Source organism: Phocoena phocoena, chromosome 6 (assembly GCF_963924675.1).
Source record: "Phocoena phocoena chromosome 6, mPhoPho1.1, whole genome shotgun sequence".
NCBI classification, from domain to species: domain Eukaryota; kingdom Metazoa; phylum Chordata; class Mammalia; order Artiodactyla; family Phocoenidae; genus Phocoena; species Phocoena phocoena.
In genome coordinates this window covers 19796462-19857409 of record NC_089224.1, presented here as the reverse complement: position 1 = coordinate 19857409, position 60948 = coordinate 19796462, and the positions used below count along the sequence as shown (strand labels likewise).

The 60948-nt window shown below is 38.4% G+C and overlaps 1 protein-coding gene across 1 annotated transcript; it reads left to right on the top strand.

The window, feature by feature from the left end:
* The first annotated feature begins 2821 nt into the window (after positions 1-2821).
* On the top strand, positions 2822-37760 carry LOC136125001 (serine/threonine-protein kinase MRCK alpha-like). Its single transcript, XM_065879859.1, is given in 12 exon segments — positions 2822-2848; positions 9279-9374; positions 10342-10351; positions 10948-11084; positions 11696-11832; positions 20895-20976; positions 22602-22818; positions 23945-24016; positions 26806-27402; positions 34450-34547; positions 35683-35767; positions 37630-37760. Coding segments are annotated over 12 exon segments (1689 nt in total).
* Positions 37761-60948: the final 23188 nt, after the last annotated feature.

The window sequence follows — 60948 nt, the reverse complement described above, 5'->3', positions numbered from 1 at the left end:
TATAAATAATATGGAAATTGACAGAACTACAAGAAGAAATACACAAACTGACAACTATAATGGAAGACCTGAACACACATTTCTCAGTAACTGACAGACAATATTTGAATAAAATGATTAACAAAAGTGGACAAATATGGACAAGTGGACAAATATAGAACACATAACACATGCTGAATGCATTTTCTGTTTAAAATCACAAAAACATTAACAAAAATAAGCAGATGGACCACAAACTAAGACTCAACAACAAATGCAAATGGATTGGACTCATGGAAAGTATGCTCTCTGACCATGAAAAAGCTAAGTTATAAATCAATCTTTTAAAATATATGTTAAATTCCAAATGTAAATCAAGAAATATCTTTTTAAGTAAACTATTAATCAAAGGAGAAATTCTAATGGATATTAGAAAATAGTTTGAAGTGAATAATAAAATACTACATATCAACACTTGTGGAATGCAGCTAAAGCAGTATTTAGAAAATATTTATAGCCTTGTATACATAAACTAGACAAGAAGAAATCCTGAAAAGTTAATGGGCTAAGCATCCATTTTAAGAAGTTACAAAAAGAAAAGCAATTTATACCCAAAGAAGGTGGAAGGCAAAAGTAAAAATAATAATGATGTAAAAAAGTAACATAAAATAGAATGGAACAGTAAAGCCAATAATTTCAACCTTGATAAAGCTAATAAAAGTGACAAAAGTGTGACATGGTTCATTAAGAAACAAACATAAAGGCACATAAAACCAATATGAAAAAACAGACATTATATCTGAGGCAGATAGTTAAAGATAATAAAGTATATAGTAACTTTAGACCATTTCAAAATATGCAAAAAATCATGTCAATATATGAAAAAAAGGACAAATTGTTAGAAAGTATCACTTATTGTAATCAACTCAAGAAAAAAAAAATGGAGAAAAGCTTATATTCCTATAATCATTAAATAAATTGAATCTGTTTTTAAATATCTCCCCACACATAAAACTCCAGATGAAAATAGCTCTATCAAACATTTAAGATGAAATAATTTTAATTTACACAAAATCTTCCAGAAAATAAGAAAAGAAGGAAATCCCTGTGATGGTTAATTTTATGTGTTAACTTGAGTAGGCCACAGGGTGTTCAGACATTTGGCCAAACATTATTCTGAGTGTGGTTGTGAGTGTATTTTAGATAAGATTAACATTTAAATTGAGAGACTAAGTAAAGAAGATTGCTCTCCCCAATGTGAGTGGGCCTTATCTAATCAGTTGAAGACATGAATAGATCACAAAGACTAACCCTCCAGAGAATAACAGAGCACTTCTTCTGATTGACTACTGAGCTGGGACATCAGTCTTTTCCTGCCTCTGGATTTGAACTGGAACTTTGGCTCTTCTTGGGTCTGAAAGCCTGCTGGCTTTTGAACTGGAACTTATACCATCAGCTCTCCTGGTTCCCAGTCCTTCAGATTTGACTGAAACTACATCATTGACTCTCTTGGGGTTCCAGCTTGTTGACTTCAGGTCTTGAGATTTCTAAGTCTGCATAATCATGTGAACTAATTCCTTACAATAAATAAATACGTAAAAAATATACATATAAATATATATTTATATAAGATAAGAACATATATATATATATATATATATACACATACATAAGGATACATAAAAAGATATAGATATTAAAAAGAATTGGCTCACATGATTATGAAACATAACCAATAGGAGATATAGATATATAGATACAGATATATATTCCTGGTGTTTCTGTTCCTCTCGAGAACACTAAGACAGATTTTGGTGCTTAGAAGTGCTGCTGTAACAAATACCTACAAATGTGGATGGCTTTGGAACTGGGTAAAGGAGAGAGGACGGGAGAGTTTTGAGGTGCATGTTAGGAAAAGCCCAGATTGCTATGAAGGGATTGTTGGTAGAAATATGGATATTAAAAGTGATTCTGCTGACAGCTCAAAAAGAAAAAAAGAGAGCTGGAGAGAAAGCCTCCATCTACTTAGATAAAAATATAAATATTCATGAACAGAATATTGGTGGAGTGTAGTTGTTAAGGGCCATTCAAATGGAAATGAGGAAGAGCGTATTGGAAATTGGAGGAAAGGCGATCCTTGTTTGAAAGTGGCAAATAACTTGGCTGAAGTGTGTTCTAGTGTTTTGTGGAAGGTAGAACTTGCAAGCAATGAGATTGGATATTTAGCAAATGAGATTTCTAAGCAAAGTATTGAAGGTGTGGCTTGGGTTCGCCTTACTACTTACAGTAAAATGCAAGAGCAGAGATATGAATTGAAGAAGGAATTATTAAGCAAAAAGGAACCAGAAATTAGAAATTTAGAAAACTCTCAACCTATTCATATTGCAAAAAAAGAGAGCTTGTTCTGAAGAGAACACTGAGGGTGTGGCTGAACAACCACTTGATAACAAGACCACGGGTGTGATGCATGGATTTAATGAGTCATCCCAGCTGAGGCCAGGAATAGAGATGGCATTAAACCAGCAGAGACACTGCCAGTTTGAAGTAAAGAGGACAGAGAAAGCCAGGGAGAATGAAGGAAAGCTGTCAGACTTCTTGCGTTCTACAGAAGAGGACCTAGAGCTATGTGGCTGTGAACTTGCACTATTCTTAAAGGAAAGGGAAGAATGATCTGAAAGGCAATTCAGAGATCATAAGGGCTGCCACTCGCATCATAGGCCCAGGGGACAAAACTATTTGCTCCTCTGTTTCAGAGGCAGAGCTTCTGTAGAAAACCATGTGGGCAGGTCCCATTTGGCTGAAGGGGCAGGGTCACCCCAAAGAGGAGGGGGGGGTGAGGGTGATGCTGCCACCTCGGTGGGCCAGGAAGGTAGGACATTGAGGCAAAGCGGATTACTCTGGAGGCTTAAGATCTAATGGAGTCTGCCTTGTTATGTTTTGTACTTGCTGGGGACCTGCCACCCCTTCCTTCTCTCCTATTTCTCCCTTATGGAATAGGAAAGTCTATCCTATGTCTGTCCCAACATTGTATTTTGGAAACACATAATATGTTTGGTTTCATAGATTCACAGCTTGGAGAGGAAGTTTGCCTCAGGATGAACTGTACCTCAAATCTCAAACATACTTGATTTAGATATTTAGATGAGACTTTGGACTTCAGACACTAGGGATGATGCTGAAATGAGTTAAGACTTCGGGACTGTTGTGCTGGAATGAATGTATTTTTCATATGAGAAGGACATGAATTTTGTGAGGCAGAAAACTATGAAATGAATTTTGTCCCCCACTAAATTCTCATATTGAAGCCCTGATCCCCAGTGTGACTGTATTTGGAGATAGTGTTTTTAGGAGGTAATTAAGGTTAAATGAGGTCATAAGGGTAAGACCCTAGTCTGATAGTATTGGTGGCCTCTTCCATGTGAGGGCATAGTGAGGAGCCAGCTGTCTACAAACTAGAAAGAAAATTCTCACCAGAAACCAGCCACAGTGGCACCCTGATCTGAAACTTCCAGCCTCTAGAACAAAGAGAAATAAATTCCTGTGTTTAGTCACCTAGTCCATGGTATTTTGTTTTGGCAGCTATATTTGACTAAGACACCCCCAAAATTATTTTATGTGGCTCCTGTAACCTGATACCAAAACCTGATGAGGACAATATTAGAAGGGAAGATTGTAGTCTAATCTTACTTGTGAACATATAGAATTCTTCTTCTGACATTAATGAGTATTTTGTTGGTTTTATACCTGTTGTGAAAATTAAAGGTTTTGTCTTAACTGAAAACAGAGCTTTAATTTTTAGCCACTGGTTTAAAAGATTATTGAAGGTAAGGCTAGGATAACAATGTTCATATGGCTGTTAAAGACAAAGGAACACAATCCAGGATTTTGGCTGAAAATACAGAAGCATTCTTTGAACTGTAGTTTGAATTTAACAAGAACATGTATGGCTTTATCTGTGCTGATAGCAATGGCATTCCTTGGAACACTTCAAAGATTATATACACTGTTTTCAGTATATTTCATCATTATTGCTCAATGGTAGAACATCTTCATAAAACACATACCAAATTTGATCTTTTGTACACTCTTAGCTCTACAGTGGGAATTCCCATGAAATGCTGAACATAATGAATTCTTTAAAAAACATTGCTAAACGGAATCCAGTTATATATAAAAAGAATAACACAGCATGACTAATTTGGTATTATCCCTGATACACAAAGTTTGACTTTAGAAAATGAATGAGGATAACATAGTAACAGGTTAAAAATAAAAATCATATATCAATAAAAGCATAGGAACATCTGATAAAATTCAACATTCTTTTATGATACAAAAACAAAAGCAAAACCTCTCTTCCCAACTAGAAATAGAAAAGAACTTCCTTAATCTGATGGAAGGTATCAGTACCAGCAACAGAATTCATAGCAAACAGTGTAATTAATGGTGAAATACTGAAACTTTTCCAGTTTTATATTTAGGGACATGACAAATATGCCTGTTATGATTATTTCTATTCATTATGAAATGGAGGGTCTTTCAATAAAGTTTTAGAATTAATAAAAGAGTTTAGCAAGGTGGTTAACTACCATGTCAATGTACAAAAATCAATATACAGAGTATATTGTATGTACAGAATATATTGACTACAATGTCAGTATACTCAAATGTCTTTCTATAGATGAAGAATAAATATTAAATAATAACCTTTTTAAACACACACCATTTACAATAGCATAAGAAATCAAGTATTTAGAAACAAATCTAAAAATAGCTAAAAGGCCTCTAGGAAGAAATATTATAAAATTTAAAGAGGGACACTTGAAAAGGCCTAAGTTAAATAGAGAGTTATACTATAATCCTAGATCGAAAGACTCAATATTATAAAGATATGAATTCTCCCTTAACTGATAATATATCAGTTCAATCAAGATTCAATCAAGATTAAAGATTCAGTATAATATATCAAGATCAATATAATCTTGATAAAAATCCTGTTTTTTTTTATGGAATTTGCAATTTATATGGAAACACAAAAAGCCAAGAAAGTAAAAATGCTTTTGAAGAACAAATAGGCACTAAAAAATATCAAGACATTATAAAACTACAGTAATTAAAACCGTATGGTATTTGTAAAATCATAGACACGTAGACAAGTGGAACACAACAGTTCCCAGAAAAAAATGTACTGGGAATACTTGATTTATTATAATGCTAGTAGTGTAGAACAGTGGGAAAAAGACCATTAAAACACAAGGCTTAGAGTGGAGATAGATACTTGTAACACATACAACTAACAAAGGCACATATCCAGAATATGTGAGGGGCCTTATAAATCAATATGAAAAAGACAGTCAACCCAGTGGGAAAGTAGCAAGAAACTTAACAGGCTATTCATAAAAGAGGAAATCCAAATAGACAATAAACGTATTAAAAGTTCTAAACCTCATGAGATGCCACTAGTTAAAATAAAATGACTATAAAAGCAAATGTTGGTGAGTATTTGAAGAAATATGAACCTGCATATACTATAATTCCATTTCTAGAAATACATCCTACAGGAATGGTTGCACATTTTATGCAAGGAGATACATAGAAGAATGTTTATAACAGCTAAAACACAAGTGTTCATCAAAGTGTAGAATGAATAAAGAAATTATGTTATGTTAATATAATGGAATATACTATAGTAATAAAAATGAATAAATTATAGCTGCACACAACACCATGAATGAATCTCTCAGCATAATGTTGAATGAAAAAAACCAGACACAATAAAGAACACACTATGAGCAAAATTAAACAATGTTTTTTGTGTTAGTCTCAGCCTATTGGTAGTGATGCTCTTGGCTAGGAATGCCCGGGGCACTCACCTGGGCCATAGTACTTGTAGTGAGTCCCACAGACATTCCTTTCCACCACCACAGGGGCCATTGTTGTGACTGGACTGAGACTTGTGGTTCTTATTATGATAGCAGGATGTGTTTCAGTAAAAACTATCAGGGAACTTTGAGGAACAGGATTGATCACTCACAGGTCCTGGAGGGTACATGGCACAACCAGTGGCCACACAATGAGGTGGCAGGTAGAGAGAATGGGAGAGAAAGTGGACACAGAGCTCTGCTTTTCTTTCTTTTTTTTTTTAAACATCTTTATTGGAGTATAATTGCTTTACAAATGGTGTGTTAGTTTCTGCTTTATAACAAAGTGAATCAGTTATACATATACATATGTTCCCATATCTCTTCCCTCTTGCATCTCCCTCCCTCTCACCCTCCCTATCCCACCCCTCTAGGTGGTCACAAACCACCGAGCTGATCTCCCTGTGCTATAGTGGCTGCTTCCCACTAGCCAGCTATCTATTTTATGTTTGGTAGTGTATATATGTCCATGCCACTCTCTCACTTTGTCACAGCTTACCTTTCCCCCTCCCCATATCCTCAAGTCCATTCTCTAGTAGGTCTGTGCCTTTATTCCTGCCTTACCCCTAGGTTTTCATGACCTTTTTAAAATTTTTTTCTTAGAACAAAAAAATTCACAATTTATATGGAAACATGAAAGACTTCGAATAGCCAAAGCAATCTTGAGAAAGGAAAACGGAGCTGGAGGAATCAGGCTCCTTGACTTCAGACTATACTACAAAGCTACAGTAATCAAGACAGTATGGTACTGCCTATTATTTCTTATTCTGCCTGAATAGGAAAAGTGGTAGTGGACATCTTTGTCTTGTTTCCATTCTCAGGGGAAAGCATTTGGTTTTTCATCATTAGTGGTAGTGTTTGCCTTAATTTCTTGTAAATGTCCTTCATCAGGATAAGGAAGTCTCTTCTATTCCTAGTGTGTTGAGAGTTATCATGAATGGATGTTGAATTTTGTCAAATACTTTTTTTGCATCAATTGATATGATAATTTTCCCCCCCTTCAGACTGAAGATAGTCTCTTTTTAAATAAAATAAAATTAAATTGGAGCTAAGGCATCAATAAATTGTCTCCTAGGAGGGATTCTTTATTATATTCATTCTATGAATCCATATGAAAAAGTCTATTTATTGGGATGCATAGTAAAGAGACATTTTTTTCTTCATAACTTTGAAAATTTGGCAAATGTTCTGAATCTCCTGCATTTACTACCAATTTCTTGTATTTTTTCTCCATGGTATTTGTCATTATTCAAGTCTATATACTTATATGCTCTGCTCAGCTGTGCAGCATCTTCACTTACAATCAAACTTTATTCCCCAGTAACATCTGTAAGCATCCAATTCTTTCCATTTCAAAACGTATTTTCTACTATTTCCTTGGAAAGAAAAATTTTATATCATATAGACAGCCAAATTTCATATGCTTTTGAAGTCTAATTTAAGAAATGTAATCTAAATTACCTGTACCCATTTTTAGATTATTAGTATTCACAAAATCTTGCTGAACCCTCTATAATTGATTTTAATGTATTTCTACATATTTACTGCCATAAATCCCTTCTACATTTATAAGACAAGTAGTTCAATGAGTCTTTTGAAGATTCTGATCATATATCTACTTAATGAAAGTATCTTTTAAATACGTTTATGATTAATATTCTCCTTTTAATGTAGTCTACATGCACACACTATGACACACATTTAAAAGTAGCCAAATTGTTATAAAGTATATGAAGTATACATGTATTTTGTTTGTAGAAATAGAAAGCATAGATTTAAATTACTTAAAATATATTTTCAGCTTTGTGAGAATTTTAGTTTTACTGTGTTTTTGTCTAACAAATATTATTCTTTTGTCTTACTTGAGAAATAATTTAATTCTTATAATTTTAGTGACATAGGTGACTTGCCTATATTTATTTTTATCTCTTTGATTCAGATCACAGATTCTGCTCACCTTCCAGTCCACACACCAACGATAAAGAGAAAGGAATATCATAACAGAATCCTCCTTCCAACTAAGATACTTGATTTAGTTATAAACTTAACAGGTCCTTGAAAAATGAGAATAAGTTAGTTTTGGTCTCTAACCCCTCCCTTCCTCCCTCTCTCCTTCCCTTTCTCCCTTTCTCCTTTCCTCCCTTCTTTCTTTTCTTCCTTTTTTCTTGGAGACTTCTGGTTAAATATAGCAGATTCAAAAATGCCTACACTTTTGCTTCTAATGAAACTTGTTAAACAGACTAAAGAGAGAGAGTAGACAAATAAGTCAACATAATTTTGAAAGATGGAAGAACCTGAGTGAGGGGTTAGGAGAGCTGAGAAATATGAATGTCAGGTGCTTAGAAATGACTTGCCAAAAAGTCACAAGATAATTAATACTTTGGAAACCTAGGAGGATTCAGGGATTAGGGACACCAAGTCCTTTAGGAGGCAGGGGTGACATGTGGTGCTGAAAAGAGGGGAATAAATTGAAGATCTGAGAAAAAGCAGGGAGCCCCTGTACACAGTCAGGGCCCATGGCAGGGACTGCAAACTGTCCACATCACAAATCAGGAAGCAGAGACAATGAAGGTGAGAAAATTTCCCAACTAGTATTTGGAGAAACCGGATTTTGTTGTAATTTAGATATTGCTAATTTATGATAACAATGATTTCAGGTCAAAGAGGAATGATACAGAAATGGACAATCCATAGTGGATTTTCAAATTGTTGATAATTTTGTGAAGACCTCTGGAGTTTTACTTGTTGGGGTTTCAGCTAGAAATTTCAGTGTGTCTTCCACCTAGAAAGTGTAATATGGCTTGCTTATTCAGAGTGTTCCAATTCCTGGAGCACATTATTTTTTCTATTGATAATAGAAAATGAAACACATAATTTTCTATAGAGATAAAATTTAAAATTATTCTTTTTTTCCAAAGAAGGTATAAAAACCATATTATTTTTTGTTACCCCTCCCCAGTAAAAATATGTATACATAGGCAATTCTGACTCCATTAATAGTTAAGGAATCGTTTGAAGAATTTATCAATCTAGAATTTTTAAATGTTCAGGATCTATCAGCTCAAATAAAGGCCAGGCTTTATTAATTTGGCTCCAAATAGTAGTAATGAACATTTGATCACCACTTAAATAATTCTCCTTCTTCTTCTCCTCCTCCTCCTCCCTTCTCTTCTTGGTAATTTTTGGATCCTTTAATCAGTATTTTCCAACTATGAAGTAATTAGGGGCAAGAATCTTAAATGCTGGTAAGAAAAGGGGGAGCTGCTTATCTTGGCATATAAAATGATATTTTGGGCAGGGTAGGTTGAAGGAATCACCAGAATCACCTTTTCATAGTTATTTAACCATCGATGTGTGTTTGTTCTCTTCATTTTGTAGCATAAAACCCACAGGTTTTACCTCACGTCCTTTACCGCTCCCACCAAGTGTCACCAGTGTACATCTCTGATGGTGGGCTTGATAAGACAAGGCTGCGTCCGAGGAAGGGACACATGGAGTCAGAGCCATAATACTTGTACCTAAGTTTTTTAGTCAACTCGGTGGTTTAGTCAGCTGCCATAACAAAGCACAGAGACTAGGTGGCTTCTAAACACAGTCATATATTCCTCACTGGATGGAAGTCTGAGATCAGGGCACCAGTATGGTCCAGTTCTGGTGAGGACCCTCTTCCAGGTTGCAGACTGCTGACTTCTTGCTGTGTCCTCATGTGGTGGGAGGGGCCAGGGAACTCTGTGAGGGTCTCTTTTTTTAAGGGCATTAATCCCATTCATGAGGGCTCCACCCCCATGACCTCCCAAAGTCTCCACCTCCGAATACCCTCACATGGGGATTAGGATTTCAACATGTCAATTTTGAAGGAACACAAACATTCAGTCCACTGCATTTAGCTGGTAAGAAGAAATTTCGTTCTCTTTGAATTGTAGAAGCATGATGGTGAACTGATTACTTTACTAAAAACTCCTCTGAATCTGTTTCATATGAACGGGTGGTCATTGGGAGTATTTGGGGGGGACCTCTGCATTGTGCAGCTCCAAAGAGCCTCATGCCCTCATACCTGTGTGAACAGCACCCCAGGGAGGCATGCTGTGTAGCCTGCAGGCAGGGCCACACTTATTAGGAAAATGTGTTTAATGAAATTTTGTTCTCTGTAGCACTAGTAGAGTATGAGGACGACATTCACCAGCTTATGTGACAGGAAAATGGAACACTATCCTTGAGTTGTAATCCTTTTATTTTACTCAATGAATTTATTACAGTAGATATCATTGAAAGAAAGAAATATATGTTTGGAAATATCAAACAGTGGATCACAGTGCTACACAGGCACCTCATACGTCATCCTAGGGAACAGACTCTGCACTCATTGGTTTCCCCAGCCAGTCCTGTCGAGTGTCCACTCAGGGACTCACAGCGCTGAGCAGGACAACTTTCCTGCCCTCAGAATTGTGACAGTCACAGATGCCTTAACCATAAATGTGTCCTAGCGTATTAAAGAAAATAGGATTTTAAATGGGGAATTATGTGCCCATACAATTCTCCTAGGGCAGCAGAGGCAGGCTCTGAGCTGAGCACCCAGGAGCATCTCCTGCTGCCAGCATTACTCAGTCTTGCTGAGCCTGGGACAGCTCCACCATTGTCCCAAGAAGACGGTGAATCTGGAAGCTGCCAGCACTGCTGCAGCCCTCAGAACCTGCAACTTCTGCCAGAGTCAGGAAAGACCCTGTTGCTGCAGAGTTAAGAGAGCTTCCATCAAATTCAGAAACCATCACTGCAGCTGTGACCTCACACTCCCTCTGTCAAGATCCAAGCCAGTAAAATGGATGTGCTACATCAGGCATCTCTCCCAGCTTGACTCAACTCAAAGTCTCATAGAGAGCTATCTTATTAGTGGAGCTTACATCAGGTCCAAAACTTAGTTCCAAGGGAGTCTGGGAAATGTAGTTTTTAGCATTTCACCTTTACAGTAGTAGACAGAATTGCAATGGGGGTTGAGGGAGTCAAACCATCATATCCCCTACAATCATATCTCTTTATTTCCCTCAAAAAGCATGTGGGTTCTCATGTCACACAACCTGTGTAGAAAAAGCTCCAAAAACGTGTCCCATGCCTTTTCATCAGAAGAAAGGTGTCTTCTGTCTAGACCCACAGAAAGGCATGGAAACAGCCTATGAAGGCCATGTCTGGGTAAGTGTCAATATTTTTGTTTCAGATGAAGTCTTAAAGAGTTTATTAATCACTTTTCACAATGTGTGCACAATATTTTTCAGAAATATTTATGATATGTTATACAAAATTAATTATATGCAACTGAAAATCATCTGAAGAATATGATTTCAGAATAAAGTTTAGGTGTCCCTGATAGGATATTTTCAAATTTCCCAAAGTTTTCTGTTGAGATCTTACTTTGCCATGAACAAATGCTAAAATCCCTTCTAATGATGTAACTTTGACTTCCGGTCAGTAATAATAAATTATGAAACTAAAAGTGAAAGAATCTTCTTCAGAAATATTTAAAATCTGAGTTGAACTTGAGGCTACCAAAATTGAATTTAATCTTATGTAGAGGCAACGCTGTGACTAGTGTTAATGGAAATTGTATTGATCGTATTTTCACAACCCAAGAATTGTTTAGTCCTCAAAGGAATTATGTTATGTAGTTCTGTTCCAATCTTTAACAAGTGGTAGATTTGTAACACATTTTTTTTTCATTTTTATTATTTTAATTTTATATGTAATAATTGGGTAGTATTTGATGTTTCAGCTTGGATTGTTTTTTTGAAAAATAAAAACTAAAGATTCCAAAGAAAGCAGGGATGAAAAAAGGATGGCAGAGGGCATTGGCTCTAGTGTGTGACTTCAAACTCTTCCTGTATGATATGGATGAAGAAGACTCAAAACCCAATGTTGTAGTTAGTCAAGTGATTGACATGAGGTAAGCTTCGAAAGGGAGATTATTTTTTATCAAAAAATCTGGGAATAAAAGTGGTTTCTGAAATTTTTAAAAATAGTGTTGTCATTTAACTTATGTTAAGTTTCTAATTTTCTCCATTGCCATGTGAACTTTAAAATAGAAGATTTCTGCCTAAATTTTGCATCATTACCTCTTAGTTATGGATTATAATTGTGTAATATTTGTAAGAATTTATTTATTTATTTATTTTAGTCAGAAGTTTATATTCTTATTGTGTGTGTGTGTATGTGTGTGTGTAGCAGAAAAGGAAATACAACCTTAAAACCAGATGCTCTTTATACTGAGATATAATTCATATATTATAAAATTCACCATTTAAAAATGGGCAACCCAGTGGTTTTTAGTGTATTCACAAGGTTGTAAAACCATCAGCACAATCTAATTTTAGAACATTTTCATCACACAAAAAGGAAACCTTTATTAATTAGCAGTCGCTCTGCATTTACCCCTGCCCCCAGCCCCAGCAACCATTAATCTGTTTCTGTCTCTATGGATTTGCCTATTCTGAATTTTTATATAAATGGAATCATACAACATGTGGAGTTTTGTAACTGACTTCTTTCACTAAGCATAATGTTTCAAGACTCACCCATGTAGCATGTATCAATACTTCATTATTTTTCATGGCTGATGCCCTTTATCAGGTTGAGAAAACAGCCTTTTCTTCCTGGTTTTTTGAGTGTTTTTATCTGTAAGGGGTGTTGGATTTCGACAAATGTTTTTGTGTGTCTATTGAGAAGATCACATGATTGTTTTCCCCTTAATTCTCATGATGTATTACATTAATTGATACTTGTATATAGAACCAATTATACATTCCTGGGATAAATCCCACTTGGTCATGGTATCTAATCTTTTTTATAATATGTTGGATTGGGTTCAATAGAATTTTTGAAGATATTTGCATCTATATTAACACAGGATATTGGTCTATAGTTTTGTTGCCTTGTGATATTTTTGCCTGGTTTTGGTATTAGGATAATACTGACCTCAGATTAAGTTGGAAAGTACTCTCTTCTCTTTTATTTTTGAAAGAGTTTGTGAAGGATTGGTATTAAATATGTTCGGTAGAATTCACTAGTGAAGTCATCTGGTCCTGAGGTTTTCTTTATGGGATATGTTTTGATTGCTAGTTCAATCTCTTTACTTGTTATAAGTCTATTGAGATTTTCTACATCTTCTTGAGTCAGCTTTAGTACCTTGTGTTTTTCTAGGAATGTTTCCATTTTCTTTAGATTATCTAATTTTGGGGGCATACACTTGTTGATAGTATTCCCTTATACTTCTTTTATTTTCTGAAAGGTCAGAGGTAATGTTCCCACTTTACTTCTGACTTTAGTAATTTGAGGTTTCTTTCATTTTTTTCTTCGTCAGTTTAGCTAAAAGTTTTCAATTTTAGGTGATCTTTTCAAAAAACCAACTTTTGGTTTTCTTGATTTTCTCTTGTTTTATTAATTCCACTCTAAACTTTATTATTTCCTTCCTTCTGCTTGTTCTGAGTTTAGTTTGCTCTTCTTTTCCTGGTTTCTCAAGATGGAAAGTTAGTTTATATATTGATTTGAGATTTTCATTCAATTATCCTTTCTGACCCCTTTTCTCTCTCCTCTCCTTCTGGGACTCCCGTTATATATATTTTAGTATTCTTCATGGTGTCCCAAGGGACTCTGAGGTTCTACTAATTTTTCTTCATTCTTTTTCTTTCTTTTCTTCAGATTGGATAATGTTAATTGACCTATCTTCAAGTTCAGTGATTCTGCTTTCTGCCTGCTCAGTTCTGTTGTTGACCCCTCCTGGTGAATTCTTCATTTCAGTTATTGTACTCATCAACCTCTGAATTTCTGTTTGGTTCTTTTTTGTATTTTCCATTTCCTTATTTATATTTCCTACTTGGTGAGACATCATTCTCATAGCTTCATTTAGTTCTTTAGGCATGATTTCCTTAAGGTCTTCAAACATATTTAAAATAGCTGATTTAAATCTTTGTCTGGTAAATCCAACATCTGGGTTTCCTCAGAGATAGTTTCTATTGATTGCTTTTTTCCTGTGTATTGGTCATACTTTTATGCTTCCTTGCAAGTCATACAGTATCACTTTTTTTTTAAACTGGACATTTCAAATAATACTATTGTCAGCTCTAGTTATCAAATTCTACTTCTTCTCCAGGATTTGTTATTGTTGTTTGTTGTGGTTGTTTTTTTGTTCCGTGAATTTTTCAAACTAATCCATAAGGTCTTTATTCTTAGTCATGTGTAGTTATTTGATGTCTCTACTTTATTAGCTTAGTAGCTAGCTAATGATTTTGCAGAGATTTCTTTAAACATCTGGAACCAGTGAATCTCCCACACTTTGCTGAAGAGCTCTGTGCAAGTAGGGTCACTTCTTCAACACTCAGCCAGGCAGTTGACAACACATTATACTTGTGCAAAGCCTCAAGAATATTGGAAGAAATAATGTCAGGAAACCTCCCAAATTTGATGAAAAACATTTATCTATGCATCCAATGTCAGCCAGAGGTGAGAACTTATGTCCTTCTCTGGTCTTTCCTGAGCATATGCATAGCCCTAAGCATGTTCACAGTTCTATGCATGTGCATGATGCTCTAGATTCTTAGCAATATGTCAGACCTTTTCAAAACCCCTATGGATATCTCATTTTCTAACTTCTCCTTTTAAGAGTTTTGGTTAGTCTATTATTTTGTCCAGCTGTTAAGCACTGCATAGGCAGCTATGCAGTTAAAATGCTTGCATGAAATAGTTTTTTATAAGTTCCCCTTGGGGAATAGACTTTTCCCTGGGAGACCTCTGAATCAAGCCTAATACTCCAGCTCCTTTCTCCTTCTTCCTTCTACTCTCCAGCTCCCTCAGGTGTCGAGTGGCTTCTAGGATGCACTGTGAATGCAGGCTGTCATTTTTCAAGGCTACTGAGGAGATGGAAATGGAGCATGGGCCTAGGGCAAGTTAAACTACCACAAAGCTCATACTCCTTACCAAGATTCGGCTTTTTTTAAATTATTATTTTAAATAAATCCTCCTCAGATTGCCACAAACCTTGGTTAATTTATAGAGTTCTAAAAAAGTTGTTTCTGATGAATTTTGCTAGTTTTCTCATTTCTTTTATGAAGGAGAGAACATTCAGAGATCCTTACTCTGCCATCGTTGCAAATGTCACTCCAGACACTCTTTAAGTGTTTAATAAAATTGAATCGATGAACTTATAGGAAGTGTATCCTTCGGGGAAATGCAATATGTTCTCTGCTCCCCCTGATTCTTCTGCACCTTTTTGGCTCCTCTACACTTTTCTCTTAGTGTCTCTGAGCATCTGTCCTTGGCCTTCTTTTCTTCCTTGGGTGGTCCCTTCACTTCCTGTGGCTCCAGGTAGTGAGACATTTATTCATAGTATTCCCTTATACTTCTTTTCCAGGTGTAACCTGCACTGTGATGGCTGTGTGCTTGCTCAGCCTGAACTTTCTCCTTATCACAGATTCTGTGGGTCTCTACATTCATCCTATCTTATGCTGATTCCTAACTCACAAACTTTGTTTTATATTCTTCACCTCAGCTAATGTCATCTTTGTCAGAAATTTGGTATTACCTTGGAAAACTGATACAGGAAACTAGATAATCTTGAAGGTGACTTTAGAAAGTTACTGGGTTTTTTTTTTTTTTTTGCGGTACGCGGGCCTCTCACTGTTGTGGCCTCTCCCGTTGTGGAGCATAGGCTCCGGACACGCAGGCTCAGTGGCCATGGCTCACGGGCCCAACCACTCTGCGGCATGTGGGATCTTCCCGGACCGGGGAACGAACCCGTGTCCCCTGCATCGGCAGGCGGACTCTCAATCACTGTACTACCAGGGAAGCCCAGAAAGTTATTCTTGATGTAGATTTTCAATAAGTTGGTTTGGGAGTATGTGTGTGTGTGTGTGTGTGTGTGTGTGTGTGTGTGTGTGTGTGTGTGTGTTTCATTTTGGGGACAGGGAAAATTAAAGTGGTGCTGGAGCCAAGAAGTCCAGCTTACAATTGTCCATCCTGCAGATCAAATGAGTGTCTGCATTAAAGTGGTGGCTGCAGGAATTACAGAAGAAGAGACAGGTGCAGGAAATATTACTACAGTTACCTCATGGGACATGGTGAGTGGCAGAAAAAGGAAGATGAAGAAAAGAGTAGCAATACCAGATGGTACTGAGGTTTTAAGTCATCAGGACTGAAAAACTGAGGGTCACATTGACAGCTGTAGGGGTATAGTGGAGAATGATAGCATTGGGGGAAAGAAATGAGTTTGTTCTAAGTGTTGGAGAAGCCAAAAATTATCAAGTGAGCTGAATCAAACAGACTTCTACTTTCAACCAAGATGAAGTAACAGGGGTCATATTTATATTTAACCTTCCCCGTGAAATAACAAAAGAACTGATTTAAGGTTCTGGATATCAGATAATGAAGGGAAATAAATGAGGTCAGCTCTATACTTGCCCCAGGTTACTGCCTTGTGAGAGTTTCCAGTATATAACACAGAAAGTGGAATCCTAGGCGGACCCAGATGAACTCCCTGAACTGAAGAGATAAAGCTGAGAGTCCAGAGAGACCCAGTAGCCAGAGTACACAGGACAAAGTACAGAGCTAGAGAGGAGAGAGTGAGGGAGAGAGAGAGAGAGAGAGAGAGAGAGAGAGGGAGGGAGGGAGGGAGGGAGAGATTGAGAGCATGCACTAGCTCTGCATGGATCTACAGAGGATCTATCTTGAGGATTCAGCAGATTACTGATCAGCACATGCATGTGAGGAAAACTACAAAATGTTAGCAAATCGAATCCAATATTATGTAAAAATTATATTGCATCTTGAGCAAGTGTAGTGTATCTCAGGAAAGTTGGTTTATATTGAAAAATCAATGTATTTTACCGTATGAACAAATGGAAAAGATCATGTCAGTAGATACAGTAAACACATTTGACAAAATCATATATTCTTGATGAACACTTAGAAGGGAGCTTCTTCATCCTGATAAAGGGCATCTATGAAAATCCCACAGCTGACATCATAATTAGCGGCAAAAGACTCAATGCTTTCTCCCTAAGATCAGGAACAAGACAAAGATGTTCGGTCTCAACACACTTATTTAACACTGTATTGGAAATCCAGGCCAGGGAAGAAAAAGAAATAAAATACATCCGTGTTGGAAAGAAGGAAGCAAAATTATTCATAGACAAAATGAATATCTATGGAGAAAATTCAATGTAATCTACAGAGAAGCTATTAGAACTAATAAATGAATTTAGCAAGTTTGCAGGACGCTTGATCAATATATAAAATAAATGGCATTTCTTTATACTAGCAACAAATAATCAGAAATCAAAATTAAATAAGTAATGCCATTTGCTATAGCATCAAAACATAGGGACTTCCCTGGTGGTCCAGTGGTAAAAGAATCCGCCTTCCAGTGCAGGGGACACGGGTTCGATCTCTGGTCAGGGAACTAAGATCCCACATGCCCTGGGACAACTAAGCCTGCGAGCCCCAACTACTGAGCTTGTGCACCTCAATGAGAGAGGCTGCGTGCTGCAAACTACAGAGCCCATGTGCTCTGGAGCCCTTGCGCCACAACATGAGAGAAGCCCGCACACCGCAACTAGACAAGTCCAAGCATCACAACAAAGACACCGTGTGCTGTAACAAAAAGATCCCACATGCCTCAAGGACAATCCCATGTGCTGCAACTAAGACCTTACACAGCCAAAAATAATTTAAAAATAAATAAGGAAAATAAATAAATATTTAAAAATACTTAGAAATAAATCTGACAAAAGATGTGCAAGACCTGTACACTGAAAAATATGAAATATTGATGAAAGAATTAACAAAGATCTAAATAAATAGAGAGAGAGACTGTGGTCATTCATTGCAGAACTCAGTATTTAAAAAATGTGATTGTTCTCAAAATTGATCGATAGTTTTAACATAGTCTTAATCAAAATCCCAGTAGGCTTCTTAATTCTTTTTGTAGAAATTGACAAGCCTATTCTAAAAGTCATAGGAAAATGCAAAAGAGTTAGAAGAGCCAAAACAACTTTGAAAAAAAAACAAACCTAGAAATATATATAACATTTCTAATATACATATAAAATATATTTACATATATATTTTTAACATGCACATAAAATATACTTTCATGTATAAAACATTTGTAACTATATTTCTGAATTTTCTGTTACTTTAATATATACAATATTTTCAACAAGTTGCAAAAGCTAGCAACAAATGAAATTGGAATTTTAGATATCTATGTGTAAAAAAGTCAACTTTGATTTATACTTTATACTATATACAAAATTTAACCCCAAATAGACCATAGAACTAAATGTAAAACCTAAAACTATAAAGCACCTAGAAGTAAACATGGGAGAAAAATTGCTGATCTTGGATAAGGCAAATAGTTCTTATATACAACACAAAGCACAACAGGTAAAATTTAAAAATTGATAAATTGGACTTCATCAAAATTTAAAACTTCTGTTCCTTGAAATACATTGTCAAGAGAAGTAATAAAAGCTACAGACTGGGGGCAAACCAAATATCTGACAAAGGACTTATATCTAGAATATATAAAAATTCTTAAAACAGTATTGGGTTGGCCAAAAGTTTCATTTGTTTTTTTCTCTAAGATGGCTCTAGTAGCACTAAGATGTCTTTGACTTCATTTGAAACAATTTTGTTAGATTGTATGTGACAGCTGTCATATCGGCGTGCATTAAAAAAAAAATACTTATCAAAATTGGTGAATTTTTGTGTAGCCATTTTAATATTGAAGATGGAAGGAAAAAAGCAACATTTTCGGCCTGTTATGCTTTATTATTTCAAGAAAGGTAAAAACACAACTGAAATGCAAAAAAAGATTTGTGCAGTGTATGGAGATGGTTCTGAGACTAATCAAACACGTCAAAAGTGGTTTGCGAAGTTTCGTGCTGGAGATTTCTTGCTGGATGATGCTCCACAGTCCGGTAGACCAGTTGAAGTTGATAGCAATCAAATAGAGATATTAATTGAGAACAATCAACGTTATAATTATGTGGGAGATAGCCGACATACTCAAAATATCTAAATCAAGTGTTGAAAATCATTTGCACAAGCTTGTTTATGTTAATCGCTTTGATGTTTGGGTTCCACATAAGTTAAGTAAAAAAAACCTTCTTGACTATATTTCCGTGTGCAATTCTCTACTTAAACGTAATGAAAAAGTTCCATTTTTACAACAAATTGGGATGGGCAATGAAAAGTGGATACTGTAAAACAATGTGAATGGAAGAGATCGTGGGGCAAGCGAAATGAACCACCACCAAACCACACCAAAGGCCGGTCTTCATCCAAAGAAGATAATGTGTATATGGTGGGATTGGAAGGGAGTCCTCTATTATGAGCTCCTTCGGCAAACCAAACGATTAATTCCAAGTGCTGCTCCCAATTAGACCAACTGAAAGCAGCACTCAATGAAAAGCGTCCAGAATAAATCAACAGAAAACGCATAATCTTCTATCAGGATAACGCAAGATGGCATGTTTCTTTGATGAGCAGGCAAAAACTGTTACAGCTTGGCTGGGAAGTTCTGATTCATCCTCCGTATTCATTACACATTGCACCTTCGGGTTTCCATTTATTTCGATCTTTACAAAATTCTCTTAATGGAAAAAAATTCAATTCCCTGGAAGACTGTGAAAGGCACCTGGAACAGTTCTTTGCTCAAAAAGATAAAATGTTTGGGGAAGATGGAATTATGGAGTTGCCTGAAAACTGGCAGAAGGTAGTGGAAAGAAAGGGTGAATACATTGTACAATAAAGTTCTTGGTGAAAATGAAAAATGTGTCTTTTATTTTTATTTAAAAACCGAAGGCACTTTTTGGCCACCCCAATAATAAGAAAATAGCCCAATTAAAAAAAAATTTTTTTAATGGGCAAGGGATTTGAAAAGATACTTCAATAGAGAAGATACATATGTCAAATAAGCACATAACAGATACTTACATGCTCAACACCATTAATTATTAGGTAAATTCAAATAAAATAGCCATGAGGTACCACTTAATATCATAAGAAAGATTAAAATTAAAAAGATCATTTCAAGTATTGGGAGGATGTGGAGGACCTAGATCTCTCATATATTGCTTTGTAAATCATATAATAAAAAGCTAAACACACACCTAGTATATGATCTAGTCATTCTCCTCCTAGGTATTTCTACAAGAGAAAGCATAGCATGAACATTCATAGCAGCTTTATTTAAAACAGCCCCAAACTTGAAACAAACCGAATGCCCATTAATGGGTGAACAGATATGTTTTGGCATATCCATACAATGAAATATTACTCAACAATAAATAGAAATGAAGTATTCAGCCATATGGCAACATGAATGCATCACAAAATTGTTATGCTGAGAAAAAGCCAGACAAAAAGACCACATATTGTATATTTCATTTCTATAAAATGTTAGAAAATGTAAATTAATCTAGAGTGACAGGAAGCAGATCAGTGGGGGAGGAGGGAGGAGTGCTAAGGATGGGGGGTAGGGGTTGCAAGCTGTACAAAGAAATTTTTGGGGGTGATGGACATGTTCATTATCTACAGTGTGGTGATGGTTTCACAGGTGTATACATAAATCAAAACTTACCTAATTGTTCACTTTAAAAACGTGCAGTTCATTATATGTCAAGTCTATCTTGGTAACATTTAAAAAATATACAGATGAGCTGATCTGAGGGCACATGGCCCATATTCTAGGGACCATGGCTTTGGAGTCAGACAGGTGCTCCTTCCTAGTTCCCTGTGAACGGTGAATCAGGGACAGCCCAGAGTTAACTTGTGTTTTCTGATAATATGCGACAGGCAGGGTACTGTTGATACAATATTTTGACCACTGTCAGTTACTGAAAAGAAGAATGTTAAAAATCAGGGAAATTAAAATTGAGGATTATGCTTATTTATTGTTTTACTCACTTTCAGGTGATTCTACTCACTCCCAGTGTCTTGCTTTTCCTTCAGGGATGGAGCACTTTCTGTTAGTTCAGTCTGGCCCTCTGATTTTATTCCTGCAAGGAGAAAGGAAATGCCTCGTATGTTTAAGGTAAGTGTGCATACTGCCATTGGATCCCTTGTATGTTTTGTTTCATCCCTTTGTTGACTGTTCCTAGGGGTCAGGGCTCCTTGAGTTACTGAAGGTACCTGGAGGTTGAGATTTTAGAAGTGCTGTGAGATAGTTTCTCTCCCTCTCCCACTTGCCACAAGAAATCTAGCCCTTTATTCTTATTCAAAAATACTATAAATAGCTTTTTGCAGGTGTCACGTCTTTCATTCTACAGTTAAATCTGAGACTTAAAATAAAAATGTTCCTGAGGGTGTCCATTCATTCCACACTAAGATAACAGGACAGATATAATTCATAGCTGAAAACAGGGGAAGCTTACAAAGCAGAATGGTACTGGGGTGGGGGGTGTGAAAGAAGAAGGAAAAAACAGTAACAGAGGAAGAGAGACCATATACTTCCGGATCAGACGAGGAAGGTCATCGATTCATGGACCTGCAGTAGCATGAATACACAACTTCTAAAACTAAAGGTACTTTGTAAAGTAAGTCTTCTCTGAGGCAACATTTTGAAGTCATAATTCAGATTCAAACCAAGAGTACAAAATGGAAAAATTGGGGAAAGATGTTGTTTTGCAAACTCTAAAATATAGACACTCTGCTCTTTAAAATTCATGTAAAAAATAAAAGTGATTCTGGAATGGATTAAATAAAGTGACAGAGAAAGCAAAGGGCTGTTATCCCCTTGAGACCCATGTGGTTACAGTCAACCTAGGAATCTTGGTTTAACAAAGGCCAGACAGGAGTATTCTTAGTTCCTTAGTGCAAAGATAGACATCTATTTAGACTGTACCCAACCACCAAGAGACTACAAAGACCTGGCCATTTGGAACTGACTTACAGTGGGAATTTATAAAGTCATTGCTGCTAACTTCATGCTCACAAAAGAAAGTTTTATATATAAATTTAGAGTTCTGCTAGCTTAATCATATATCTTAAAATTTAAATCTGATTTGCCATTTACTAGTATAATGTAAGTTATAGGCATGTAGCAACCAGGAAAACAAGTGTTTTTGAATATTTCTAACTTAACAACAAAAAACTCCTTAACATTCTGTAATATCACAATTGATTATGATGATTGCCATTGCAGAACATATTGCCGTTTCAGAGATAATCTAAAGATGCAAAGCTGTGTGTTAGAATTAAAGAAATAGAAAGTCTCAGAGTGGAGGTCCTGGCATCAGACTGCCTGCATTCTACCCTGCTGTACTCCTGTCCTCTCACTGATAAAATGGAGAGAATAGCAGTAACTACCCACTGAGGTTTCTGTGAGGATTTAATCAATTAACACCTGTCAATTTCTTAGAGCAGTTTCTGGTACAGAGTCAGCATTCAATAAATGGTAGCTATTTTCATTTGATGAAGTACAAGATTTTAGGTAGTCAGAGAACACCAGTGGCTTTATGAGGATCAAAATAGACGTGATTCTGACACTTTGCTTTTGGCCTGCTTCTGATACTCACGTCATCTATTTTACTACTAGGAAGAGGGTAACTGTATTACAAGTGTCATTTAACAATGGTGAGTTTTATGAAAAATGCTAGACAGGCTGGCATAAAGAATGTTTGCTTTCTTATAACCTAGATATTCCTTAAATCATTCTAGGTCACAGCTTCCCAGCTCTCAGCATCTAGTAATAGATATTCAATCCCAATCTTAGCAAATAGCGAGAATGAGAAGAGTGAGTGGGTGGGTGTGCTGAGTGAATTGCACAAAATATTGAGAAAAAGTAATTCCAGAGACCGCTCAGTCTATGTTCTGAAAGAGGCTTATGACAGCAAGTTACCCCTGATCAAAACCACCCAGACAGCTGCAATCATAGGTATGGATTTACAACATTTATCTCGCTAGGTTCCTACACTTCACCACAGCCCCAATGTTGAAATCTGAAAACCTTAACTTTATCCACAATTCATTTGTCAGCAAAACCTGAGTGAATGAGGCTTACCTGGGGGTGGAGGGCTGTCTTTCCACTTCTATCCCACAGCTACTCATCAGATTCTCTGCAAAAATATATTTGATTATACGATGGCTCCCCAGGCCCTGCCTGAAAGGGTGTTTCTTTAATCTACCTTTCAAGTCTTTTCAATCTACCTTTTCAAGTCTGAAAAATTATGAGTTCCCAAACACATCTGGCCCCAAACACATAAGGGGTGTGACCCTGTGTGTAACTGTGAACTACCTACCTTAAGGACAGAGACTGTCTTTCAAATCCCAATGTCCAATACTCAATAAATAAGTGAAAATCAAGTGAATCAATGAATGAATTGCTAAGATCAATACTGAAAGTTTTATCAATAGACAAGAATACTTGCATTTCTTAAATAGCATTTCTTCTGCATTAGATGCTGGTGACAATAGAGCCACTTAGCTATTTCCTCCTGGGGGTCACGGAGCTAGCTACTAAACTTCATGTGTTAAATGCAGATAATTCCAGTTTTTCAGTTATGGAGAGGATTAAATGAGCTTATATATGTAAAATCTGTGCTTTGTATTCAAAGTCTTCACTTAATGTGCTATCTTTGCACTTTTTTAGTTCTCACTATGTTGTGACATACCTCCCCATGCTGTTTTAGCTCAGGCCAAGGTCACCAAATTATTTTATAAAATTTTTTCGTTCATTAAACATCACTTATAGAAAATTTGACAGTTTATCATTACTTGAATATTATACTTTCTCCAAGTATTCATAAAGATTACTTTGCAAAATGATCTTTCTATTGAGAAAAGTAATGTTTTATTATGCTTATTTCTGTAATGTGAAAGAAAAATCATAGTGCCAATTATTTATTCTTATGTTTCTTTTCACTGTAGTATTGCTAAATATATATTTAATTTGACTTTGAAACTTTTTCAACATTGATAAACTTGTCCAGTTTATTTTATTAGCTTCACTTAATGTTTGCCCCCCAAAATACTTGATATTTTAATTTATGTGTCAAATATAGATCACAAAAGAATCGCTCTGGGAAGTGAAGAAGGGTTATTTGTTGTCCACGTTACCTTAGATGATAAGGAGAGTGTTTACTGTTCTGGAATAACTTTAAACTCTAATAATAATAATATCAGGTTGTTCTCTTCTTTTCTGTAAAAGAAAATTTCCACATCTGGTTCGATGTGCTTTCAAGTCAAATGATGACTTTTCTACTTTCAGAGATCCATAATCTTCCAGAGCCCAAATATCTTTTAAAAAAAAATTTATTGGAGTATAGTTGATTTACAATGTTGTGTTAGTTTCAGGTGTACAGCAAAGTGATTCAGTTATACATACACATGTACTCATTCTTTTTCAGATTCTTTACCCACATAGGTTATTACAGAAGATTGAGTAGAGCTCTCAGTAGATCCTTCTTGGTTATCTATTTTATATATAGTAGTGTGTCCAAATATCTTCACAAGTGATTTTATCTAATAAGTGCGTTGTAAGAACTTAGTTTACCATCTTCAAGTTGGTTCATGAAAGGAAACACTTCTGCTTGAATCCCCCTCCCCCACTAGTACATTGACACCTCAAAGAGTAACAACATAAAGTGAATACTTCCCAGATAAGACCGCAGAGTTCTGTGTTTCTGTTTTTGTTTTGTTTGTTTTTGTTTGCATCTAATGGTTGTTTGAGGGAGAAATGGGGGAGTAGATGAAATGAAGAGGAGTCATTGTAATATAGATGTTCTCTTGAATGTCTTGCACTCTAATGATAAGTTAGTTAAAGGAGAACCTGCATTTGAAGGGCATTAGCTATTCTCCATTGAAGGCTTCCCATGCTGTCTGGGTGACTCAGTCCTGGTGAGGAGACCCATGAAAGGTCCACCAGGTGCCAGCATAAGAGCAGGGACTTGTCTCTTTTTGTTCAGCTCTGTATCTTATGCACTTAAACAGTGCCTGGCACATAGTAGTCAATCAACAAATACTTGTGTAATAAAAGAATCACTTTAGTGCCGGAAAAAAAAAAGACAGTTTTTTTCCCTAAAGAAGCAGTATATTGGGAATTCCCTGGTGGTCCAGTGGTTAGGACTCGGCACTTTCATTGCCGGGGCTCTGGGTTTGATCCCTGGTAGGATCTAGATCCTGCAAGCTGCTCGGCAAGGCCAAAAAAAGAAAAAAGAAAAAGAAAAAAAAAAGCAGTATATTTCCACTTGTCAGACATTGAGGGTGTTCGCCTTGCTGTCTGGAATCTCAGGACTGAGTTTAGTGCTTTATTATGCTAATTTTATGTTTAAGGTAATTATGTTATCTATGGAATAATTATTATTATTTTTTTAACCTATATAATTTTTGATCTCTTATGCTCTTCCTATCCCTTTTTGGTCCTTCTCAAACCTACCCTTTGAGTTTATGTCTGTGATTTTATTAGAACCTGATTTAAATCCATTGGAGTAAAAATTGGAAAGAATTTTAAAATAGGAAAACATTCTTCTGCACAGCAAAGAAAACCATCAACAAAAGGAAAAGGCAACCTACCGAATGGGAAAAAATATTTGCAAATCATAGCTGATAAGGGGTTAATATCCAAAATATATAAAAACTCATAAAACTCAATAGCACAAAAACTAAGCAATCTGATTAAAAGATAGACAGAGGATCTGAATAGATATTTTCCCAAAGAAGACATACAGACGGCCAACAGATACATGAAAGTGCTCAAAATCACTAGGGGAATGCAAATCAAAGCCACAATAAGATATCACCTCATACCTGTTAGAATAGCTATTATTAAAAAGCCAAGAAATAATAAGTGTTGTTGAGGATGTGGAGAAAAGAGAACCGTTGTTTACTGTTGATGAGAATGTATATTGTTGCAGCCATATGGAAAACAGTATTGAAATTCCTCAAAAATTAAAAATAGAGCTACCATATGATCCAGCAATTCCACTTCTGGATAGTTATTCAAATCAAACAAAAATACTAACTTGAAAAGATATCGCACCTCCATGTTCCTTGCAGCGTTATTTGTAATAGTCAAGATATGGAAACAACCTAAATGTCTACAAATGGATGAATGGATAAATGTGAGATATATATACATACATACATTATATATGTATATATATATATATATATATATATATATATATATATATATATATCTCATGGCTGAATATCATATTCAGCCATAAAAAAGAAAGAAATCTTCCCATTTACGACAACATGAATGGACCTCGAGGTTGTTACTCTAAGTTAAGGAAGTCAGAGAAAGACAAATACCATATGACCTCACTTGTATGTGGAATCTAAACAAACACGTTCATAGATGCAGAAAACAATCTGTGGTTGCCAGAGGTGGGGGTAATGGGCAAAATGGGTGAAGGGGTTTTAAAGGTATAAACTTCCAATCATAAAATAAATAAGTCCTTGGTATGTCATGTACAGCAACATGATCATAGTTAATAATACTGTATTGTGTATTTGAAAGTTGCTAAGAGAGTAGATCTTAAAAATTTTTATTACAAGAAAAAATTGTAATTATCTACAATGTTGGATGTTAACTAGATTTATTGTGGTTACCATTTCTCAATACACACAAATATTGAGTCATTATGTTGTACACCTGAAACTAATATAATGTTATATGTCAAATATACCTCAATAAAGAAAATTAAAAAGTAAGAAAACATTGCTATTTGAAGGTGACTTGCTGTTTTATTTGTAGAGAAATTACTCAAGTTAATGACACTAAGAAGATTTATCAGATCATTTTTATTGGGAAAAATGTCTTAATTGCTTATGAGTAAAATTTGGAGAACAGTTGAAATAAGTAAACAGAAGTTATTTAGAATTTTAAAATGACTTACAAATATGCTTACTTGTGTAGAAATTATTTGCATTGGCTACATGAAGAAGATTCACCAGATTGAGCTTATCCCCCATGGCCAGATGGTTGCAGTGATCTCAAGACGAAGTCACCATGTGCAGCTGTTGCCCATGTCAGCTTTGGATGGACGAAAGACTGATATTCACAAGCTGGCAGAAACCAAAGGGTGTGAGACCATGATTTCTGGAACAGTGTGCCAAGGGGCCCATACATGCCTCTGTGTGGCTAGGAAAAGCCAAATCTTCTGTTATGAGCTGTTTCAGAGCAAGAAAATTTCTCACAGAAAATTTAAAGAGCTCCAAATCCCAACCAATGTCCAGTGGATGAGCATCTTCAGCAAATAGCTCTGTGTAGGATTCCAATCAGGATTCCTGAGATACCCCTTGAGGAGAGAAGGAATTCCATACAGGATGCTGCACTCCCATGACCCTACACTGTCATTTATTGCACATCAACCAGTGGACGCTCTCTGTGCAACTGAGATCTCTAGTACTGCGTATCTGTTATGTTTTAAGAGCGTTGGCGTTTACACTGACAACGGGGGCCTCAGATCTAGGCCAGTTGAACTGATGTGGCCAGCAAATCCAAGTTATTGCCGTAAGGCTATCTTACAATTTATTTCCTTGTCTCTCTGTACCTTTCCAACCTTGTTATTACAATTCTATATCATATGACTAAATATTGTTAATGACGGTTTTATTTTTGAAAACTACATCACTGAAGAATTTTCCTAAGTTGTCTATGTCTTTTTAAGTAGAATAGCTCTAAAGAAGTTATATCTAAGTCATACATGTGAAATAACTTAGCCTTTAATTTATACTATATTCATTGGATAATTTACCTTGAATATATTCTTAATCCAGGTTGTTGCTTTTTGTAAGGTCCTAAGTAGATATCTTCATGGTCACTGAAAATCACATAAGCATTAATTAACCATAAGAAATATTTACTAAGTAGATTACATTTTGCCTTTTAGATTTAGCTTATGTAAAGTCTACATAGAATGTTCCTAAATAATTTTAGCCTATTTGATATTTCATTGATGCAGGCCATCATTTTATAAATTTAATACAGCATTTTTTATTCACTTAGAGAATAGTAATTGAGCACTTAATATGAACTTACTATGCTAAAAGTTAAGGGCACAATATTAAACATGGTGAAATAGTCTGTATCTTTATTGAGATTATAATCATGATATGAGATCAATAATTAAATTAAGCAAGTGCTGTGATAGGGGAATACAGTATTCTACAGGAGCATGTAGGAGGGACACAATCCAAACTGGTGAGTCTGGAAAGGCCAGCTAAAAAAACGAGAAGCGTTTTTTTCTTTCAGCACTTAAAAAATGTCATTCTATTTTCTTCTGGTATCCATTTTTCCAGTGAGAAATCAACCATTTTTATTGTTGTTCCCTCTGTCTTTTCTATTTGGCAAACTTTAAGATTTTCTCATTATCTTTGGTTTTCAGCGATTTGACTGCGATGTGTTTACATGTGAGTTTCTTTGTATATATTCTGCTGAGGATTTTCAGGACTTTTTGGATCTGAAGATTGATATCTTTCATTAATTTTGGAAAATGTTTAGGCATTATATTTTCTAAAATTTTTTTTAACCTATTTTCTCTTTTCTGGAGATCCAATTACATGTATATTACACCTCTTGACTTTGTTCTACAAGTTGTTGAGGCTCTGCTTTTTAAAAATCTTTTTTTCCTTCTCTACTTCAGTTTAGATAATTTATACTGATTATATCTTCAGTTTCACTGATCTTTTACGCCTGGTTTGTCCAGGGATTTTTAAGCATTTCAGGTATTATATTCCTCTGTTCTATAATTTCAAGTATTTTTTTTGAAATTTCCATTTCTTTGCTAGATTTCTCCTCTCTGCCAATTTGTTTATATTTTTTCACAAAGTCTTAAACTATTTATACAATTATTTATAATCATTCCAACATATGGCCTCTATGGGTCTGCTTCTACTGATTCTTTTTTTGATTAAAGCTGTTATTTTCCTGCTTTTTTACAGGTCTTATTATTTTTTTAAATCTTTGCTGAACATTATGAATGCTATGATACAGGGACTCTGGGTTATATTATGTATATCTCTAGAGGGTGTTGTGTGTTTTGTTCTGACAAACAATTAACCTACTGATGAATTACTTTAGTTTTGCTGAGGCTTGGAATTAGACTTTGTTAGGGTGGGCCTATTTTGTCTTTTCTTCTAGTCCTCATGCCCAAAGAATGGCCTTTCTGGGTCTCAACTGAATGCCTAGGGTTTTCACCAATGTCTCTCTACTCTGGTTCAGAAATCTAATGTCTTTCCAGCACTGTACTACCTATGAAATTTCTGTTCACTCTCAATGCTCTGTGTGAGTCTTGTGGAATCTTGCTCTGCCTGTGTGCAGTTTTGGATTTGGCCAGGAAGTTCAAGGGAACAGCTGTGCAGATTTCTGGGACACCTTTCTTTGTGGCTCTTTCCTCTGAGTACTCTGTCTTGCAAATTCCAGACACATTAGAATCTGTTTCCTCTGTCTGGCAAAACGTCAACTCTCTGCTTGGGTTCCATTTTCCTGCATAGCAGTTTTGGAAATTTCCCTTAGGCAAAGAAACAGGGGAATGTGGGACCCACCTTATATATTTATCTTCTTTTATGAATGGCAGTCCTGTGCTTCCTACTAACTAATGCCTAAAAACAGTTATTTCATATGACTTGTCCATTTTTATAAGTATTGATGGTGGGAGGGTAATTCCAATGGCAGATGACTCTGTCATAACTGGAAAAGGCCATTGATATCGCATTTTGTGAGGAACTATAATAAGTTCACTGTTTCAGGCATGGAGTTCAAGATAAGAGTTCAAGAGATGGGACTGGAGAAGTTCTCATGAACCAGATCACAGACGCACTGACATGGTTAGAGTTGCACTTCAGAAACATCCCTAGGTTCTAGTGGTGAGGTAAACGATAAATGAGAGGTGAGACTGGAGCCCAAGAGACCAACTAGGAGGTCACTGTAGAAATTGTGGATTAAAATTATGTATGGTAGAGACAGTTGGGATGGAGAGGAGACAAGTTGAGAGATATTGAGGAGATATAATTGAAAAAACTTTGCTTTACAAAGCTTTGATTAGAAGTGGAAGCTCAGGGACCAGAGAATCAGGATTTCCTAGTTGAGAAAATGAGTGATGCCACTGATATTACTGAGATAATAAAACACAAGGTGGGACAGATTCGGATGGACAGAGGAGGAAGGGATATGATAGCTTAATATTTTTTCTTTTTTGTTGAGTTGTTGAAGTATTTGAAATAAAATCCCAAACATTATTTTCATTCCACTTCTACACACCTTAACATACATCTCTAAAAATATGGTCATTTTCTCATAAAACCACATTGCTATTATCACCTCTGAAGAAATTACCAATGATTCTTTTTTACCATCCAGTAGTCCATATTCAAATATTGCTGATTATCATAAAGACATCTCTTTTGACAGTGTATTTCTTGGAATCAGAATCCAAAAATGGTCCACACATGGCATGTTATGGTTATCTCTTAAATATCTTTTAATCCTGAGTTGTTTTCCACACCATTGATTTGCTCTACTGTAGGATGTTCTACAATCTGTATCTGTCTGTTTCCTCGTGGTGCTTTCTAACTTCTTCCTCTACATCCTGAATTTCCTACAACTGAAAATGAGCATTAATGGCTTCTAATAAGAGTAATTTCTTACTAGTTTTGTATGTCACGCTGAATGCATCAGAGCACACAATGTCTGGCCATCCCATTTGTTGTAAAGCTAAAATCAATGACTAGTTTCTGGCATTATCAGCCTGGTTCCTTGGACACACTGAGTTTGTACTTCCAGTGCAAGAATAAACAGAGTGAGAGAGAATAGGACATAGGCCAGAGGACCAAGAAACATAAATATTAGAGAGATGGTCAGAGAGCAAGAAGCCCACAAAGGAAACTGAGAGGGAGAATTGTAGGAGGCAAGTATTGCTGAGCTTTCAAGTAAGACAAAGACTGAAACGTGTCTGTTGGTTTTAGGAATAATGGACGGTTAATGGCTTGTAGTGAGAGCAGTTTTAATGGATGGGTTAAGACACAAGTCAGATTGCCATGGACTGGGTGTCAGTAGGGCTGGGAAGTGGAGGATGTGAAATGTAAATGACACTTTCAAGAGTTGACCACAGAAGAAAGGGAAGAGATGGCACAACATGAGTGTAGGAAGTGTTGTTAATTATATTGCTGTTGCTTTAATGGGGAGACATATTCATGTTGAGGTGAGTATTCAGGAGCCATAAGATGTTGTTATTAATAAAGTGGAAAGTTCCAAAAATGTTACTGGCTGGAAGTTCTTTCTGTTTTGCTCATCAATTTCACTCCCCAGATATACTTTTTTAATCTTACACTATATTCTTTTTGGGAGTTGACCTGGTTTAGGAACCATAGATTTTGAAATGTTATGAAATTTCTTAATAAAGCTGCTGTTAGATGTAGGTGTTAGAAAGATTGTTGTCAGACTTTACATATGTGTTGTACTATATAATTTGACCCATGCGCATCATTTATGTGCCATTTTAATTTATGTTAACCCTGTGTATCAAAAAAAAAGATTTTGAGGCAGCTATTATATGATAATTATAATATTATTATGGGATTCTCTTTGGATTCCACTCTGAAGGTATTTTTTATAATGTATTTGGGCTTAGCAGATATAATTAATCATGAATACCATATGATTCCGTTTATTTATTTAACATCTTTATTGGAGTAAAATTGCTTTACAATGATGTGTTAGTTTCTGCTTTATAACAAAGTGAATCAACTTTACATATACATATATCCCCATATCTCCTCTCTCTTGCGTCTCCCTTCCACCCTCCCTATCCCACCCCTTTAGGAGGTCACAAAGCACTGAGCTGATCTCCCTGTGCTATGTGGCTGCTTCCCACTAGCTATCTATTTTACATTTGGTAGTATATATATTTCCAGGCCACTCTCACTTCGTCCCAGCTTATCCTTCCCCCTCCCTGTGTCCTCAAGTCCAGTCTCTACCTCTGCGTCTTTATTCCTGTCCTGCCCCTAGGTTCTTCAGAACCATTTTTTTTTTACTTTTTTAGATTCCATATGACAGATCTAAGTCTATCCACCTCAATACAAATAACTCAATGTCGTTTCTTTTTATGGCTGAGTAATATTCCATTGTATATATGTGACACATCTTCTTTATCCATTCATCTGTCGATGGACACTTGGGTTGCTTCCATGTCCTGGCCATTGTAAATAGAGCTGCAATGAACATTGTGGTACATGACTTTTTGAATTATGGTTTTCTCGGGATATATGCCTAGTAGTGGGATTGCTGGGCCGTAAGGTAGTTCTAGCTTTAGTTTCTTAAGGAACCTCCATACTGTTCTCCATAGTGGCTGTATCAATTTACATTTCCATGAACAGTGCAACAGGGCTCCCTTTTCTCCACACCCTCTCTAGCATTTATTGTTTGTAGATTTATTGATGATGGCCATTCTGACTGGTGTGAGGTGGATACCTCACTGAGGTTTTGATTTGCATTTCTCTAATGATTAGTGATGTTGAGTATCCTTTCATGTGTTTGTTGGCAATTTGTATATATTCTTTGGAGAAATGCCTATTTCGGGCTTCTGCCCATTTTTGGATTGGGCTTTTTTTTTTTTTTTTTTGATATTGAGCTGCATGGACTGCTTATAAATTTTGGAGATTAATCTTTTGTAAGTTGTTTCATTTGTAAATATTTTCTCCCATTCTGAGTGTTGTCTTTTAGTCTTGTTTATGTTTTCCTTTGCTGTGCAAAAGCTTTTAAGTTTCATTAGGTCCCATTTGTTTATTTTTGTCTTTATTTCCATGTCTCTAGTAGGTGGGTAAAAAAGGATCTTGCTGTGATTTATGTCATAGAGTGTTCTGCCTATGTTTTCCTCTAAGAGTTTTATAGTGTCTGGCCTTACATTTAGGTCCTTTAATCCATTTTGAGTTTATTTTTGTGTATGATGTTAGGGAGTGTTCTAATTTCATTCTTTCACATGTAGCTGTCCAGTTTTCCCATCACCACTTATTGAAGAGGCCATCTTTTCTCCATTGTATATTCTTGCCTCCTTTATCAAAAATAAGGTGACCAGAGCTTCCCTGGTGGCACAGTCATTGTGGGTCCGCCTGCCAATGCAGGGGACATGAGTTCCTGCCCCAGTCCGGGAGGATCCCACATGCTGCAGAGTGGCTGGCCCGTGCACCATGGCTGCTGAGCCTGCGTGTCCAGAGCCTGTGCTCTGCAACGGGAGAGGCCACAGCAGTGAGAGGCCCGCGTAACCCCCACCCCCACAAAAAAAATAAGGTGCCCATATGTGCGTGGGTTTATCTCTGGGCTTTCTATCCTGTTCCATTGATCTATCTTTCTGATTTTGTGCCGGTACCATACTGTCCTGATTACTGTAGCCTTGTAGTATTGTCTGAAGTCAGGGAGCCTGATTCCTCCAGCTCTGTTTTTCTTTCTCAAGATTGCTTTGGCTATTCGGGGTCTTTTGTGTTTCCATACAAAGTGTGAAATTTTTCTAGTTCTGTGAAAAATGCCATTGGTAGTTTGGTAGGGATTGCATTGAATCTGTAGATTGCTTTGGATAGTATTGTTATTTTCACAATGTTGATTCTTCCAATCCAAGAACATGGTAATTCTCTCCATCTGTTTGTATCATCTTTAATTTCTTTCATCAGTGTCTTATAGTTTTCTGCATACAGGTCTTTTATCTCCTTTGGTAGGTTTATTCCTAGGTATTTTGTTCTTTTTGTTACAATGGTAAATGGGAGTGTTTCATTAATTTCTTTTTCAGATTTTTCATCATTAGTGTATAGGAATGCAAGAGATTTCTGTGCATTAATTTTGTATCCTGCTACTTTACCAAATTCATTGATTAGCTCTAGTAGTTTTCTGGTAGCATCTTTAAGATTCTCTATGTATAGTATCATGACATCTGCAAACAGGGACAGCTTTACTTCTTCTTTTCTGATTTGGATTCCTTTTATTTCTTTTTCTTCTCTGATTGCTGTGGCTAAAACTTCCAAAACTATGTTGAACAATAGTGGTGAGAGTGGATAACCTTGTTTTATTCCTGATCTTAGAGGAAATTGATTCCTTTCAGGTAACATTTTTGAAATGACAAAATTTTTGAAATGGAGTACAGAATATACTGATTCCCAGGGATTAAGGAAGGAGGGGAGGATGGAATGAAGGTGAGTGAGATTATAAAAAGGCACAATGAGGGATCCTTGGAGTTATTCTGTATCTTGACTTTGGCTGTAGACACCTGAACCTACACAGATGATATAATTGTATATACCTTCACGCACACAAACAGACACAGACAGACATCCACACACATGAGTGCTAGTAAAACTGGGGAAATCTGCTTGAGATGGATAGGTCATCTCTATCAATGTCAGTATGCTAGATTTGCAAAATGTTACATTGGGGAAAACTGAGCAGAGCATGCAAGAGATCTTTCTGTGTTATTCTTACAACTGCATGTGAATCTATAATTATCCTAATAAAAATTCCAAGTAAAAAGTGAATCATGAAGTCCATGCTTGCTGTCACCTGCTCCACTTTTCCCAGGTTACAATGCCCCATATCTCTCAGTGTACAGTGAAAATGCAGTGGATATCATTGATGTGAACTCCATGGAATGGATCCAAACCATCCCCCTCAAGAAGGTGATTTGACATTGAGATCATGTGACTGATGAATTACTGACTGAAAATGGAAACTCAGTTGTGCCTTTGCTGTACTTACTAATGTGCACTTGGTGATTTGAAGGCTTAGCTAAGAGTGAAAATAACCACCAAAACCCAAATTGGTTAATTTTTTTACTAGTACAAGAGCTATTTTGTGATATTTAGTTGCACTATATAAGGTAGGATTGTCATGAAATAAATAAATGTACTATTTATTTATATATATAATATAATATGAATATTTATAGCATACATTATAGATGTTACTTCCCACATTCAGTTTAGTTACTTGTGTTTATTACTAATTCTCACTTAGTATAATTTTGCACACTGTGAAGGAAAATTTTACTGGCAAAAAAAAAAAAAAAAGGAAAAGTATATAGCCAAAACTGTGTTTTAGGATTCTCAATTAGATTCTCACAGATTCATAATAAAATAAAAATTTTGTATCTTTTCTACAAATAATCTAAAATTTACATAAAATTTATAAGTAAAAACCTCTATTTTGTTAAAAGACCACGGAAGATTTAAGAATGATTAAATTCTGGCATATGTGGTGTATACATAGCAGGAGCCATCAAAAAGGAGTTTATACAGGAAAGGATGAAGGAAGTATTTACAATTATATGTGAGATTTTGCCTCACTTTAAACAATATAAGCAATGGGAAAAGCTTTTTTAAGAATGGTCCCACTACATAAAATATTAAAATACACTTTTCCAGCGTTCTAAACGTGAACAAGTCACATTTACTGTTTGATAAAATGAATTCACAAGGCAGATGAATCTTCTCAGGATAATTTTTTAGTTACTAATAACGTTTTAAAAGTTAATATAAAAATGAAATATATTGCTATTTAAGTTAGTGTTCAGATTTCTTTAATCTATGATATTCATGTTTCTGAAATTTTATCAATATGAGTTTGTAACACCATTTATTTTCTTTAATTTATGTTTTTGGGGTCTTTTTTTGAGACTACATTATTCTGAGGGGGGGGAGTTTAAGTAGAATATATTTATTCTTAATTCTTTATATGTAAGAAAATAGTCTTATAACTTAATTTTAAAAAAGTATTCACTGAAATGGTAATCTTGTTTTTTTTTTATTATTTTAGAGTCAACGCTTGAATAGTGAAGGATTCCTAAATATTTTGCTTTTGGAGACAATCAAATTAATATATTTCAGAAATAAGAAGACAAGTAAGAAATGACTTCTTCTTAGTAGAAGTACTTCTAAGAGATCATGTCTCTAACTGACTGTCCAAGGTCACAGAGCTAGTGAGGGTCTGACATGGACACCTGTGCCCTTTACACACAGTTCTGGGATGCTCTCCTGGCAAAGTGGTTCTCCTTCATCCTTGCATAGCAGTAGAGATAAAAGCATTTACTTGTGGCACACTCCAGCTATTTTTAAGCAGGACTGATGGTTGGACATAAGCACCTGGAAACACTAATCTACCATTTGAATGCTCACTGTGAAAATTCATTCACTTCCCATCAGGCTGTGCATCCAGATGTGCTCCAAGCTGCAGTGCACACAGGGGAAGCAGATGCGGCCCACCCCACCATGCTGCTCCAACTTCTCCCGCTTACATTTTAGACTCTAGCAGATTTGGAATGTGAGAAAAGCCACAGGGATTCATTTATCTTTCTTTCTTATTTTATTCATAGCATGGAATACTTAATGTAGCAGAGAATTAGTTTGCTAGGGCTGCTAAAAAGTGCCACAGGGCTGGACAGCTTAAACCACAGAAATGTATTGTCTCACAGTCCTAGAGGCCAGAAGTCCGAGATCAGGATGTCAGCAGGGTTGGTTCCTTTTGAGGGCTGTGAGAGAAATCCTTTTCCCGGACTCTCTCCTAACTTCTGGTGACTTGCTGGCAATCTGTGTGTTCCTTGGCTTTTACATATATCACCCCTGATGTCGGCTTTCATCTTCATGTGGCATATTCACTGTGCATGTCTGTGTATGAATTTCCTCTTTTTATAAGGACACAATCAGATTAGCCCCCCACCCCAATGATTTCATCTTAACTTGATCATCTGCGAAGATCTTAATTCCAAATAAGTTCACATTCACATGCTCTGGGGGGGTTAGTATGACATATTTTGGGGGGACACAATTTAACCTATAAGAAGCTCTCTTATTTTCTTTTTGTAGTCTAATACAGTTTTGAGTGTTTCTGGGTGACATTTTGTTGACTTCTAGATTTTAATAACTTAAACAGAGTAAGTCTTGAGTCTAAAGAAGGTGCATCTTTCCCCAAGATCAGAGGAGGCAGCAAGTAGAGAATGACTCTTACCTCCAGGAGAGAAGAATAAGATAATGACTCTTACCTCAGCACCTCTTCCTCCAGCAGTGGACCTCAGAAATGCTTTGCTCAGTTACAATTATTGTAATTGTTTTCATTTACAGAATGACTGGCCTTTTATGCTTGCCCCTGAAGCATAACAGACAGTTTTGATACCCTTTAGCCACAAAAATCTGATAGGAGAAAAACATAGCATAGAAATGTGAGGGCAAATCAAACTGGAAAGACACCAACATGATTGCCCTCTCCTTCCAGTGAAATGATGTCATTTTATAGATAAGAGTCGCAATAAATTCATTTTTAAGTGTTGCTTACATTGAACATTAAATTCTGTTCATTAATACTGTTTTAATTCTTGAGAAATTTGCCATATTCATCCATTTTTAACTTTAAAAAATCAGAGCAGGGGGCTTCCCTGGTGGCGCAGTGGTTGAGAGTCTGCCTGCCAATGCAGGGGACACGGGTTCGTGCCCCGGTCCGGGAGGATCCCATATGCAGTGGAGCGGCTGGGCCCATGAGCCATGGCTGCTGAGCCTGCGCATCCGGAGCCTATGCTCCACAACGGGAGAGGCCACAACAGTGAGAGGACTGCATACCGCAAAAAAAAAAAAAAAAAAAAAAAAAATCAGAGCAGTATGATATTTGTGCAGTTAATTAACAGTTGTGAAATTAACATGAGAAACTGGATGTGAGGCTTTTTAACAGTTTAAAGAATGACATTGGTTTTTTTTTGTTTTAAAATACATATAGGTGGAGATGAGCTGGTATTTCCCAAAACATCAGATAATCAACAGAAGAAAATGGTCCGACACCACAGCAGCAAGCATCATTATTCCTTCCGGGTTCCCAGAGGGAAAGGGATGCTACTGAAGGGGCTATGATGACCACCCTCTCACGTGTGGTCCAGAGGGACCACTTGAGGACCATGTGATATTTGATGTAATTTGGAAGAAAAAGAAATAAATCTGTGAAACTCAGGTGGAGACATCTGTTTGCAGCAGTGTTATGTTTATTTTTCTGTGCAACTTTAAAGAAAACATTTATGTAGTGAGTATGAATGGAAGTGTAATACGTGGATATATTTCTCTGTGAATGTGGAATAATTGAAATTCAGTACTTAAGCCTCCACATAATGCAAATATAGAACACGTGTATACACACCATAATGTATGTCACTGAAGCATTTTGCAAAGGAATAAATAGTACTGAGCTGCATGTGGATTGATTACTCTCTGACTCTGGAGATGACTTCCTTTGACTTTATAAAAGAACTTTCATTCTCTTATTGCCTATTACTTGGTGGTAATTTCTATAACTAAGTGGAAAAATAAGCTGATATTCTTTGGATTACAAATAAAAACTTCTCTAGAGCAGTGCTGTTTCTTTTAAAGGAGCCGTAATTATATGAAAAATATATAATAGGGCAGAGCCTCTTTGATGTCTGTGGCTGTTAAATGCCATGTGATTTGTACCAAAAACTTTAAGATAATTAAATTTTTAAAAGTATCTGGGAAGCACAGAATAACTGAATATTCTCTCCATTCACCAAATTTGTAATTGGATATACCTATCAGTTGCCCTTGAAAAAGTCACCAGTACAATTTTGTCTTTGTCTCTTAAAGTTGATTGCAGTAGCATCTCTGTTGATTAATACCTAAAGTAATAATTTTTAATAAAGTAGTACTTTTGAAAATGAGGCTGAAGATCTTCTGATTTCAAACATGAGAATTCATGAGGCATTCATCTAAATTGACTGTTTCCTTTTTAAAATTTTTGTTTTTTCATCTTTATTGGAGTTTAATTGCTTTACAATGGTGTGTTAGTTTCTGCTGCACAACAAAGTGAATCAGCTATATGTACACATTTATCCCCATATCCCCTCCCTCTTGCATCTCCTTCCCACCCTCCCTATCCCACCCCTCTAGGTCACCACAAAGCATCGAGCAGATCTCCCTGTGCTATGCAACAGCTTCCCACTAGCCATCCATTTTATATTTGGTACTGTATATATGTCAATGCTGCTCTCTCACTTCGCCCCAGCTTCCCCTTCCCCCACTGTGTCCTCGAGTCTGTTCTCTAAATCTATGTCTTTATTCCTGTCCTTCCCCTAGGTTCTTCAGAAATGTTTTTTTAGATTCCATATATGTGTGTTAGCATACAGTATTTATTTTCCTCTTTCTGACTTACTTCACTCTGTATGACAGATCTAAAGTCTGTCCACCTCATTACAAATAACTCAATTTCGTTCCTTTTTATGGCTGAGTAATATTGCATTGTAAATATGTGCCACATCTTCTTTATACATTCATCTGTTGTTGGACACTTAGGTTGCTTCCATGTCCTGGCTATTATAAAGAGTGCTGCAATGAACACTGTGGTACATGACTCTTTTTGAATTATGGTTTTCTTAGGGTATATGGCCAGTAGTGGGATTGCTGGGTCATATGGTAGTTCTATTTTTAGTTTTATAAGGAACCTCCATCCTGTTCTCCATAGGGGCTGTATTAATTTACATTCCCACCAACAGTGCAGGAGGCTTCCCTTTTCTCCACACCCTCTCCAGTACTTACTGTTTGTAGATTTTTTGATGGTCATTCTGACTGGTGTGAAGTGATACCTCATTGTGGTCTTGATTTGCATTTCTCTGATGATTAGTGATGCTGAGCATCTTTTCATGTGTTTGTTTGCAATCTGTATGTTTTTTTTAGAAAGAAAGACAGAGCTGGAGGAATCAGGCTCCCTGAATTCAGACTATACTACAAAGCTACAGTAATCAAGACAGTATGGTACTGACACAAAAACAGAAATATAGATCAATGGAACAGGATGAAAAGACCAGAGATAAACTCACATACATATAGTCACCTTATCTTTGACAAAGGAGGCAAGAATATACAATGGAGAAAAGGCAGCCTCTTCAATAAGTGGTGCTGGGAAAACTGGACAGCTATATGTAAAAGAATGAAATTAGAACACTCACTAACACCATACACAAAAATAAACTCAAAATGGATTAAAGACCTAAATGAAAGGCTAGACATTATAAAACTCTTAGAGGAAAACTTAGGCAGAACACTCTATGACATAAATCACAGCAAGATCCTTTTTGACCCACCTCCTAGAGTAATGGAAATAAAAACAAACAAACGGGACCTAATGAAACTTAAAAGCTTTTGCACAACAAAGGAAGCCATAAACAAGACAAAAAGACAATGCTCAGAATAGGAGAAAATATTTGCAAACAAAGCAACTGACAAAGGATTAATCTCCAAAATTATATAAGCAGCTCATGAAGCTCAATAACGAACAAAACCAATCCAAAAATGGGTGGAAGCCCTAAATAGACATTTCTCCAATGACTGTCTTATGTTCGTTCCCTTTTTCACCATTAGAGAAGTGGTGCTGGAGACAGCCCCACCTGAGACTGGCCTGTTCTCATGCCTGAGGACTGAAAAATGCACTAGTTTCCAGACATGTATTTTATGGCGAGGTATTTTTATGTATGCAATAACTAGTCTGGTTGCTTCTGATTTTTTTTCTATGAAAAATTCCTGGTTTCATCTTTACTAAAAATATTAACATTAATAATTCAAATCTGTTTTATGTCTTATCTGTTGAAAAGTATTTTATTTTGAGAGATTTTTGTGACAGGAACAGCCAATTGGGGTTTTAGTTTAATAGTAAATTCATAATCATGAATGAATAATAATAAATGAAATAATAATAAAATTCCTTATATTTGAATCTCATTCCTTTGAGGCAAGGAAATTAAGAAGTATTTACATGATATCCTCCACCAGTTTAAGCGGTTTTTCTTTTTTCTTTTTTTCTCATTATCTGTATACTCTTGAGACTTCCTATGTGCATTTGATAATGCTGGTGTTAGGATTTTCTGACTGCTCTGCAATGCCTATATTTCTGGGTTGGAGGATTTTCAGAGGTTTCTCTGGACAGGCAAGGAAGGGGAGAAGCTTCTTTGACTCTTCACATCAAAGAAGGAAGTGAGAAAGACAAATATCATATGATATAGCTTATATGTGCAATCTAAAAAAAAGGGTACAAGTGAACTTATTTGCAAAACAGGAGTCACAGATGTAGAAAACAAACTTATGGTTACCAGCGGTAAGGGGGGGAAGGGATAAATGGGGAGATTGGGATTGACACATACACTCTACTATATATAAAATAGATAACTAATAAGAACCTGTTGTAGAGCACAGGGAACTCTACTGAATACTCTGTAACGGCCTAAATGGGAAAAGAATCTAAAAAAAAAGAGTGGATATATGTATATTTATAACTGATTTACCTTGCTGTACACCTAAAACTAATACAACATTGTAAATCAACTATACTCCAATAAAAATTAAAATAAAAAAAGAAGGAAGTGAGATGGTGAGGGGTGTGATGAGAGAGGGAGGGCACTAGGAAATCCATCTTCTCTGAAGCTCTTGCTCTCCGAGTTCCCTGCATACTTCTCCCAGCTGGTTTTACTGCTCTCTCCTTGGTGAAGTAGGCCTTTAGCATGTGGTCTCAGCATCACCTGGGTAACAGTCTGTATCTAGGGCAGTGGTTCTCAAAGAATGGTCCTCTGACCAGTTGTGTCAGCCTCACCTGGGCACATGTTAGAAATACAATTAAGAAATGGGAGAGGGGCAGCAATCTGTTTTCTCACAAAAATAAATAACATATAAATCAAATCAGATTTCAGGAGGAAACAAGAGAGAAAGGAATAGTAAACAGGACAATCTTGGTATATATGCATAATTATGACTTAATAAATAAGAATATATGAGTAGTATTTTATATCACTCATGTTACAAATAGGAATTCTTGAAAGAAAAGTGATGTGGTATACAGCTAAGCTTAGTAACTGACCAAATAGGAAATAAAGACTCTGAAAGATCTTTGGAGATCTTTTTAGATAGAAGCCTTCTAATTGCCTCCTCCAGAAGATTATTTTCATTAACAGGAGCATGAATAAACAAGCCATGAAATATTCAAATAATAGGTACTACTAAGCAATCAAAGGAACTACTGATCCACAACGCTGTGGATGAATCTCAAAAACATTATGTTGAAACAGAGGAGCCAGAAACACAAAAACCAAACAAAATGAAAAACTATGAGACATGATTCCATTAATATGATGTCCAAAAGTAGGCACACCTAGTATATGGTGACAGAGGTCAGAGGAGTGCTTCCCACTGTGGAGGGGAGGGGTAGTTATTAATGGCAAAGGGGAATGAAAGAAATTCCTGGGGAAGGAAGAGTTCCACATTCCACTCTGGGTGGCAAATTACATAAGAGTGTAACGGAAAGTGGGGTCCAGCTTCTCGCTGCTCAAAAGCCAATAAACAGGCAAGGTTGGTGGAAAGGAAAGTTTGCTTTATTTTGGATGCCAGCAACCGGGGGTGGACACCTGTCCAAAGGCTGAATCCCTGTCACTGACAGTCAGTGGGAAACAGCTTTTATAGACAGAGGGACGGGGCTACATATAGAAACAGCACAGTCATCTCTGACAGTCATCTTGAAGTTGGTCATTGGTGGTCTGACCAGCATCATCTTGATTGTTTTAGGTACAGTTAATCTTCAGTTCCAGGGTTGATTTGTTTCCATTTCTTTGAGGCCAATTCTCAGAATTGTGGCAGCTTATGTCATGGCTACAGCCTGGTCATTATGTAGTTAACTTCTACCTGGTGGGGGTTTCAGTATCCATAAGACAGCTCACAGGACATGGCTCAGAATATTACCTGAGACCTTAAGGAGGAACTAAATGTCCTTCACTATGCTTCATGACTAAACTATTATTATTTTGTCTCCTTTGACAGTTTTCCTTTGTTTCTGCATTTTCCCACTTCTCTGATTAAACTTATTCCTTGGGTAAAGTTTTTTCACAGACAAAAGCAGGCTGAGGATATGGCGAGGTGGAGGAAGGACCATAGGGTCCTGCTCCGTTTCAGGAGTGTACGTATGGAAAAGTTCATCCAGCTGTATATTCAAATACATGCCCTTTAGTGCTATTTAAGCCATATCTCTATTAAAAGAAGTAAAAGGAAATGAAAAAATAGAGAGCAAAAATATGGGACAAATATGAAAAATGTTTATAATTGATTCATTTGAGAATATGGGCATATGCTTATTACATTATTGTTTGTAACTTTAAAAAATTTCTCAAAATTTTAAAAATTAATAAAAAAAATAATGAACTACCCATTCCTCCCAGATCCTCCTTCTTAAACTGAAAAAATCATGACCATAAGACAACAAGCACATATGGGAATGCTCTGAAAGGTGGGAAGAAGAAAGGGATCTTGGTCCTTGAGGAATGACATGGCAGTGCGTACCTTGGTTTCCTTGTTGTTTCCCAGTACCCAGTACCCCAGAGAGACTGCTACAGAAGCCTCTTACCCAGAACCACTAATAGGCATAGGAAAAATAAATTCCAAGAAAAGCCTGTTTCTCCTAGCCAAAGGACTAGGAAAATTGTGCCTACTAGAACAGAAAACCTTTTTGACAATACATGATCTATTCACTTTAAAAATCAACAGGAAAAACACCCTCTCCCACTGCCATGTGTCTTTGGTGGGGCTTGGCAATAAGCTGCCCTTTCAGTCTCCTTACTCCTGCTCTGCAGAAGCTGATGGCAGTGCTTAGATTCCCCCACCCATGGTGTCAGGGACCAAATAGGCATCTCATCTTCCATCTCCAGCTTGGCAGAAGCAGGAAGTGCTCTAATTCCCCAGCCTTCATAAAGCCAGAGAGCTGAGGGCTTCCACCCACCCTGAGAAACCAGAGGACTTCATGAAAGGTGTGAGTTGAGGCTGGTCAGAATTTCACCTTCCCCCACCCCCAATATGGACAAAGTGCAGGGGAGAACTGAAGCCCCAGACCCAATGGCTGCAATGAGATTGACCATCGCAGGGCTAGTCAGCACTCCACTGTCCTCCTTCCCCATCTGGTGTCAGTGGGGCTCAATGGGGAGCTGAGCATCTGCCCCCACCAGGCACCCACAAGTTGGGACATGTAGTGAAAAGAAGACTGGTCAACAGACTGCATAACCCACCTTGGTTTCAGTAGGACCTGGTATGGAGCTGAGCTTATACTCCAAATTGCAGGCAACAAGGTAGTGTGAGACAGTGCCCCTCCTTGACTGGGAAGTTTTCAGTAGAGCCAGAAGGGAGCTGGACTCTAGCCCACCCTTCAGCAACGAGACAATGGGAGTCAGCACACCAGTTTTGCAAGGGTGATGTCAGTAAGTCCTTGCAGGAAGCTGATCACACACTTGCCTGGCTCTCATGCTACACCTCAGTAAATGGTCTGCCTGCTAAAATAGGATATTAAATAGAATCCAGTGTCATAATATAATACCCAAAGTGTCCAAGATACAACTGAAAGTCACTAGTCACACTAAGAACCATGAAATTCACAACTTGAATGACAAAAGTCAATCAATATACATGCACATGGAGAGGGATCAGATGTTGGAATTATCTGAGAAAGATTTTAAAGCAGACATCACAAAAACACTTCAGTAAGCAATTATGGATTCTCTTGAAGCAAATTTATAAATATAAAATGTCCATAAAGAAACAGAAGCTGCAATAAAGAATCAAATGGAAATTACAGAACATAAAAATGCAATAAAAACAAAACAACAAGTCTTTGGGTGGTCTCAGTAGTACTGTGAAGGAGACAGAGGATAGAATCGGTGAATTTTAGGACAAAGCAACAGAATTTATCCAATCTGGACAACAAAGAGAAAATAGAGTGGGTTAAAAAATGAAGAGTCTCAGGGACCTCTGAGACTATAAAAAAACCTTAACATACGTATTACCAGAGTCTCAGAAGGGGAGGTGAGAGAATGAGTGAGACTGGAAGAATATTCAAAGAAACAATGGCCAAAAATGTCCCAAATTTTCCTAAAGACACAAACCTACAGTTTCAAAAAGCAGAACAAAATCCAAAGAGGTCGAGATTGATCAAGATAGCAGAGTACGAGGACATGGAACTCACCTCCCTCACATGAACACATTAAAACTATATCTACTTGTCGAATACTTCTCACTGAAAACTAACTGGAAACTTGCAGAAATATTCCTGTACAAACAAGGCTGTAAGAAAGATACGCATGTAGATCAGGTAGGAAGGGGAGAAAAGCAATCGAGGCAGGACCTGTGCCGCGGTGGAAGGTTACTGCTTCCCATCCCTCAGCCAGGATGTCCCCGGTAAAGCATGGGACCCAAGGGTCAACACAGTTTGCCAAACCTCAGGCGTCATCTTAGCTCTGGATGCCCTGGCCAACAACTGGTCCCATCTGCACATTTTTACAAACTCTTGGGACATCATGCAATACTGGTCCCTGTGGGGTAAAGAACTCAGGAATCTGTTGCCTCACAGATGCCCCAGATATAAATCAAGGTCACAGATGTCTCTACATGGACTAAGGCCACAGTTCATGGCCTCACCAGGACAGTTCTTATCCCCTTGGGAACTCTGATAGGACCAAGGTCCTCTTTTTGTTTCTCAAGATGCATCATTGCTGGCTCTTGACAAAGGTATTCTATGGAGCTTCCACTCCCGCTGAGGCCCCAGCAGCTGGTTTAACTGCGAGGCATAATGGCTCCTCAAAGACTCCTGTTTAAGTTATTATACAAGGTGGTGAATGGACTCCTAGGTGGGCGTCGCTGTTGCCTCAGGCATTAATTAGTCTACATTCACAACCCCTGGGCACACAGACGCTTAACACCAATGCCACATGTTTTCATAGGTCATTCAATTGCCTACAAAGGGGACCATCTCTAAAGTTCATGTTTTTGATGATCCTTTATCAAGGTTCAATATTAGATGCTGCCTTGGCATCTGGAATTGGGGTGGGGGACTCAAACAGCCTAACCATCACTTTCTCTCCCCATTGTGTTCCTACAGATGAGGTCCTGTAGTCAAACAACCATCTTCATCTCAGGGAACAGGCACGGTACCTGCTTATGCCCAAGAGGTGAGTTTCCGTTCCCTGCCTGCCAACAGCATTATTCCAACAAGCCCTTCCACCCTCCTGTGGGCACTTCTTTGTTACTAGAAAGTTCACCTCTCAGGGTCCCTGCTGGTCCCCTCTGGTCCCAACACATCGCCTGTGTGACCCTGTGGGTCCTCCTCTCCTGGGCTGTGAGTACATGTTGTTGTCAAATGCAAGTTCATGTGCCCGGTGCAAAGTAAGACCAAAAAAACGGAAACATTGGAGTTTGGAGAAGAGAAAGGTTTATTGCTGGGCCAAGCAAGGAGAACAGTCTGCTCATGTTCAAAAGACCCTAACTCCCTGATGGTTTTGGGGAAGAGTCTTTATAGGAAAAATTTGGGATGAGGGATGCAGGATGTGTGACTTTGGTTGGTGGTGAGGTAATAGGGTGATATTCCAAGAATTTTGTGCTCAGCCTGAAGTTACCATCCTCCACCTGGGTGGGAGTCTTAGTTCCTGCAGAAGAACTCAAAGATATATTGTTACCTATACCCCTTGAGGAAGAACCAGGACCCTGCTTTATCCTGCACTGTTGTTTCTCGACAGCTCCTCCTTTGTTTCTTCCCTCCCTCCCCTAATTAGTAACTGTTTGGATCTGCCCTTTGGAACTCAGAGAAGGTCTAGGAGGCTGAAGCCTTCTTCCTACAAAAAAGAAACTGGGACAGGGAAAGGCTTTTGTACCCGGGAGGGCCCTGATTAGTTTCAATGTGACTAATAACCTGTTGACCATCCCATCTGTCCAGTACTGGGTGTCACGCATCCAGGGCAGGAATCCCTCCCTTATCAATGGGGTGATCAGAAGGTGATTGCATCCTTTCTCACGGCAGCCACAGTGAGCCTGATAAACCAAGTCACAAGCTCTGCTGAGAGCCCTCCAGGGCCTCTACCCTCACTGGGGAACAGCCTGTGTCCTTGTAGGCATCTTCAAGGCGGAGCATGGCCTGGCCCCCTGGCCTCCCCAGCTCAGTGCCCTGCCTTTCGCCCTCGTCAGCTGTCAAAGCCTCAGGCTCCTTCCTGCTCCTGGGAGCCCTCCTGAGCATTTATCCCCTCTGAGACCTTCCAGGCACAGTCTGCAGGCCACCACTGCGCCCTTTCCTCACTTCCTTTGTGTTTTGGCTCAAATGTTAGTTTTCAGCCACTTTTGCCAAGCATTCTATTTTGACTCCAAATCCTCACTTCATATCCAGCCCTCCTTGCCTTGTTTTCTTCGTAGAACTTACCATCAACATCTATGTGCTGTACTTATTCATTTGCTTTTCTGTCTCCCCACTGGAAGGAATTTTGTGCTCAGCGAAGTGTTGTGTGGTCATTAGAGTGAGTGGTCACATTCTAACCTCCCTTTGCCACCTGGCCTGGGTGGCTCATTGCTCTCTTTCTAGCTCAGCTGTGTGTTTAAAAGGTGGTTATCTAGGTGCTATTCAGCATGGGAATGTGTTTGCATAGTCTGCCTGTGGCTGGACCCAGAAATCCCCAAACCTGGAAATCATTTCTCCTGCCAGTGTGAACTTGCTGGGGACCTCCCTGCATCATCTTCAAGAGCTGGTCTCCGCGAGATCTTAGGTTGCCTAGGCAATGGTTGTAAACATGGCTTTTGAAATCCTAAGCAGTGTAAAGAGTGTTGGCAACCTGTTTACCAAGGCACATGGGGCTATGACCTTTGTAGATCTCGTAACATCATCTTTGACATAAACAATATTTTAACTCTTAAGATCTACTATTAGATATTATTTTCTTGACTGCTACTCATTTGTTTTTATTTCCTGTGCTCATAGCAATAACACTGGTGGCAGCTCTAGCTCTCTTTTAATTTGGGGAAGACAATGACACCCCTTGAATTCGACACAGTAAAGCCTGAGTAGGCATGAATGGAATATTCATTGTGCAGTGTTTTTAGCAAAATTAAATTTGGAATGGGTAATAGTGTAGGTGTGCATAGTAATTCCTATGTTTCATGGCAATTAGACACTCAAATGGTAAGGTCACAAATCACTGAGTAACATTATTTTTACAGATAAATCAGTGTTTATATTTCTTTTTCTTTTTGCTTTGTCATATGTTAGTGTTCACTTTATCTCTGATGGCTTGTGGTTAATTATCATCGAACCACGTTAGTGATTACAACTCTAGGCCCCAAACCATCTTATGCATCTCTATCTTAGACACAGTTTGGTTGGAACTCAGCAAATATTTGTTGAATGAGTGAATGAATCCCATTTCAGCTTCTTGCCAGCTAGTGGTCTGTGCCTTTTCTCTCCGAGGACTGTGTAGACCCAGGTGTCTGAGTTTGGGGCCAATGGCTAAATTTGGATCAGCCTCTCCGCTGTGCTATGGAAGTCACCCTCACTCCTCATTTATTAGGAGCCCAGTCCAGGCTCAGGTGCAGGAGGTAAGAAACAGGGTAGTGTGGAGGCTGTGGTGGGCCCAAGTCAGGGGAGCATGTCCAGTCCCCTCTGCCCAGCTGGGGCCTGAGACCCACACATGCAGGAGGAAAGCCAGTGTCCAGGGCATCCTGAAATCATCCCTTCCCACCGTCGCCAATACAGGAAATGCTCCCAATGGATTTGGAACCAGAGGAATAAAATTCTGTAATTTCTTTCTTTTTTTTTTTTTAACATCTTTATTGGAGTATAATTGCTTTACAATGGTGTGTTAGTTTCTGCTTTATAACAAAGTGAATCAGTTATACATATACATATGTTCCCATATCTCTTCCCTCTTGCGTCTCCCTCCCTCCCACCCTCCCTATCCCACCCCTCCAGGAGGTCACAAAGCACCGAGCTGATCTCCCTGTGCTATGTGGCTGCTTCCCACTAGCTATCTACCTTACGTTTGTTAGTGTATATATGTCCATGCCTCTCTCTCTTGCTTTGTCGCACCTTACCCTTCCCCCTCCCCATATCCTGAAGTCCATTCTCTAGTAGGTCTAGTAGGACACAGTCTTTATTCCTGTCTTACCCCTAGGTTCTTCATGACATTTTTTTTTCTTAAATTCCATATATATGTGTTAGCATATGGTATTTGTCTTTCTCTTTCTGACTTACTTCACTTTGTATGACAGACTCTAGGTCTATCCACCTCATTACAAATAGCTCAATTTCGTTTCTTTTTATGGCTGAGTAATATTCCATTGTATATATGTGCCACATCTTCTTTATCCATTCATCCGACGATGGGCACTTAGGTTGTTTCCATCTCCAGGCTATTGTAAATAGAGCTGCAATGAATTTTGGTACATGACTCTTTTTGAATTATGGTTTTTTCAGGGTATATGCCCAGTAGTGGGATTACTGGGTCATATGGTAGTTCTATTTGTAGTTTTTAAAGGAACCTCCATACAGTTCTCCATAGTGGCTGTACCAATTCACATTCCCACCAGCAGTGCAAGAGTGTTTCCTTTTCTCCAGCATTTATTGTTTCTAGATTTTTTGATGATGGCCATTCTGACTGGTGTGAGATGATATCTCATTGTAGTTTTGATTTGCATTTCTCTAATGATTAATGATGTTGAGCATTCTTTCATGTGTTTGTTGGCAGTGTGTATATCTTCTTTGGAGAAATGTCTATTTAGGTCTTCTGCCCATATTTGGATTGGGCTGTTTGTCTTTTTGATATTGAGCTGCATGAGCTGCTTGTATGTTTTGGAGATTAATCCTTTGTCAGTTGCTTCATTTGCAAATATTTTCTCCCATTCTGAGGGTTGTCTTTTGGTCTTGTTTATGGTTTCCTTTGCTGTGTAAAAGCTTTGAAGTTTCATTAGGTCCCATTTGTTTATTTTTGTTTTTATTTCCATTTCTCTAGGAGGTGGGTCAAAAAGGATCTTGCTGTGATTTATGTCATAGTGTGTCCTGCCTATGTTTTCCTCTAAGAGTTTGATAGTTTCTGGCCTTACATTTAGGTCTTTAATCCATTTTGAGCTTATTTTTGTGTATAGTGTTAGGGAGTGATCTAATCTCATACTTTTACATGTACCTGTCCAGTTTTCCCAGCACCACTTATTGAAGAGGCTGTCCTTTCTCCACTGTACATTCCTGCCACCTTTATCAAAGATAAGGTGACCATATGTGTGTGGATTTATCTCTGGGCTTTCTATCCTGTTCCATTGATCTATCTTTCTGTTTTTGTGCCAGTACCATACTGTCTTGATTACTGTCGCTTTGTAGTATAGTCTGAAGTCAGGGAGCCTGATTCCTCCAGCTCCGTTTTTCGTTCTCAAGATTGCTTTGGCTCTTCAGGGTCTTTTGTATTTCCATACAAATTGTGAAATTTTTTGTTCTAGTACTGTGAAAAATGCCAGTGGTAGTTTGATAGGGATTGCATTGAATCTGTAGATTGCTTTGTGTAGTAGAGTCATTTTCACAATGCTGATTCTTCCAATCCAAGAACATGGTATATCTCTCCATCTATTTGTATCATCTTTAATTTCTTTCATCAGTGTCTTATAATTTTCTGCACACAGGTCTTTTGTCTCCTTAGGTAGGTTTATTCCTAGATATTTTATTCTTTTTGTTGCAGTGGTAAATGGGAGTGTTTTCTTGATTTCACTTTCAGATTTTTCATCATTAGTGTATAGGAATGCCAGAGATTTCTGTGCATTAATTTTGTATCCTGCAACTTTACCAAATTCATTGATTAGCTCTAGTAGTTTTCTCATAGCATCTTTAGGATTCTCTATGTATAGTATCGTGTCATCTGCAAACAGTGACAGCTTTACTTCTTCTTTTCCAGTTTGGATTCCTTTTATTTCCTTTTCTTCTCTGATTGCTGTGGCCAAAACTTCCAAAACTATGTTGAATAAGAGCAGTGACAGTGGGCAACCTTATCTTGTTCCTGATCTTAGTGGAAATGCTTTCAGTTTTTCACCATTGAGGATGATGTTGGCTGTGGGTTTGTCATATATGGCCTTTATTATGTTGAGGAAAGTTCCCTCTATGCCTACTTTCTGCAGGGTTTTTATCATAGATGGGTGTTGAATTTTTTCAAAACCTTTTTCTGCATCTTTTGAGAGCATCATATGAATTTTCTCCTTCAACTTGTTAATATGGTGTATCACGTTGATTGATTTGCGTATATTGAAGAATCCTTACATTCCTGGAATAAACCCCACTTGATCATGGTGTATGATCCTTTTAATATGCTGTTGGATTCTGTTTGCTATTATTTTGTTGAGGATTTTTGCATCTATGTTCATCAGTGATATTGGCCTGTAGTTTTCTTTCTTTGTGACATCCTTGCCTGGTTTTGGTATCAAGAAAATTCTGTAATTTCTAAATTTTCTGAAATGAACATGTATAACTTTATAAACAGAAAAACAGTGATTAAAACACACCACACACATAGCGTTCCATGAGTCCTGGGAAAGCACAGTTGGTCGGGAGGTTAAGAGGTATCTGATATTTTTCTGTGTGTCTTAGTTAATGTTCTTTTAAAAACCTGTCAGAATTTAACTTCAGAAAATGGAATGTTTAGGAATGTAAAGAGTCACACATCACAAAATATTAAAATGTATTTGATGCATGAAAAACATGTAAATATCCTAGTCCCTGTGTCTTTGCTTTTAGGTTGTATATATCTAGTTGCTTCAATTGTTGTTTATGATTTTTTTGAAAGATCGTATCTTTAATATAAATTTAATTTGGGGTTGCTGTGTAATGAGCTATTTGGCCACAAGGTGGCGGTGTTACACAGCGCAGACCTGGTCTAGGTTCTGATGGGACTCTAACAACAGGCTCCTTTGAATATGTCCATGTTAAAGCTCTAGAGCAGTAAATACGACCAAAACACACAAGACAAAAAATTAAAAATCAGTTATGCCAGTAGGAGTTATTCATTGTTCTTTTTTAATCTTAATATTTGTTGTTTCAAATTACATTTAAAGTATATGAACAGTATATGAAAATTATATTAAAAGAATTATGTACTATCTAAAATCAAATTTCTGTTTATATATATGTATATACACAGAAATATATAAATCTTACTGTTGTAGTTACAGCAGGAAACAATGACCATTTTTGTCCTAAAGCAGCATTTGATTTTTCCACATATATTGCTGTCTTTTCCTCAGCTACCAAAAATGTAGCAATGAAGCTTATGTACTTGTTTACTTTGTCTAGACAGTTGCTGATTACAAAATGAATAACGTGGACTATCAGGAGAGGTAAAATTACATGTCAAAATGGCTTTTGAAAGTTCTGTCATGTTAATATCGTTCTGTTGTCATACAGAACTCAAAAAGCCTTTGCTCTGAACAGATTATTTTCTTTAAAAAAAATTTCTTTTCAGGCTTCCCTTGTGGTGCAGTGGTTGAGAGTCCGCCTGCCGATGCAGGGGACACGGGTTCGTGCCCCGGTCCGGGAAGATCCCACATGCCGCGGAGTGGCTGGGCCTGTGAGCCGTGGGCGTTGGGCCTGCGCATCCGGAGCCTGTGCTCCGCGACGCGAGAGGCCACAACAGTGAGAGGCCCGCGTATCGCAAAAAAAAAAAAAAAAAGAAAGATTTGTGTGTACAGAAATGATGACAGGAAGGAAGTGATGTGGGATAGGATGGGCTGTGGGATAAAATGGGATAGGATGCTACGCAAAAATTAATTTGGAGTAATATTTACATTTAACTGATGATTTGGATAGGATGAGATGGCACTAAAAGTGATATAGTATTTAATTTTCATTATTCTGTGGATTTCCTTCCACCTTGTATGATGGGAGAACTGTCTCTGAGAATCCGACTTCTTTTTCTCAAAAAAACCTCTTCGCTTATCTTCTTTGTGCAAGTCTTGGGTTTATGGTCAAGGATGTGTGCACTGAAAAGGCACAATAAAGAGATAAATATACCTCAGGTTGGGATGCATTACCACAACTGGGTCTGCTCTTTCCCTTAAGTTGAGTGAGGTAAATATAGAATATCTTAGAATTTATTTTTTTCTGCCTCAACACAACACAAGTTTATTTCTGCTGATACTGTATGTCCAACGTGGGTGAGATGGAGGCTCCCTCTTGGCAGATGCGTCCACAGTCATGGTGGCAGAGAGAGACGTGGCAATTTGTACCTGGGCTCTTTTTTTAATATTTTAATTTTATTGGAGTCTAGTTGATTTACAGTGTTGTGTTAGTTTCAGGTGTACAGCAGAGTGATTCAGTTATATGTACATATATATTCAGACTATCTTAGAATCGAGGTGTTTGAGCTGTGTTTCAATAGCAATTTGGGGATGTTTGTTAGGAAAATGAGCACCAGCGAGAAACACTTTGCAGTTCATTCTCTTGTGAGTTGCCTCCCAAGCTGTTATCTCAAACAAACAATAGAACTATCTTTCTATTTTATTCCTGCACATTCAGGATTCCAACAGGCTGAAATGACAGTGTTTTCTCCAAATTAACTCTGTTATTAGACTCACTGACCTGACAGTGAATAACATTGGCGAGAACAGTGAACTTCCTGTGATGAGCTCTTGAATGAAGATGCCCTGTGGGCAGGACAACAGTCCCGACTGCACACCTGTCTAAATCAGGAAAGCCTGTGAGCTGTACTGATTCTTCTCAGCCTTGTCACTGGGCCTTCCATCCTTCCCCCTACACTTCAAGCCAGGGTTTCAGAACCAGTGCACGCGTGTGATAACCAGCCCCCTCGGCTTTCAGCCCCTGCTCTGGGCTTGGCCTGTGGGTTGTTGGCACAGATGTGTCCAGTCACTGGAGCCATGTGACAACTGTCACAGTCTAGCATCCGGAAAGAGAGAGGTGTTTGCTCCATCTCTACCCTCTGCTGTTAGGATCTGAAAACTGCAGGAGCCTGGAGGCCAGCTCATGACCAACTCTCTCAGTTTAGGAATCTGGGATCCCTCAAAGGAGTGGACTCCCCAAGGTTCTGCTCCTTTGGTTGGCAGAGCCTGGAAGGGCACTGAGGTCCCCTGATCCTCTGGTCAGAGTTCTAGCAGAAACATCCAGGGCACTCACCATCTTGTCACCTGGGCATTCAAAAGTGATGTCACCTGGTGCTTGGGCCTCAGGCAGCCCATGTATGACTTTAGGAATGATTGACATGGTCTGGCTGTGGGGCCTTGCTGGGGAAAGACAATGACAAAGGATGCATCCTCTGTACAGTATAGGGGTGGGCGGCAGAGAGAGAGAGAGAGACAGATGCAGGGAGAGGGTTTGTTATTAAGCAATTACAAAGTCTGCCAAGAATTTCATGCAGATGTGTACACGAAAGCAGAAGAAAAAAAGTGAAAAATTCTCTCATCTCCTTGAGAGACAAGTGGCTGTCTTTGTGACATCGCTGGCATACCTCATGAGTGACCACTGAGTTAATTTTGGAGGTGTGTGTGTTTACAGCTCCAAGGGTTACAGGCCTTTGACCTTGAACTATAAATTTGAGATGTTGGTCTCTTACTGGGCCTGTTATGCTTTCAAGGAGACACATGAGAGGGGAGAAGGGGAGGCAGCTGCTCCTTCCCTTCATTAGACAGGGCCCATCATTTAACCCTTTCATGCCTATATTAGTTTCTGATTGCTGCTGTAATAAATGACCACAAATCCAGTAGCTTAAAACCATACAGATTTATCCTCTTATAGTGTGGAGGCCAGAGTCGAAAATAGGTTGACAAGGCTGTGCTCCCTCTGGAGGCTGCAGGGGACAATCTGCTTCCTAGCTGCCAGAGCCTGCCCACATCTTTTGCTCACGGCCCCCTTCCCCTTTCAAGGTCAGCAGCTCAGCATCTTCAAATCTCTTTCTCTCTGTCGCTCTGCTTCCGTCACGGAGCTCCCTCTGTCTGTAGTCCAATCCTCCTCTAGCTCCTCTTATAAGGACCCTGATGCCTACATGGAGCCAATCCAGGTACTGCAGGATCAACTCCCTGAAAGACCGTTAACTTAATCACACCTTCCACCCAAGATAACATAGTCACACGTCCCAGGGATTAGGACACCTAAGAGTCATTATTCAACTTTCCACGATCCCAAGGCTTAGTGCTCTGATGGATCTCACTGTGACCTGATATGGGCATCACCCCAATGTCACTGCCCCAAGCAGAGCCGGCAGTCCGGGCTGTGTGAACACGTGTGAGGACAGGTACTTTTTGTCTCTCCTTGGCTTCTATGTAGACAAAAACAAAACATGGATATGGGGCTCCAAAGTTTGGGCTGAAGCTTAATAGCATGATACTATTTAGAAATACTAGTTTTAAAATGTTTTTAATCTCTTATTGAGATAGCAGTGGGAAATTCTCTGAACCTCGATGGAGAGGGGGATGCAGCCAAAGGAAACGGTCCTCACTCCAGGCGCTCGGACTCCTTGTTTCTTGGAGTTTGGTCCTTTGAGAAGTAAGCAATCATTTCCAAGGATATCAGAGCTGGAATTGCCATCAATTATTCAGTGTTTGATTTCTGTCTGTGTTAACAGAGATCTGTTCAGCTTTTACCGAAGGAAATGGTTGCTGTGCAGAGATTTTCCAGAAGAGGGAGCCAAAGACTTTCAAATGTGCCAGGAGCCCTGAGCTGTTTCCAGGGGACCAGAGGCAGCAGGCCCCCCAAGGAATCAAGCGGTGGGACCTCTCTAGTTCCAAGGAGTGTCTGCTGCTTTCATACTGGGAACTCAGCTGGGCTCCACCTGCCTCCCTGTAAACCAATCACGCAGGACCTGGGAGACCTGGATCCCACCACCTCCCCATTTAAAGTTCCTTGCTTGGGCTCAGCAGGGTAACATAAATTATGAATACCTGCTTTTTTTTTTTTCTTCCAGAATTGTGAAAGAAAGATACATGTTGAAAATTCAAAACAGCAATTAGTAGTGTTGAAAGGTAAAGATATTCTTACCTTCCCATATACATAAATACTAGTGTCAATTTGTTCAACAGACCTCCAGACATTGCATATTTATATTCTTTATTTGAATTGCTCACACTCCCCTTTTGTTTGGAATACACAACCTGTGCCAACTCGCCCGGAGATGTCTGTGTGCTTCCCTGGCCCAGTATCGTCTTTTCAGGTTTACTTCTTCGATTATGGGGGTTTGGTTGTGGGATGTGGAGAGGTGCAAAGAAGCTATGAATTAAAAGAATGCTGAATTAAAAGCACTGATGTGGAAGAGAAGAAAACAGTGCATCCCAGTTCAGGCAAACATGTGGCTCATCTCCATTATTTTATTCTCCAAAACCAAACCAACCACTGTGATCAAAATACCAGGTAACCCTGTGGGTGGAGGGTTGGCAAAATCCTCTCCTTGGAGGGCACATTGGACCTCAGGCTGACTTTCTAGTTTTGCTTCCCTGAACCCTGAGAAAGGGGGTTACCACCTGTGCCACCAGGCAGCACCAATTATGGTGAAATAACCCTGACTGGTAAATTGCATCTGGCTTTGGGGTTGCATGACTGCATGGGCATGTCTGGTGGGAAGCTGTGGTTCCCTGACTAGGGTGACTGGGACTGTCCCTGGTAGGAAGCAAGGCAGCCAGGCCTGTGGGGATGGTAGGAGAGAGCTGGGCTCCTGTGGGGCTGGAGCTTCTGAGCCAAGGTGGACCTGCTCTCGCTTCATTCACCTGAGTTGTGCCTGGGGCACTGGATGGCAGGACCTCCTCTGAAGAAGGGGTTGAGTGCTGTCCTACTGGCCTGTGACACTTCCTGGTCCAGGTGCTTCTCCATGAGTCTAGTGTCAATTGGGACCCGGGTCATCCTGTAAGGAATAGGATCTCGAGGCAGTGGAAAGACTGCTAGAAAGTGGGTGGTAGGGTCAGTGTTCCCTGAAGTGGTAGCTTCTGTTAAAGGTATAGGAGAGGGGGCTGACCGGTCAGGTGTTGGGACATGAGCCAAGTGAATTTGAGAGGATGGATGGACTTGATTCCCCCAAACATAAGCTGTAGAAAAACCAGGGGTCCAAGGCGTTAGACCTCTCCTTTAGATATGTAAAAGGATTTCAATCTGAAATGGAACTGGAGAATGTGAAATGGAGAACCACATGCATGCACTGTCAGAAGAATGAACCTTAAGAATGGAGAGACTGATTTCCTATAAATGCCTGATTTACAGAAAACCTAGACTTATCTCTTGACCACTGAACATTCGTCAAGAATCTCTCCTCATCCTCAAGCCAATGCACTTACCGCTTGGACTCTGACTGGACTTTCCCCTCTTTGCACTTCTTGCCCATAAATACAGCTGACCCCAAGCCCTCAATGGAGTCACCCGTAGCACTAATGCATGCATTTCCTGAATTGTAATTCTTCTGCTAGTGTAGAAAAAACTCAATTTCTGGTCATATGAGCTTGCCTCAGTTTACCTCTTTATTTAGGTTGACAGTCTAATGAGCTTATATTAATCTTTCTTTCCTCTGAATTCTCTATGACTCAATCTTAGTCTGGGCAGTACTGCCATGGCCTCTAATAGGGTCAGAACAAATTATCTTCTAAAAGCTTAAAAGACTTTCTGCACAATTTTAGCATGTAGAAAATGGTTAATTCATTCTTATATTGACTAGAGTCTTTTCAGTTTAAGCTTTTGTTTTACCATTTGGTCTCAGCAATCTCCAGTCAGCCCACTTCACCCTGGCTTTACAGCTGACATTATTTTAACTAAAATTTCAGGGGTAGGTATGCCAACTTCCCTTTCTTTTACTGCCTTCGGATTTTGTTTTCCTGAATGGTTTTATTTTATTATTATTATTTTTTTGCTGTACACGGGCCTCTCACTGTTGTGGCCTCTCCCATTGCGGAGCACAGGCTCCGGACGCACAGGCTCAGCGGCCATGGCTCACGGGCCCAGCTGCTCCGCGGCATGTGGGATCTTCCTGGACCGAGGCACGAACCCACGTCCCCTGCATCGGCAGGCGGACTCTCAACCACTGCACCACCACGGAAGCCCTGAATGGTTTTATTTTTCATGGAATTGTTTTCTCAGGGAGAGATTCCTCTCTGAAATGATACCTATATTCTGGTACAATGAAGTTCCATGTCTGTTCAACAAAGCATCTCCTACTTCTTTTCTAAATCCCCATTCTTGTGCCAAGTCCCATTAATCATCCAAAAAGTAGTACAAAAAGTCCTGGTTGAACACCTGTCATCTAATCTTTCTCAAAAACTAACTGGGAGAAACCAAATCATGTGCTAAGATGAGTCAAGTTTTTAGTTATGAATGAATTGGCAGTCCTTTTAAAAATGATTTTGTTTTCAACTGGGAGCGTTATAGAAATGCATTAGGATTTTGGGTATTTTTTTTTTTTTGCATAAACTGAGTAAAATATTGATTTTTGAGGTGACATTGCATATTTTTGTGTTGCAACCAAATAATTTATAATAACTCTATAATATTTCTTAAAAATTGCAAATATCATTTTCTCCAAGTGGTTTTGGAAATAAGAGCTCTACATTATTATTATTATCATCATCATCATCTGTATAAAAGATAGGGAAACTAGAGCACTAAAAATGGAATTTCCGGGGCTTCCCTAGTGGCGCAGTGGTTGAGAGTCCGCATACCAATGCAGGGGACGCGGGTTTGTGCCCCTGTCCGGGAAGATCCCACATGCCGTGGAGCGGCTGGGCCCGTGAGCCATGGCCTCTGAGCCTGCGCGTCCAGAGCCTGTGCTCCGCAACGGGAGAGGCCACAGCAGTGAGAGGCCCGCGTACCGCAAAAAAAACACAACAGAATTGGGAGACCAGAAGGGGACGTCCTCATGCCCAGTGAGGCTAGCAGAACTTAACAGGAAGAAGAAAGACTCCTCTTCCTTCCTGGCAAGGACTCAGCTAATGAAAAGCCATGAACTCTTTGCTTATATTCCTTTTCCTCTCTATAAAATTGTTATCCTTCCTTTGCTGCATGGGGACTTGTACATGGTTTACCATGGTTACAGAACCTGAATTGTGGTTTTCTGTGGATCCCAAATAAACCCATCTTTGCTGGAGAAGTATCTGGCTGGAGAACAATCTGGAGACTTTTCACTGAGTGTTCCATGTGACAAGCTCTCATGGCTTCCCAAAGCTGCTAGGTGTTTTACTGGACTGAATACTTACATATAAACCAGTGGGCCAATGTGGCTGCATCAAAGGTTAATGCAACCTCAGACTCCAGCCAATGAAGGTATTCCAGTCAAGGTAAGTCTTGGCCCCTGAAATCTGCACCAGTCCATCAGCAGGGGAAGATGGCCTTAAGAACCATTTAAGCAATGCTCCCAGATTCTCCTTGCACCATGATGCTGGAGGTCTGTAAGCTTTGCATAAAAAGTTGGGGAAGAAAAAAGATAGTGGGGCAGGGAGGAGAAGGGAAAGTGCAAAACTACCTGCTGTAAATCTGTGAAGAGCAGCGAGGAGGGGGAAGGGTTTGGCTGTTATAAGGAAGACCTCACCACGTACTGAGAGAGCAAAACCAGAAAATGCGCTGCTTCCACAAGCACTGAGTGTTCTGTCCCCATGAAGACCCAGGTCACATTTGATGGCCCTCTTAGAGGCTGCAAGGGAATTCCTATTCTGGGTATCAGGCTGAGGTGACAGTGTCTCAATTCAATTCCTTTCCTATTGTGAGGCTATCTTTCTAAATTACCTGGGCTTGTCATAATGCACCTTATTTTTTCTTTCTCTCCAGGGATCACCACACCCTGCCTAACGAGGGCCTAACTAGGAAACAGAAACCAACTCAGCTTTAAAACAGAGGAACTTTAAGTTGTGTGGGGAAGACAGCAATATTGTATATAATAGCAGAACAAAAACAAAAACAAAGCAAAAACCCAACATATAGCATGACACCAATAAAATAAATTCTGTAAGCATGCCAAGAAAAAGAGGGAAGAGTCATTACAGGGATAGGATACACATGGAAGTGACAAACCAGATGGAACCCTGAGGCCACCCAGAGATGTGTAACCGGGGATTACTGCCCCAGATCGCAGGGCCCAGGCAGGAGGGAGGGCTCCTAATGACAAGGATCACTGCTGGGACCTGGCACCACTGGTGGGCTTCTTCACTAGGACCTGGAGCAGTGGAGGAGCAACCAGAGGGCCCCAGCTTCTCCTTTCCTCATGCTTCTCAATATCCCACCAGTGCCTTTACTGTCAGAACCATCTAGAAGCTAAACCTGTGTGCCTGGGAAAGGCAGCCTGTAGGAGCCAGCCCCCTGCAATACAGAGGAAGAGCAGAGGAAAGATGAGGAAGAATCTGAGGGCAAATCTGGGTGAAGACCGGCACAGTCCACCCTACATCAGTTTGTTGCTGACAAAATAATGCAGAAGATCATTCTTTTGGAGGATCAACTCTCAAGGCAGATAAGAAGCGTGCATGTCCTCTACACCAGCAGACTGGCCAGAGGTCTGCACATTTAGGTCAGGCTTAGCTCTGCTTGACAACTTGTAAGTTGCATCAAGATCTCCTCCAAGAATCTGACATCTTCAGAGTAAGGGCTAATCTGGGCATGCTCTTCACCTGGCAATCGCAGAGACACAGGAGGGCAAGTGGAAAATGGGGGACCACTTGAGTCCGGACCTAGAAGGAACCAAAGCAAGTCAGTCACCTGGCTGAACCCACCATTGATGAATGGGGAAACGCACTCCATATTTTATGAGTGGAATTGGAAAATTAAATGGGAAAGGGCATGGCCATAAAGAGGGTTGAGTATTCAAGTCAATAATTCCACCTATAGCTCAGCCTTTAAATGTGTGTGTGTATGTGTGTGTGTGTGTGTGTGTGTTTTCCACACCACCAAGCAATTCATTGACACCAGTTGGGTGTCCTTCAATTAATTCAATTCAATTCAATTCAGACACTGTTAACCCAGAGATAGTGTCAGCTCCCACAGGTTAAGGGCTAAGTCCCATATTCCTTCTCAGGAGGTAAGGAGGGTTTATTCTTAAACAAGAGAATATTTGTGCCATTTTCATTTTATATTTTATCTTATTGGTATAGCTATTATGCCCTTATTTACTCATTTGTAGCTTTAATCCACTTTTGGGCTCTTTTGGTTGGGACTGAGGGTCAAGAGTGGCTGGATTCAATTAGAGGTTGAGAGGAGAGTCATTGTATGATAAATAATAAAATATAAACATCTAGTAGGGGACCTTCAATAGAAGTAGCAAACATATTT